The sequence below is a fragment of the Salarias fasciatus genome, chromosome 17 (genome assembly GCF_902148845.1).
Source record: "Salarias fasciatus chromosome 17, fSalaFa1.1, whole genome shotgun sequence".
NCBI classification, from domain to species: domain Eukaryota; kingdom Metazoa; phylum Chordata; class Actinopteri; order Blenniiformes; family Blenniidae; genus Salarias; species Salarias fasciatus.
Window position 1 is genome coordinate 3,935,557 of NC_043761.1, and position 67,882 is coordinate 4,003,438.

The 67,882-nt window shown below is 49.3% G+C and overlaps 6 protein-coding genes across 9 annotated transcripts in view; 4 read left to right on the plus strand and 2 right to left on the minus strand.

Annotated features, from left to right (window-relative positions):
• Nucleotides 1-621: 621 nt before the first annotated feature.
• On the plus strand, nt 622-8,977 carry usp44 (ubiquitin specific peptidase 44). Its single transcript, XM_030113850.1, has 6 exons — nt 622-688; nt 3,255-4,973; nt 5,044-5,242; nt 5,432-5,540; nt 5,613-5,854; nt 6,184-8,977. The coding sequence occupies exons 2-6, from the start codon at nt 3,423-3,425 to the stop codon at nt 6,306-6,308; spliced, it is 2,226 nt and encodes a 741-aa protein (XP_029969710.1). The 5' UTR covers nt 622-688; nt 3,255-3,422; the 3' UTR covers nt 6,309-8,977.
• Nucleotides 8,978-9,874: 897 nt separating this feature from the next.
• LOC115404507 (methionine aminopeptidase 2-like) lies at nt 9,875-14,084 on the minus strand. The gene is made up of 11 exons (XM_030113863.1): nt 13,891-14,084; nt 12,436-12,531; nt 12,303-12,365; nt 12,113-12,215; nt 11,865-12,026; nt 11,336-11,517; nt 11,137-11,231; nt 10,967-11,063; nt 10,734-10,837; nt 10,525-10,640; nt 9,875-10,442 (listed from the first exon to the last, which is right to left on the minus strand). The coding sequence occupies exons 1-11, from the start codon at nt 14,048-14,050 to the stop codon at nt 10,190-10,192; spliced, it is 1,431 nt and encodes a 476-aa protein (XP_029969723.1). The 5' UTR covers nt 14,051-14,084; the 3' UTR covers nt 9,875-10,189.
• A 1,368-nt stretch (nt 14,085-15,452) lies between these two features.
• vezt (vezatin, adherens junctions transmembrane protein) lies at nt 15,453-22,888 on the minus strand. 3 transcript variants are annotated; one of them, XM_030113848.1, is made up of 12 exons: nt 22,757-22,888; nt 21,128-21,265; nt 20,270-20,359; nt 20,017-20,201; nt 19,658-19,942; nt 18,897-19,043; nt 18,673-18,820; nt 18,127-18,506; nt 17,857-18,050; nt 17,665-17,771; nt 17,381-17,588; nt 15,453-17,284 (listed from the first exon to the last, which is right to left on the minus strand). In XM_030113848.1, the coding sequence occupies exons 1-12, from the start codon at nt 22,790-22,792 to the stop codon at nt 16,794-16,796; spliced, it is 2,409 nt and encodes an 802-aa protein (XP_029969708.1). In that variant the 5' UTR covers nt 22,793-22,888; the 3' UTR covers nt 15,453-16,793. The 3 variants fall into 3 exon arrangements, with proteins under 3 accessions (XP_029969708.1, XP_029969706.1, XP_029969709.1); XM_030113846.1 differs by having other exon boundaries at nt 18,897-19,055; XM_030113849.1 differs by lacking the exons at nt 21,128-21,265; nt 22,757-22,888 and adding an exon at nt 20,562-21,050 and having other exon boundaries at nt 18,897-19,055.
• A 2,028-nt stretch (nt 22,889-24,916) lies between these two features.
• Nucleotides 24,917-44,255, plus strand: LOC115404487 (FYVE, RhoGEF and PH domain-containing protein 6-like). Its single transcript, XM_030113829.1, has 21 exons — nt 24,917-25,119; nt 27,400-29,260; nt 32,913-33,027; nt 35,285-35,352; nt 36,556-36,586; nt 38,392-38,543; nt 38,744-38,900; nt 39,699-39,786; nt 40,619-40,669; nt 40,977-41,035; nt 41,113-41,184; nt 41,347-41,415; nt 41,506-41,589; nt 41,672-41,751; nt 41,863-41,965; nt 42,038-42,184; nt 42,272-42,374; nt 42,673-42,767; nt 42,855-42,983; nt 43,077-43,225; nt 43,374-44,255. Exons 1-21 carry the CDS (start codon nt 25,110-25,112, stop codon nt 43,414-43,416), a joined length of 3,666 nt encoding a protein of 1,221 aa, XP_029969689.1. The 5' UTR covers nt 24,917-25,109; the 3' UTR covers nt 43,417-44,255.
• Nucleotides 44,256-45,345: 1,090 nt separating this feature from the next.
• On the plus strand, nt 45,346-46,682 carry ndufa12 (NADH:ubiquinone oxidoreductase subunit A12). Its single transcript, XM_030113888.1, has 4 exons — nt 45,346-45,475; nt 45,881-45,966; nt 46,168-46,255; nt 46,450-46,682. The coding sequence occupies exons 1-4, from the start codon at nt 45,387-45,389 to the stop codon at nt 46,628-46,630; spliced, it is 444 nt and encodes a 147-aa protein (XP_029969748.1). The 5' UTR covers nt 45,346-45,386; the 3' UTR covers nt 46,631-46,682.
• Nucleotides 46,683-51,368: 4,686 nt separating this feature from the next.
• The window catches only part of tmcc3 (transmembrane and coiled-coil domain family 3), a 34,725-nt gene continuing 18,211 nt past the window's right edge, over nt 51,369-67,882 (plus strand). Inside the window, exon 1 of one of the 2 annotated variants that reach the window (XM_030113861.1) lies at nt 51,369-51,659. In XM_030113861.1, coding sequence (XP_029969721.1) covers nt 51,615-51,659 — 45 coding nt within the window. In that variant the 5' untranslated portion in view covers nt 51,369-51,614. Of the gene's footprint in view, nt 51,660-63,138; nt 63,377-67,882 lie in introns of those variants that run through there. The other variant, XM_030113862.1, reaches the window with a different exon arrangement.

Below are 67,882 nucleotides of genomic sequence, written 5' to 3' on the forward strand. Positions count from 1 at the left end.
GAATGGTATTTGAAGGAATCACATACATTTCAGTTGCTCTCCATGTGACATTTGGCTTATTACAATTTAATAAATATAGAAACTGACTATAATCTTGAGTTGTTCTCTTTGTCTTCTATTAGAGTGACTTTACATTTATTATATTTAAGTGGTTCATAGGAGTTAATGTCATTTGAAATCTTGAACACTGAGCAGCCTTCAGGCTGTGGAGGAGAAGTTAGTCAGCAGTAAATGGAAACATTTCATTTTTCATTCATTTGGTTTAATGTGTCTACTTGAAGACATGCACGTTATCATTGTGGTCTTGTGATTTTTGTGTTTGGTTTTGATCAGTTTTAGTGTGTCTTTTGTAGTATTGTGGTGACGAGGAACACTCAAGACAAAATTAAATGAAATATTAAAAGTGATTTCTAACAGGGAAACGCGGGAATCACAAACAAGCGTTTTTTAAAAAAAAAACCCTGATTATATTATTGAGGGAAATCTTCGTCATCATCAGTAACAACAACAACAACAACAACAACAACAACAACAACAACAACAACAACAACAACAACACGAAACGTCACATTACGTCACATTACGTCACAGAACGTCTCGAGGACGCGCTCGAGTCGACACCACGCGACAGGATGACAAGATGGCGGTGACTGTAAAGCCGGAGGAGCTACCGTGAAGGGGAGGAGAGGTACCCGCTTTTTAATCAGATATCACCAGTTTACAGGCCGGCTGGCACCGCGCAGCCTCCGGGCCGCCGGTCCCGGATGAAACCCGCCCGGTGGCTCCGTGAGGAAGCCCACCTCCGAGGCGATACTTAAACTTTGAGGGATTATCGCTGCTAGCCTAGCGTGCTAATTAGCATGCTAACACTAGCATCACTAATCTCTTAGGAACACTGTAAAGCGCGTCGTGGTCGTACAACCGGGGCGTGTTTAAGAGGAGTTTGTGTGCATTTTAAGTTGTTTTATATGACTGGTTTGTGTGGTTTGAAGGGCGGTTTTGTGTAGTGGTTGTTTTATAGCAGCAGCTCCTCAATAACAGCAGGTAAGCTACAGCCGGCTAACGTTAGCCGAGATACTTTGAAGTAGAACTCTTTTGGTAAACACTAGTGTTGTTCTGGTGCTGTCTTTCTCTCTGCCGGGCTGTTTGTGTGAGTCGGAGCCGATTTTCTCACATTTTGCCTGAGACTGAGCGGAGTTTGTTTTCCCGAGAGCTGGAAGACAACAAGGATAAGCCAGGCAGACGGCAGGCAGAGCGCGCTCACTTCACAGGAGGAAACTTCAGAGGCTGCAGGAACTCTGCACGGAGTTCACACATCTGCTCACATCTGTCCGAGTCCAGTCCGCTCACATCTGTTTCATGCCCTGTTCATTCTCGTTCCTTCTGCGCCGTACGTGCTAGTACGGTACGGGCGACCGTGTGTTTCCACTGGCTGAAACTGTGGATAGACATGCAAAGAACTTCACCATTTTTCAGATCCCTCCCGCTGAGGGACCCAGCACATCGGTACAGGCTCCATAAGGACAACGCTGCCGTCTGCGGATTGGTCAGTGACGATCGTACCTCGACCAGCCCGCCATGTTTAAACAGCTCATGGGCTGCATGGACCCTCTGTTGTTCGCACATGCCATTTTACACACAGAGGTTGTTTTGCTCAGTCACTTTTGGCAGCTGGACGGTGCTGTTCAGAATGAGAAAGTTTTCCTGAGATGTGTCTCAGAGAATAGAAGCTCGTGGATTTGCTTGGTTACTTGAGGAGTGGCTACCGGAGAGTGAGGGACCACCACAGCCGCAGTGGAGTCAGGTGTTTACCTTCGTTCGCCTGTCATGATGTCAGTGGAGTGGTGCAAATGTGATTTCAATGTTTTTATACCAGCTGAATGACCGCCATGAAGCTGCCAGTCTTGGCAAGTCTTGCAAATCTTCACCTCTATCAAACACCTTCTGTTGCTCCTTCACTTCCCCTCTCAAATGGGCTCCTGTACCAGACAAACAATGTTCGCTTTGCAGGCTCAGGACTCTTTTGTTGGATAATCTTGCTTTTTTGACCTCGGTGGGGGGGCTCTGACAACTCTTTTCTTAGCTGGGGTGCTCTCCTGATCCTGGAGACAAATCCAGAGAATGATTGTTAGCTGTGAGTCCTTCTGACAAAAATAAATCTGATATTTACAAGTCGAACCCTGCAGCTTCTGAAGATCTTCCGTCTCTGTTGTTTCCATCATGGGACCCAGTGTGTTTTTCATCCTTAGTTACTGTTTTTAGATGGGGTTTGTGTTTAGTTAAAGGTATAGTGGATGATGTTTTTAGCCAATGAATTGCGTGATTCGAATCTCAACTATTGGTCCTCCAACATGTCAATCACGCTGGAGAAATGCTTGCGGCAATTGATAGGCGTTTCCTCGGTAGGAGCAGTAGTGCAGAGATAGGATGGTGTGTTTTTCAAAAAACCAGTAACATATGTTTGGCTTCGACTTCTGAGAAAATCGTCCACTATACCTTTAACTACCACTCTGTTTCTCTAAAGCGGATGTCAGCTGTCGCTGTGCTCATGTTTATCTGCCAGGTGTTTGACTCTTTCTGTGGAAAAAGCTAAAGTCTGCACACCTGGAGTTTGGTCTCAGCTGATTGTAAAACAGGCAGAAAGAGGCCAAGTGATAGTTTTGTTGTGTGGTTTAATGTGTTTTCTCTTGAAAGAGTGAGTTGAGGTGATCCTCACACATTTCCTAAATCATACATCTGTCATTTGAGTGTGAAAAAGACGAAGTGTAGTTAAAGGTTCTGTGTTAAATTGCTCTTCCAGCTCGTGTCTGCCATCAGTTTATTGGTAGTTAAATATCTAAATGTTGATTATTTTCATGATGGGAGTTTTGACCTTGAGTCAAGGTTGTGGCACAGTCGAGGAGTTTTTTGTGAAGATTTGCCATTTTGTGTTTTGTAAGTTGACGTGCTGACCTTCAGTGACATTGAAGACAACAGAGGAGTCAGGAAGAACTTTCTTAAACAATTTGATTAGTTACAGATAAAATGTTTCAGCAACGCGGTACGTTTCTCACTGCACCTGAAAAAAGTTAGTTTCCCTCCAAAATGAAAGCACGGTGTTGGACTCAGAACACACTTTGACGCAGTCCAAAAATAATCAAACTAAGCAAAAATGTTAATGTCACTTCTTTATTCAGAGTTCTTCCATTTTAATCCATTGAGGAAGTGTCTCTGTTTTGATTTGCATTTGACATTTTGTTGTTTTCCCCCTATAGAAAACATCATCATGCCCTGGGAGGGTACCGTTTCTCCACTCACCATGGTTTCCATGGTGATATGAAGCCCATGTGAAAGGTTCCCACACACACACACACAGAGAGACACACTGACTCGCACAGATAGACAGTTGGTGATCGCCCGGCACGGTGTGTCGGGTGTGTGTAATGGACAGGTGTAAGCATGTGGGCCGGCTGCGGCTCGCCCCCGACCACTCCATCCTCAACCCCCAGAAGTGGCACTGCGTCGACTGCAACACCACCGAGTCCGTCTGGGCCTGCCTGGGCTGCGCCCACGTCGCGTGCGGACGCTACATCGAGGAGCACGCCCTGCAGCACTTCCAGCAGCAGCGCCACCCACTGGCCATAGAGGTCAACGAACTCTACGTGTTTTGTTACTTGTGCGACGACTACGTTCTGAATGACAACGCCACCGGAGACCTCAAGCTGCTCCGCAGCACGCTCAGCGCCATCCAGAGTCAGCACTATGAGGTGACCACCCGCAGCGGGCGCACGCTGCGCTCCGTGGGCGCGGCGCCGGACGCCCTGGTACCGTGCGTCGCCCGCGAGCTGCAGCTGAGGGATGAGGACCGGATGTTTACTGCCCTCTGGCACCGCCGCCGGGCGCTTATGGGACGTGTATTTCGCTTTTGGTTCGGTCTGACCGAATGTGGGAGGAAGAGGGTGGAGGAGGAGAGAAAGAGGGAGGAGGAGGAGCAGAAAAGGGAGGCCCGGGAGAGGAGGCGTGCTCTCAAGAGGCAGCTACAGGAGGAGCTGGAGAACGCTCCCGTCAGGAAGAGCAAGCGCATACGCCGGAAAAGCCAGAGAGTGGCGAGCGCTGCGACCACACCTCCCATCTTTAAGAACAGGACTCGCAGCAAGACGAAACCTCCTCCCCCTCCGTCTCACGCCCGCACACCCAGGACTCGAAGTGACGCCACTGCCAGCACCAAGAAGCCCGTACGGACCAAAAAGACTCAGCCCACCCCCAAAACCAGGAGCAGCTCCTCCAGCACCAGATCAAAACCCAAAACCAGCTCCAGCGCCCCTCGAGCCGCCCAGACCTCCTCCCGCCGCAAACAGAGCAGCAAGCAGGGCGGCTCGCCGTTCAAGCGGCGTCCCACGGTCACCCCCGGGGTGACGGGCCTGAGGAACTTGGGGAACACCTGCTACATGAACTCCATCCTGCAGGTGCTCAGTCACCTGCACGTCTTCAGGGAGTGTTTCCTGCGCCTGGACCTGACCCAGGCCCTGGAGCTGCTGGCGTCCGCCGTCCACGGCCAGCTGACGGGGTCCCCCCTGGCCCAGAGGAAGGGGCTCCAGACCAGCTCCGGGTACGGGTCCGGGGTGGGGCTGAGCGGCGGGGCGTCTCGGGCCCAGAGCATGGAGCTGATCCAGCCCAAAGAGCCCAGCTCCAAGCACATCTCGCTCTGCCACGAGCTGCACACCCTGTTCCAGGTCATGTGGTCCGGCAAGTGGGCGCTGGTGTCGCCGTTCGCCATGCTGCACTCGGTGTGGCAGCTGATCCCGGCGTTCCGGGGCTACGCCCAGCAGGATGCCCAGGAGTTCCTGTGTGAGCTGCTGGACAAGGTGCAGCATGAGCTGGAGAGCACCGGAACGCACACCACCGGCGCCAGCGTGCCGCTGACGCAGAAGAGACTCATCAAGCAGGTGCTCAGCGTGGTCAACACCATCTTCCACGGCCAGCTGCTCAGCCAGGTAACGCGCGCACACACACAAACACACACTGTGACACATGCTCAGGCTCAACAGGAGAATCTCTCTCCAGGTCACCTGCCTGGCCTGCGACCATCGCTCCAACACCGTGGAGCCCTTCTGGGACCTGTCTCTGGAGTTCCCCGAGCGTTACCACAGCAACAGCAGGGAGTCGGCGGCTCAGGCCTCCTGCCACCTGACCGAGATGCTGGCCAAGTTCACCGAGACCGAAGCTCTGGAGGGAAACATCTACGCCTGCGACCAGTGCAACTGTGAGTTCAGTCCTGATACTGGACGACGCAAACACGGCAGATACTCATCAGCAAAACACACTGAACCTTTAAAATGAGACTGATGGGAAAGAGGTGTGGCCTGTGTGTTGGAGACTCTCTGGTCTCAGTGAGCTTCCTCTGTATTGACCCTCTGGCCTCATGTCCTCTCCTCTCTGCTCCTCCATATAGCCGCCAGACGCTGGACGTCCTCCAAACCGGTGATCTTGACCCAGGCACAGAAACGACTGATGGTCCACAAGCTGCCTCAGGTCCTCCGGCTTCACCTCAAACGCTTCAGGTAAACGCCCGTTTCTGTGCCGAAGCTCCAAACGTCCGAATATTTGGAGGTAACGTGGCGACTGGTCCTCAGGTGGTCTGGGAGGAACCACCGGGAGAAGATCGGGGTCCACGTCAGCTTCGATCAGCTCCTGGACATGGAGCCGTACTGCTGCCGGGAGCCGGTGCCCAGCGGCGTCCCCGGCTCCACTCCCAGCAGCCCCGGCTCACCGCGCCCCAAGCACTTCCTGTACAAGCTGTCCGCGGTGGTGATGCATCATGGGAAGGGCTTTGGCTCGGGCCACTACACCTCCTACTGCTACAACACAGAAGGAGGTGAGTGATCGGAAGCAAGCGTCACGGCATTCTCACGTCTCTCCCCGTCCCCGAGGGGGCCGCGGACCGTAGTTTGAGAACCACCGCTGTCTGAGATCGTCTCGTCATCTTACTGTTGGCTTTAGGGCCCGTTGACATGGCAACGGACACCAAAGGAGTTAAAAAAAAAACGAGGCGTTTTCATTCAGTTGACATGTGGCGGAGTGAACGGGGCAGTGCTGAGGTGTGCTCCGTGTTCTCCCTGTCTTCATCCACGTGACGGCTCTCTCCTCCTCCTCTCCTCCTCTTCCTCCTCTTCCTCCTCTTCCTCCTCCTCTCGTCCTCCACAGGCTTCTGGGTTCACTGTAATGACTCTAAGATGAATGTGTGCTCGGTGGAGGAGGTGTGTCGCGCTCAGGCCTACATCCTCTTCTACACCCAGCGAGTGACGGAGGACAAAGACCGGCCGCTATAGGACCAGCCATCCCCCTCCTCCTCCTCCTGCAGGCGATATCAGCACAGCGCCCCCCACAGGCGCACCTTCTCCACCTCTTTTTTTGAAGAGGGCGGGTATTTTTCTATCCCCACCAGATGTTATTTTTTAGTCTATTTTTATAAACGAGTAAGAAGAAGAAAAAAACCCAAGAGGGAAAAGTTTTCCAATCTGGCCGTGCTTCAGAAATTCTTGTACATGGTGTTCATATGTAGGTATTTTCAAACAGAGAGAAAGTTTTGTGATTTATGTACAGCTGTATTTTATAAGAAGAGTATCAACCAAGATGTGTCTCAGTAGCAGCCAGCAGATGACAGACGGACAGGAAAACAGGCTCCTCGATTGTAACTGCTGTTCTGGGGCTGATTTAGTAGCAAAATGAGGTGTGTGTATGTGTGTGTGTGCGTGCGTGCGTGCGTGCATGGGGAGCTGTGTGTGTCTGCAGTGAGCTGTGTGTGTTAATTAGTTTTGTCCATATGTAATCTGTTAGGTGTGTGTTCACACCTACAAGGACATGTAAATGTCTCCTTTCAGTCACGTTCAGGGGATTTTGTGACACAAATTTGAAACAGAGATTTCTTTTGCCCTTGACCTTGACTGGCAGGCTCCCCCCTGTCAAGCTTTGTGCCTCCCAGTCTACACTGTGCCTCTTTATCTAAATAATGTTGTTTATTATGTATCTGTAACACTGTAGTCGTGCTCAGTGATTCAGAAAATATTACAGGAATTAGGAAGGAACTGCTTGACAGAAGTGAACCTGCAAGTCATGACTGAGGGCTAAATAAACGTGTATTTATTTAAAAGAAGAAGAAGAAGCCTCCCTGTTGGGATTTGGGACATTTCCATGTTACTGTGGGTTTGAGGCTGTGCTGTAGTGCTCAGAGACTTCCTGAACTACGGAACTGAGCCTGCAAGTCTAGACTAAGGGCCAAAAAAACACATCTTTTATTAACAACATTGTGCGATCTGGGAGGTTTACATGTCGTTTACATAACGAAGAAGTACTGTAATAGTGTTCAACGGTGAAGAACGTCGCGCCTGATCTGTTTTTGTTTCGCTATGCCCTCAGTTTGACTTGCAGGCTCAGTTGTAGTTCTGGAGAAATTCTGCCGCGGCGTTTACGTTTGTGTGTCATTCTGAGCACGATGTGGTGCCGTAACGGCGTGCAGTGGTCCACAACGTAACACGCCATCGCCGAGCCTTCGAGTCCGGACTGAGGGGACCAAGACCCATATTGTGGCTTCTCTGCAGGACATTTACAGATCCAGATTTTACTACGATGGAACACTAAGGAACATGTGCACACAAACACACACGCTGGTCGCTTTGCCCCTTTATTGGAGACCAGATTGGAAAAGTCACTTTAGACAGGTGACACACCCAGACGGTTAGCGCCCTGAACGTCGCCCCCTGATGGCGGGTTAAAGGTGCATTCTAAAGGAGTCGGGAGCAATCAGGAGCGCTCGTCGTGTTGGTCATGTCTGCTGTAGGTTCTCTGAGGAACCTCCATTTGAGTTTCAATTCCACATCAACTGGAATATTTCAAAGGTTTTTTGATGTTTGTTCTTCATTAAATTCATCTCAGAAGTCACGAGAATCGAAAAAACTGAAGCAGAATCTGAAAATGTTCGATCAATTCTGATGGTTTTAATTTCACATTTTAAAATCCAAATGGATTGAAGCTTTTTTAAAAGCTGTTCTGTTCTGAGGAAGGTTCATAAGCGCTGGAGGTTCTCCTGCTTCATGCTCTAATTCCTGTCCGATCTTTACAAATAATGTCGATTTAATTTCATAACTGCAATATAAAGTCCTGAAAGTTAAAATTACAGCATCTGGAAACATAAAGCTAGATTTAAAAAAACAAACAAGAAAATCAGTGTTAATGTGTGTGAATCAGACTTCAGAACACAAACTGGCTGTTTTCAAGACAAACTGCAGGATTTTCAAGCTTTCACGGCCGCTGTAGGTTCTCCTTGGCTTGTGTGGGTGAATCGTACCAGAGTGGGAGTAACGGTTAGACTTTATTTTTTTATTGACTCAGAACCATGAAAATGGAGAGAAAAAAAAAACTCGTTGACCAGCGAACTCAGCCCCCCCAGAATGTAAAACAGGAAGTGGCCTTTTCTCGTCCAGCAGATCCAGTTTCTAGTTTTTTCTCTCACCAGCATTTTGAGCCTGAATGTATTTTTCTACCATCATTTCTCAGAGGTGTTTTATGTATATGTATGCGTGTGTGTGTGTGTGTGTTCCGTCTGAGCACCAGCAGCAGTGTGACGCCCCGCTCTCACGGTTATCTGTCAGCGGTTCAATTCCCGCTCCTCTGACGTGTGTGTGAATTTATGGAAGTTATACTATGCAAATTGTTACCTCAAGCTGTTTTCTAGAGAAAATTACCTCAATAAATGAGAATATTTTTTCATTTTTCTACGAAACGCATCTGTCTGGTTTTTCTCTCTTCACACATTTTTATTTTTATAGTTGATATGGTAAATATACAAACGTGAATACTGTTCAAGTTTAGTGAATGTTTGGGACAACTGTGCCATAATTAAGTTGTATTTTGATGTTCTTGGATTACTTCCTGACAAAAAAAAAGTAAATGGTGTCCTTATTGCTGTAAATTATTTAAATAAACTATTTTTCATATATAAAATAAAGGAGTTTGCTCTTGATATGAATTGAAATATTGGAATAAGAAAATAACTTCCACAAATAACTTGAAAGCATTTTTATCATTTTGGCTTTAGTTTTGACCTCAGTTTAGAAAGTGAATTATTGATTAATGAAACTGAAACTCATTGATAACTTCAGTTATTTTTACCTTTCATGAAGACAGAAGAACTTCTTATCTCTGGATTTCTTCACTAAATCTGGAGGTGGTGAGCGAGACCGCTGATTGGCCGATGAGAAACACCTGTGTTACTGTCCAGGCACACACACACACACACACACACACACACACACACACACACACACACACACACACACACGCACACAGAGGGCGACACATCGTGGATCCGACAAGCAGCCGGTGAGGTGAGAAGCGTTTCGTTTGTTTTTAAATTACTGCTGTCAAACGAAGTCTCAGTCCTTGCTGAGACCAATCCGGGACTTTTTATTCCTATATAAATTCAAATAATTCCTAATTCCGCTCAGAAACGACCAAGTAAACGCCTGAAAACTTTTTTTTAAAGTCAGGAAATCTAAAACAAGTCACTTCGTTATATTCAATGCACATTTAATTTTCACCTGCTGGTTAGCAGCTCGTGCAACATGTTGAGTTCACGAACTGAACGACTCGGTTGATGTGATGGAAGAAAAACAGCTTTGATTGTGTTGATTACTCAAAACATGCCTCTCTTCAAACATTTTATTTACACAGATTTGAAGTTAAACCCGTAACAGTAGTTTTAAATGTCTCTAAAGTGGAAAAATTAACTTACTCTCCTGTGAAATACAGACGAGCTGAATATTAAAGTGGTTTGTTTTGTGACCTGAGTGTTGGAAACAGGTCTGGAGCGTAGCGTTTACTGAGCAGAGAGACGAGCCTCAATGATCAAAATTAGTTTAATCCTCTTTTTTTCTTACAAAAACATTTGGGGAGCGTTCCAAACCGAGCACAGCCTGTCCACGGATCAGCCACAGGTATGGGGGGGGGGGGGGGGGGGGGGGGTGCGGTGCAACAGGTCCCACCCGGAGCCAGAATAGCAGGACCAGAGCCCCCCCACAGACCCCACCCCACCCACTCCACCCCAACATGGAGGCAGCATGACTGGCTGAATCTAGGGGGGCCGGGGGAAGCATCGGGGGCGTGGTGGTGCTGCAGTAGCAGGGTGGGCGGAGGGGGTCGGGGGTCGGGGGTGTCAGTAGTCGTCCCCCCGGCTCACCACCTCCTTGCAGGTGGGCCGGAGCAGGATGGTGTGCTCGAACTGAGCGGTGTAGCAGCCCTTGGTGTCGCAGAGGGGGGGGTAGGGGTCCACGATGCCCAGGTCGCACAGGTTCTTCAGGGCCATCAGGTACTTGCTCTCGCCCAGGCGGTCCAGCCAGCGGCGGCAGAATGCCAGCGTCCCAAAGTTCTCGTTGATCACGTTCAGGAGGTGCTTGGCCCGGGGCAGTCTGGAGGGGTTCAGAGGTCAGAGGTCAGAGGTCAGGGGTCAGGGGTTCAGTGGCTACGACTGCTCGGGGAAAGGTAGCTCACCTGATGGGTACGTGGCCCACGTCGAAGTTCTTCATGTAGTGGGAGCACTCCATGTCGTCGTGGACGACGCCTTTCCCCGTGCTGCCGAACGTCTCGATGGCGTAGACTTCACCCTCCTGCGGGGGGGCGGGGCAAAAAACCAAACACAGGGCTGAGGATCGAGGTCCAGGAGCTACTGGCCCATGTTGACCTCTGACCCTGCTGCTCACCTCCATCCTGGTGGCCTCTCCGCCCTTCACGATGGGCACCGTCTTCCCGGCGTGTATCCGGTACTGACCGATCGAGTGTCCGTTCAGGTTCCGGATCGGCTTCACTGGAGCACAGAACAATCAGCGGCGTTCAGGTTCCGTCAGCAAAGAACCGGCGATCTCCAGACCACGATATAGAAACAATCTGAACTGGATCAATGAATACGACAGGACTCAGTGATCAGCGGCGTCACCTTGGTACGTCTTCCCATCCAGCTCCACCTCGTAGGACTCCATCACCTCCTGGATGGCCTCGCCCACGTCACACAGGCGCACGTCGATACCAGCGTTCTGAGGGGAGACGGGAGGTGAGTGTGAGTGTGAGTGTGTGTGTGTGCGCGTGTGTGTGTACACGTGTGTACACCTTGATTCCCGTATTGGTGGCGTCCTTCACGGCCTCCAGCAGCTTGTCGTACTTTGGATTAAAGGTGACGGTGAAGGCACAGTCAATGATCCGCCCTGCAGAAACACCACTCGCTCCGTCAGCCACTCCATCCAGAGGGGGCGGAGCCTATTTCACCCGGAAGGTTAACCCCGATCCTCTACAAGCCCCCCGGCCTCACCGTTGATGTGCGTGCCGAAGTCGATCTTGCAGACGTCGTCGTACTGCAGGACGGTGGTGTCCCCGGCGTTGGGGGTGTAGTGGGCGGCGCAGTGGTTGAGCGAGCAGCCGGTGGGGAAGGCCAGGCCGGCGTTCAGCCCGTCCTCCTTGATCAGTTTCCTGGAGCAGTCCTCCAGCCGCTCGCTGAGCGACGACAACAACAGAGCGGCGCCGTTACTGAAACACCGCCTCCTCACCGTTTTGCAACATTAACTACTGAAGCATCAGATCAGATTTACCTTTCCTCAGATATTTATCGTTCTGATTTTCTAATTGGTCAGCTCTGGGGCGCTGCTGTTATTGATTTGATTACTGATTCTAAAAATATACCAACAGAAAGACAGCTGCTCCCACATCTTCATTATTGATTATTATTGAATAAGCTGTAAAGTGAATGAATTGTTCTGGAAGTGAACTGGAGAACAGTGTGTCTGTTTCTGACGGTTCGACCCATTAGAGTTCAACGGCTCTGTCAGGCCGCAGCATCTCACCAGATCTCGATCATGGTCATGCCAGGCTTCAGGAAGCCGCGGACGTGCTGCCGGACTTGTCTGTGCGCCTCGGCCGCCTGTCTGAAGTCGCTCCACACCTCCTCGTTGGCTTTGTCCAGCACCCGCTTCTCCTCGCTGGTCGTGCGCCACGCTGCCGTGCGGCTGCAACACACACACACACACACACAGGGTCAAAATGTTCATATGGGAGCACCCGGTGTGTGTGTGAGTGAGTGTGTGTGCCGTACCCATCCTGAGTGGTGGGGTATTCACACTCCTGTCCGACGGGGAACACTCCGCTGGGGTACAGCTCGCAGATGGGGACAGACGGCGGGTCGGTCTGAGACTTGGCTGTGAGGAAAGAGGAGGAACGTCTCAAACGTCTCTCTCAACGTCACGACACATCAGAGAAAAAACACTCGACCACGGCCAGCTTACGTCCTTTCTTCTTCTTTTTCTTCTTCTTCTTTTTCCCTGTCGAGTTTTCTCCGTCGTCTGCGTCTGTGGAGCAGAAGCCATTACCAAACTGCCGCTCCACAGTGCCGGCGGCGGGCAGGACGCCGGCCGTTACCTTCCTCGCCGTCCTCCTCCTTCTCCTTCTCCTCGATGGCCTGCTTCTCCAGCTGCTTGGTCACCGCGGCAACGCCATCGGCCTCCGGCTCGGCGCCTGCGGCAGAAACGACTGACACGGTGAGACTGATGTCCCGTTCGTGTTTAACAGAGCAGTAAATACCAGGTGTAACCACTAGACGTCACCATATGACGGTAGAAAGCTGCTACAAAATAACTTCGCGCTGCAAGCAACAACTGACTGTCTCAACTGAATGGGTGCGAAGACATTTATGTTCCTGATCAACCTGAAAGGTTCCTGAATTTGAGGATAAATAAATTGAGTCTGGAAGAAGGTGAAAGCCTGTAAAGTTCCTTCTCCTCCTGCTTACATAATGACAGAATTATGAAACGGGGAGAACTCGGTTCGGGACTGTCAGTGAGGAGAAGGAGCAGCTGTTCGCTGCGGTTCGATTCCAGAACCCCCCCCCACACACACACACACACTATTCCAACGTGCCACTGCGGGTGGAGGTTCAGGAGGCCTGACAGCCCCACTGCAGCTGCTCCTTCACTCTACTCTCCACCCGCATGGGAGGAGAGGATCAGCGCCCAGTTAGAGCGCAGCACCACACTCACTTCCTGTACGACTGTCACAATAAGAGTTCCCCACATGCTGGCACGACATAGTAAAAACAAGCCTGGGTGAAGGTTGATTTCTGGTCACAGCTCAACACAGAAACTACAAATAGATCAAGGACAGAAGCAGACTGAAGCTAGTGGAATATTTATGCATATCCTAGAAATCTGATGGAATACTCTATATAAAAATGTCCAACTTACAAACAAAACGGTAATAATTATATTCGTTATCTGTTATCTTCTGTCTAAGTCATAATCCTGATTGATTCTGTATTTTACAGTTTTTATTTCAATATTCGTGACTTGCTTGAACAAATTAAGAGATTTCTGGCTGGGATTTCAATAAAACTGCCTAATTTCTGAGTTAAAAAAACACTTTCAAAGCATTTCAAAGCTTAGTTTTCCGGTTGGTTAAATCAGAGTGAAACATTAAAAAATGGTAAGCTATTACGTATCCAGCGAAATATTGTCTAAGTCTATATCTCTGATTGTTTCTATTTTGAGTGAATGAAACTGAAACATCTCAAACTACACCGATGGATTAATTCATGAGCAAATGTTGATTTATTATATGAAATTATAATATATGTATTTATGGAAAAAGTCAATAAAAATATCCTTGAGGAAATTATAAAATATAAATTGTCTCCACCATATAACTTTAAATATAATTACGCCTATAAAACGTAATTACGTCAACGCACGCGCCTTTACTTTGAAGGCCGCCGCGTTGTGACGTCGCCCGCACGCGCTGAATGACGCAGCGTCGTTAGCTTCACGTTAGCTGTGTTAGCTGTTAGCAGTGGGCACAGCGGCCGGCCGGAGCGGCGCTTACCTGCCGCTGCTGACTTGTTCTTCTTCTTCTTCTTCCTGCGCTTCTTGGCCGCCTCCTCCACCGGCTCGGCCTCCTCCCCGTCGCCCACCTCGCCGTTCAGCTCCCGGTCCTCCGCCGCCGTCTGCTCCGCGGCCCGCTCCGTCACCACGTCCGCCATCATCACAGGCTCTGCGGGGAAAGGAAGCGCGCGGGATGGTGGGAGTGCTTAGCGCGATGCTGCCTTCACAGACACTCGGAATTACCACCACGTGGAAGTATGTATTTATTTTCTGTTTGTTCTGTTTTTCCAACTCTATTTTACGTATTTTTCTGTCTTTATTTTCAATTTTAGCCTTCTATTTAAAATGAGTAGCATATATCCGTGTGTTATGGAAGCGTCACGACATTAAGAGCATTATTTTTTCAACATGGAGACTAGTCCTAAGCTGAATACCTTTCCTGTTGCAAAATTAAATCCAAACCTCTCATGAGTAGATATCTCTTCCATGTATGCAATGTTTTCTACAACCTAATTAATTTTAACTAGTTGTTGAAAATCTGAGCTTCACTGAAGGCATCACAGAGTAAAACATGCTGAATCAGCTGTAGCTTCAACAGAGATCCCGAAGAGTGAGACATCTCACTCTGATGTTGGAAAAAGGGATTGAACAGACATCCCGATGAGTGTTACATCTCAGTTTTATGTTTTTAAAGGGGAAATAGAGATCCTGTAGAGTGCAGCGTCTCACCCTGAGGTAGAAATAAACACTTGTACCGAGAGCGTCATCACTGTAAATAATATAAAGCAGCTGTACCATCTCCACAGTGGGGGGAAAACACAGTCTGCAGCCTGAATAAATGGGAAAAAGTGTCTTCTATTTCATAAAAAACTTTAATAACAGACTCATTTATTCATTGCTGACTCCGTGATTTTCTGAACCAAGCAGTTATCGCAGTTCCAGAATCAACCACAAGGTGGCAAAATCATTTTACTCACGAATAACTGAAGCGAGACGATTTTTAAATCCAAATGATGGCTCTGGATGAAATGGGCATTTTAGTCCTGTCAGTAAATATTGAGTAGATGTTACAGCAGCATTTGAGTGGAAGTTCATGAAGAATTTAATCATAAAGAAAATGCCAATATGTGCTGTAATTATGCGTTATTTTTGTGTGGAAAATTAAAGTTGTACAGATTGTTAAATCATTTGAAATTAAAGTATGTTGCCCTGGTTGAGCTCTTTCCAACAAGAGATGTTCCTCATTTTCTCTGCCCAGTGTTAGATTTGGAAACCATGAAGCGCCGGCCCACCTTATTGATGGTGCAGTGATATAATTCCACTGTTTTTACTGACGAACACGTCTCTGTGGAGAAAAAGGGCCTCAGCAGCTGTTGTTGGTCAGACAACAGAGAAAATCAGAGAGAAGGCTTCAGGTTACAGATCAAACCCGTTTCTCCAGCCGACCGGCGAAACCTGAGCAAAGACTCCACAAGACTCTGGAAGGGGATTTTATTTCACACCGGAAAATGCAAGACGGGGTCAAGACAAGGCAGACGTGGGGAGCTGGGGGGAGATACATCAGGGCTGTCAGGCTTCATAGGAAACATGAAGTTTTGTCTGATTTTTTTTTTTTTTTTTTCATTTATTTATCATCACAGCAGTTCATTAAAATCACAACATGTTGAACCGGGCACAGACCGTCCTGCTGTAAACACACAGAGAAACCAGGGATTGTCTGTGAGGCGCCATTCTCGTGTTCGTGCGTCTGTAAAGAGAGTTGTGAGTGTGTTCTTACACTTCGGCACGTCCAGATTTGTGCGCTCAGTGGGCTCCAACACCACCTTCAGTGAGACCGAGGTTGAACCCGTCGCATGTAGAAGGCCCGGGCTGAGTCCCAGGTGAGCGGCGGTGCAGGTGGACGGACATGAAACAGGATCTGCCCCCCCGTGTTTATTCACTGTGACACTGCTAACACAGCTAAACCTTCACATTATTCTATTTATTCGTCACATTCAACCTCTTAAGAAGGATTTCTTCTAGAACAGACTTCCAGATGTTTCTCACTGTAAACAAGTTGTTGGGATTTAAAGGCAATAAAGAGCAGAATCTTCTCCAGCTGTAACTTTAAATACTTGCAAAATTCTTTAAATATGCTGTTTGCAGTTCAATATTCTATCATTTTAATTCTTATCTGATAAACTCAGGTAGAAAACTGTATAATTTAATCAAAGCAGTGAAGAGTTTGACCCTCCTGCTGGAGGAATTTCTTTAAAAATGATTGAAATGAAGCTGCTGTCGCCTCATAGTGACCACGGCTCACGTCGCTTCACACGGCTACACATGGACTCTAATGGTTTTATTAATCCACGTCTGGATCTCCGATGAAACTGAAAGACCAGTTCTTCCTCTCATCTTCCTCTTCCTCTCCTGACGGGTTGAATGTTTTATCTCTGAGACATGATGAAGAATCAGAAAGTGTCTAATGTCATGAGTTCCGATGTAGTGAAGCTGAAATAAACCGTTTATGTGACTCGTGAACTGGGAAATGAGACCTGCTCAACTGGTAATGATCCCAGTTCCCGCCTCTCAATGAACACAAACAGTCCAGTGAACTTTAGAGGATCTTCCTCCAGACAGGAAGTCGTCACTACAATCATGGAACCGTCTTCTGGACGAGTCTGGGTGAACGCGGATGAGCGGTGTCCAGGTTCTGGGACGTTCTGTCAAGGTGGTCTCGGTGGTTCTGGTACCTGAGTTTTAACGGCAAGAGTTCAGGAGTGACGGGGACGGACGGTGAACGGGCGTGACGTGAAAACCAAACCAAACCAAACCAGAGGCTGCGTCGTGCAGGTGAAGCTTCAGATGTGAAGATCAAAGAAACCAAAATCTTTCAAGCATTTTGGCTTCAAAGAGCTGATCAGTCTACGCTTCCTGATTGCTCCGCCCGTCCGCACCCTCTTCCTCCTCCTCCTCCTCTTCCTCGTCCCCGAACGTCTGCTCCTCCATCTTGGCGAGTGCGTGCGAGCGAGCGGCGACCTGCGCGGCGAGGGCGGAGCTGAAGCTGAGAGTCTCGGCGCCGTGGATCTCCGTCAGTCTGTCCATCAGGGAGACGGCGGGCGCCCGGGCCTTCAGGAAGCAGTCCAGCCCGTTCTGGCTCCCCTCGCCGCCGCCGCCGTCCTCCGGGACGCCGTCGTACTGGTGCAGCTCGGACGCTCCGCCCCCGCCCCTGCCGCACGCCCCCGCCTGCTCCCCGCCCTCCACGCCGCAGCTGAACTCGGTCACCGGGTCCTCGGGGGGGTCGGGGTCGGGCTCGAGGTCGGTCATAGCCCCGCCCTCCTCTGAGAGGCGGCGTCCTCCTCCGGGTTCTGCCGAGCCGTCCGCCGGGTCTGGGTGGAGCGAAGGAGTGACGGCAGCTGGAGGAGGACAGGAAACAGCTGGAGTTACCGAGGTGATCCGAGAGCAAGGCCCCGCCCTCGCCGATGCCCCGCCCCCCACCGCTGCCGCCTCACCTTGGTCGTTGAAGAGCAGCTGCTTCCTCTTCATCCTCTCGCCCTCCGATGCCCGGAAGCCCAGGACGGCCTTCAGCTCCGACAGGACGCGGCGGGACTCCTCCCTCTCCCGGCGCTGCCGCTCCCGCTCCTCCGGGGACAGCGAGTCGGCCCACGACGCCCCGCCCCCGCCGTCCGAGTCCGAGTCCGACACGTAGGCCTCCCACTCCTGCGGCAGAGACGGGCGGATGAAGAGAGGAGGCCGTGTCCGGGTCACCTTGGTGAAGGAGGGGGGCGGGGCTTACCAGCTCCTCGGGAACCGGGTCTCTGTCCAGGATCAGGGGGAAGGACGGAGGCGGAGCCGGGACGTCGGGTGGAGACGGGTCGCGCTGCTCCGGACCCTCGGCTCCACCTGCGGACACAGAGAGAGGGGAGTCACTGCAGTGGGGGCGGAGCGCCGACCCCGCCGGGCCCCCGCCCCCGGAGCCTGGACTCACCCGGGGAGGCGCCGGCCCGCCTCAGCATGCGCTCCACCTGGCAGACGGTGTCCTCCCAGCAGCCCGCGCTGGCCTGCATGTGCGGCTGCAGGTGGTGCAGGCGGTCGCTCAGGTCCTGGTAGCTCTCCGGCGTCAGCTCCGTCGGCTCCCTGGACACCATCAGCTTCTCCAGGTCGTCCTCCAGGATGATCATCCTGAGACACCACACACATTCACAGCCTGAGCGTGACGGCGCGCGCGGCCGCGTGTCGGTCGGCGCGCGCCTCTCACTCGCTGAGCAGGGCCTTGAGGTGGAGCTGCAGGCTCCGGATGGAGGTGTGCAGCGTGTTGAGCTCGCGGCACTTCTCCCGGGCCCGGCCCGCCCCGTCGCCGCCCGCCGCCCTCGGCTGCGTCTCGAAGTGGCGGTGGAAGTCGTAGCTGCGCTGCACCTCGCCCAGGCAGGCGGCCAGGGCGTGGTGGAGGGGCTCGGTCACCGCGGCGATGGAGCGGTGCAGCGGGGGCGGCGGAGCAGGAGGCTGCTGAGACGAGGAGGAGGGGGTGGAGGCTTTGGGGGCGGCGTCCTCCTGCTCCTCCATCCGCTGAGGCGACAGGAGGAGAGCCAGGCGACGGAAACATTCAGAGCTCTGCCCCACCCACAGCTGGAACAACATCTGCAGGAGCACAAATCAGCAGGTCAGCGTCCTGAGGGGTGGAGGACGGGTGGAGGCAAGACGATGGAGTATTTATGATTGATTTGGGACGACAGATCCCAACAAGTATTCCTTATTATATATGGCTCTCCCTCATGTTCCCTTCATGGCTCTCCGTCCGTCTCACCTTCAGGGCCGGCAGGCTGTAGTCGTCCGTCAGCTCCTGGGCCTGCTCGTCTCCCAGGTGTTCGATTCCCAGGCCCAGTCCCAGCTCCTTCAGCGGCACGGCGGACACGTAGTTGGTGACGTTGTCGATCTCGGCGTTCAGGGGGAACGTTTGGAGGAGTTAAGGGCAGAAGATCAGCTCCTGTTGACATGTGAGCCTCTCTAAAGCGTCCTGGTAAAGGATATGCCTTGAGCATGTGACAGGTGGCCCGCCGCGAGGCCCGGAAGGCGGAGCGCAGCGCCCGGTACAGGGCCTTCCTCAGTCCCATGAGCTGCTGGCCGCGCGGCACCGCCGCCGGGCCCGCCCTGCTAAAGGAGCTGGCCGCACACACCCTGTCGAGCAAACTTGACAAGTGAAATGTGATACAACTGTGGAGACGTCCCAGAGAGGCGGGGGGGCACACACACAACACTGAACGGCACGGCACGGACGACCAGACGACACGCACGCCAGGAGGCGGAGCTAACAGGGGCTAACGGGGGTGAAAGACATTGATAGGCACTAACAGTTGCTATCAAGTGCTAACAGGCAGTAACAGGTGCTAACAGGTGTGATCAGGTACTAACAGGAAGTAACAGGTATTAACAGGTGTTATCAGGCGCCAACAGGCAGGAAGGACAAACCAGACCCCAGAACCTCCCATTAAAACTTCTACTGTCTGAACGACAACCGTTAGATCAGGACTCAGGAGGAGGATTAGTCTGAGCTGGAAAGGCTAACAGTTCAGTCAGGAGTATCAGTGGAACATTACGGTGATTATACATAAGTATTTGTTGTACGTCTAGAGAAATCTAAAAACATGAAGTTGAGACACATTTCATTCTGTGATTTAAACGTTATGGCATGGAGTTCGTTGACCGTTGATTAACTGTGATCCATGGACTGCAGCATCTGAGCCTAATCTAATCTATAAATCTGCAAGTGCATGTGGGCGGAGCTAACTTACAGGGTGAAGCCTCTGGAGATGACCTCGGTCTCCTGCACCAGGCGCAGCGCCTTGCGGGACAACCCGGTCAGGGTCTTGCCGTTGTGAACCAGGGACTGGAGCTGCGCCGTGCGGGCGTGGACGTCCCGCTGCAGGCGGCCCAGCCTCCACAGCGCCACCCCCCGCAGGCCCAGCCAGCCCAGCAGGGCCAGGGCCCAGGGGGCGGCGGCCAGCGGCCACGGGCCCCCCGGGGCGGAGCAGAGCCCCAGCAGCGCCGCGGCCAGGCCCACCAGGCCCGCCACGTCCCTGAGAGCAGAGCCGGGAGTTAGACGCCCGTCCCGCCCCGCGGTCCCCCGTCTGAGTTCCCCGGGACTACCTACCAGACGGAGGGCCGGGCGATGAGCCCGGGTCTGGGCAGGGCGCTCGCCCGGCCGTGCGAGCCAGACGGCGAGGAGCCCAGGGTGAGCAGGCCGGGATCCAGCAGCTCGATGAGCTCCACGTCCTCCTGCAGCAGGACGTCCTGGTCCAGGATGCAGCGCACCGAGTACTGGCCGAACACGCCGTCCTGCCGGTGACACCGCAACATGCATCTCGTCCTCCAGACCACACCTCTCCGCGTCCTGCTCCACCTACCAGCTGCTGCTCCAGCTTACGAGACGCCGCCGTCCGCTGCATCGGACTCCGCCTCCACACGGCCTCCAGCAGGCTCCAGAGGCGTCCTCCCTGGAAACGACACGCGGGGGGGGGGGGGGGGGTTAGACAGCAGTGGACCCCCTCCACCCTCCAGAGTGTCCCTGCTGTCAGACGTCGGTACTGCAGCTTTAAAAACCCAGTTTCCCCGGAGACACACTCTTTCAGGCAAACACAATAAGCAGAATGTGTGTGGAAACACTCCCCCGAAACAGAGAGCACACACACTCCTCACCAACACCACCCTCACTCTGAGGACCTCGAATCCTTTCAGAACACCAGCTGTGGAGAGGAACGGCTCTGGTGCCAAAACAAGCAACACCAACTAGTGGACCAACGGGAGAACTGCATGGTTTCGTCAGGCCTCCAGGAAAGGGGGTCAGCGGAGGACGGTCCGGAAACCTTTCCTGCCGACCCGAATCCCCCGTCCCCGTCCAAACGACAGAGGAAGCGTGACACACACGGAAAGTTCCCGAGCGAGGCGGACACGGCCGCCGCTTCCCGTCCGAGAGGAGGGGCGGGGCCACGTGACGCCGAGCTTCCCCGCACACGCCGATCTGAATCACAGGTGGATGAAGAGATGACGGGTGGAGTACGGAGTAAGAGGAAGCAGAGCGGTCTGAGTAATGGCTTCTAAAATTAGAGCCGCGGCAGGAAAACAACAGACCGTGAGGAAAAACCAAGTTTCCTTCTAACTGGAGAGCCGATTCAGATAAAACCTGACAGCGAGTGAGATAAAAAAAACACAACAACCAAAACTCAGAGAGCGGCGTGAGGCGGAGCCAGAAGAAGGAGACTCACCGAGCTCCTCCATCCATCTCCCCCCGGAGACGCGACGTCTCCGTCCTCGCCGCAACACTCGTCGTCCTGCGACGCCGTCGGACATGCCTCGAAGTCTGTGTGGCCTAAGTCGTGCAGGTACTGGAAAAGAGGAGAGTTCTGCAAAAAAAAAACAAAAAAAACACAAACTCAATGAAATAGGAGACAATAACTAGAAGGTCACTAGAAAGTAGAGTAACTGCGAAAAAAACCATTAATGCCCAGGGAGAACATGGAAACTGCAGTAAACTCTCGCAGTGAGCCACAAGACGACCCAGTCAGGAGAATGTTCATTAGAATGGCTGAACTGGACCGAGGAAGGCAGAGGAGACTGACGCTCTTCCTGGCTCCAGTTTGAGGCAGAACGGATCTGGATCCGGTCCGACTGCGACCGGCGAGGCCGACCTGTGACCGATGGGCTGATCGGCTGCGGCTCCAGCCCAGTCCGCACACAGAAGCTCCTTTAATCCGCCTGCCAGCATCTGTTCCGGCAGAAATGCTGAAAATTCCCCGTTCATGTGACTCCTTATGTTGATCAACACCATGAAACGTTGACCTCTCACCAGAACAGATCCGACCTGGAGTCAAACCAACCCTTCACGTACTGATGAGGTGGACTATGTCCCCTTTTGTCATGTCTAAATGGCACACTGGGAGTTTTGAAGGATTGAAGTGACACACCTGGGTGTGGTATTTCAGTGGTAAAGAATTAAAAAAAGAAAAGATGTTTCTTGAATATAAACAGATGGTAAAAGATGCAGGGCACTGCTAGACGATCCCACCTCAGACAGAAAGAAGAAGCACAGAGTGAGCAGATTAATCCCACCTTTGATGTGCTTTAGAGGACGACCGACATGAAACAGACTGTCTCAATCTGAGCTTTTCTGTCTTAATCCACACATCTGCAGAGGGGAAGGAAACATCTCCACATCTCAACCAAACACAATCCAGACACATCTGTACAGGAACTGGTGGGGGGGTGGGGGGGTGGGGTTACCCCATGATCACAATCCAGATGTTACCCCAAGATCATGATGTCACTTCCAGATGTTACCCCAAGATCCTGCTCTCACTCCCAGATGTTACCCCAGGATCACAATCCAGATGTTACCCCAGAATCATGTTGTCACCCTCCAGATGTTACCCCAGGATCACGATCCAGTTGTTACCCCAGGATCATGATGCAACGCCCAGATGTTACCCCAAGATCCTGCTGTCATTCCCAGATGTTACTCCAGGATTATTTTGTCCCAGATGTATGTTCAGTATGTTCCAGAAGCACGCAGTGGACCTGCCCCCAAAATACCCCCCACCCCCATATTTCCCCCCCGCCTCCCCTAATGTCTGCCCCCTGCACCCCCATGTTAAACGCTGCGGCCCGGATCAGCCTCTCCTCCTCATGACCAACAAAGCCTCTTGGCAGGAGCGCAGCGGGCGCTCAGCCTAATCTGCGGGATTGTTTTCGGGGCGGACAGAGCGCAGCAGCAACAGGGCAGAGTGAAGCTAAGTGAGCTAGCTGCGGAGCCCCGACCCGCCGCCTCACGTCTGGGGCTACGTCTACCGGGCGGGATGACAAAGCACAAGTTTAGCGGCGGCGGCGGCGGTGCTCACCTCAAAGACCACGTCCTCGTCAAACTCCTCAGTCATTGCTCTCCGCCATCTACACGCAGCCCGTTTAACGGTGGCGAGGGGCAACAGCAGCTGCGGGGGCAACAGCGGGGAGAAGTTACCACTGCCGGTTTGTTCAAGAACTACAGCTCCCACAAAGCATTGCGCATTCGGACTGCCGCTGATGAGCAGAACGTCAACGCGTCCGCCATATTGGACCGGGCAATAGAAAAGAATAGTAGACGCTTAATTAAGAATTACATTAATAATTCTCGAGGGAAATTCTTTAAAGTGTTTCACTTTACAGAGTAGAATACAACAGATATAATGCAATTCCAAACTATCAATTAAATCAAAGTAAAAGTAAAATTATAATTATTAATAGCTGCTGATGACAATATTTCACACACACAAAAATCACACGCTCACCAATGGCGGCTGCTGCCATGCAACAGTCAGTTCATCAGTTGGTTGCATTTTGGAGTTCAGTGTCTTGCTCGATGGTAATTTGACATGTTTACAGGCAAAGATTGGGAATTGAACTCAGAACCCTCTAATGTTTTAAATGTTGTTTGCAACCTTTATTTTTTAAATTATGTTTATTTTTTTGTTATTGTAGTAGACTATTGTCAAAGCATATGTACATTTCTGATCTTTGACTTACCCACAGTCAAGTCTGCAGACAGGAGAACAGATGGATGTCTGATGTCAACTTCTTTGTTTATTCCCTCCCCGTCTAGAGGAAGTAGTCATTTGTAATTTGCCCTTTCCACCATTGCCTTCCTGTCAGGAGCTTCTCTGTAAACATGCCAAAATATGACTTTGTTGTAATCGGTGCTACAGAAACAGAAACTGAACTGAAGGATAATTTCACACAATTGGCCAGAACAGTGAAACCATGTCCACCGTTTATGAAGTCAGATGGTTTCATGGCTCATTGTTCTTGCTTGGATCCAATCAGGAAATACAGAAACATCTTTACTTGTTTCTCTATTTCAGGAAGATCTTCCTATATGGACTGGATTTATGATCCAAGTGGAGGAAAGTAAAATGTTTCTAGTACAGCTCAAAACACTTGTAGCTGTTCAAAGGAATCCAGAAATATTAGTCTCTCATTGATTTCACAATATTGCATTTCACACAATGAGCTGTTATAAGATTAAAAAGAATAAAATAAAAAAAGATTTATTATGACAGTATTATGACTAAATAATATCCAAAGCTGTAAATGCAATTTGGTTTTAAATGATCAATCAATCAATCAATCAATCAATCAATCAATCAATTTATTTTTGTATAGCCCAGTATCACAACAACAGTTGCCTCAGAGGGCTTCAAGGTGTTACATTGATTGGTAAAAATGATAAGATAACGAAATATAAATTAAATTCGTGAGTTGTGAATGAAGATGTTGTGTTGCTTATGAAGATGGTGAAACTAATTCTAAATCAAATAATATAATATCAATAATATAATTTGAAAATATTCACAAAACATTTAAAAACAAACTTCACAAATGACGACTGAAGTATTACAAGAGGCAAAACAAAACATTTGAAAAAAAAAAAAGCAAGAAAATTAGGAGGAGAAAAGTTGGCACTTGTTTTTTGCCCGTTGAATTTCAGTAATGTTCCTGTTTTTAAATGGTAGAAAAACTGATCAACAGTAGGAGGTGGCCCGGCTCAATATGGCTGCTTCTTTGACGTGTGATAGATCCAGCAGCCATTGCGGCCTCTGTGGGAGAATCCATGGGAGAATCCGTTCGGGAGCGCTTCAGAGCGCCTCTAGCGGACAAGGGGAGCAATGACAGCCTCAACCGTTTTAACCTGAAGCAATTCGAGCATGAAGCGAGAGGATAGAGCACAGCCAAGACCGGAAGTGTTTTCAAATTATAAGATGGAACATAATGAATTAGACACTTTTGGGAGAAATAAAGGAAAACGTAGAGAATGTATAGGTTAAGAAAATAAACACAGGGACTGTGGAATGCTTTTATGATCGAATCATCTTGTTTTCCGCCAAGTGAAGCCGCTGTTTGTTTAACTTACTTTAACTTTGTAAGACGCAACCGGATGTGAGTGTGTACGTGTTATCTCGCTTTGGACTCGTTTGAGGGGGAAAAAAAAGCACCGTGGCTAAAAAACTTCGAAAAAATGGAAAAAGTGTCAGGAGCAACGGATTTATGTGTGCGTCCTCTGGACAGATAGGAGCTGGCCGCGGGGGATGGATGTGTGTGTTTTATCCCTGACGAGGTTTACACGGTGACAATGGTGTCGAAGGAGGAAAAAACGCAACTTTTCAGGCATTTCCATTGAAAGTAAATTTAACTCATGGAGAAAGGAGCAAGTCTGGAGTCATGAGCGCAGGTTTGTGTCCAGAGAAAACCTCTTCTCTGCAACTTTTTCAGAAGTCTAATCCGTTTTCAGAGAGTTTATCTCAGGAAATAAATCACTCAAACTGAGCGTTTTTCAGCATCAACATCCACGTTATTTCCAGCCAGACTCGGTTTAATTGCAGTTTCTTTCTAAATAACAGCTTCCTTGAAGAAAGTGAGCTTAATGTGAGTGTTTGGAGAAAAAGTGGCTCCGTGCTTGTTATTACTGCCCCTGCAGCAGACACACACTCACACACTACACTCACACACACGGGTTAAATCCTTTGTCTTAAAACATCTGCCCTGCTGTGGATGCACTCAGGCAGACTCCATGAAATGCTTTGTTAACATGTTAACATTTACCTGTTTTAGGAGGGAAGTCTTCAGAAACTCTGTTTCTAGGAGGTTGATGTGTGTTTTACATGTTTGGTCCACATACCTGGCTGTCTTTTAACATACGGCCAGATTCCGCTTTAAAATCTCCACAGTTAAGTGTTATTCGGTTTTATTAACATTTGTAAATCCGTAAAGAGTTTAATCATTTCTTTGATTTAGTTGTCCACATGTATGAGAACATTCGGCTGATTTTTAAGTCCTTAACTACATGTTGGTTAAAGTTATTATGCTTAACTTTATCTGCGAACACCGGGATCATCCAAAACGTTTTGGTTAAATTCAAGTCAATTACTTCTTGAACAGAAACTCTTCACATGTATAATGTTGCCCGAATTAAAGAGCGTGAAGTGTAGATTGTAAATGTAGTGGTTTCCATGGTGGTCGGGGTAAGGTGTGTGTATACAGGTGAGGTGAGTGTATATTTGGCGCTTTTGTGAATGGAGTCTGGCGGCAGGGGGGCATGTCGAGCGGGGTTTGGGTTGTTGGCCTTTTCGGAAACATCCGCTCGATGACTCCGCTTCTCGTGGTGTCCCAGCCAAAAGCTCGAGCCAGTAGAGCGGAAAATATGGCCAACAATCTTAATTCACAGGTTTTTACGAGCCTGCACACTCAGTTTTCTCTTTAAAGAAGCCTTTATTTAAGAAACTGAATCCAGGATTTGAACCTGAAAGCATCCAATGAGTTACATACTCCACGATAGCTCAATTCAACGGACGAATAAACCAGAAAATGCAGTTTTATGTACATATATTTAACTTTTAGGTTCATTAACGCTGTCAAGATTAAACTCTGGGACATTAAAGATCAGTAAGTTTCTGGATTTTAGCTGATAACTTGGGGGAAAAATCAGGTCAAGGTACTTCATTATTGCAAAAAATATATTAAATTCTAAATCAGTCACAAGAAGTGATGGAAGATAAAATCTAAAGAATAAGCTGTTTAGATGATATATGGTAATAATAGATGGTGTTTATGATAAAACCAAGTTATTAATGTAATTAAGAATTGTATTGAGTTTTTGACCTCATTTATGACTAAAAATACTTAATTCAAGTTGGAAAATGTTTGGTCCACAATACCAAAATACCAAATAATGCAAAATAAAAATTAAATAATGTAAATATGTCCGGGGCAAAGTGGTGAAATGTGAGTTGTTTTTCATATGCATGAAGTTTATTAACTAAAATACTCAAATGTGATTATTTGTCCTGAAACTAATAATGCTGTAAAAACTAATGTTTTTGAATACTTCAGTTTAATTTAACTTGTGTCCAATTCACTCCATGTTTTCAATTAAAGCTGTAAATAGCTGATCATGCTATTATAGGTGTACTGTGTAGTTATTTTGTTTAATGACTGTAGTTTAACTTCTCCATGCAAACTGTAAAGTCACATTTTCGATTTATTTTTATTTTTTTTGCTATTTGTACAGCTTTTTTTCTCATCTGAGATTACTCATACATGAAAATATTACTTTCCAATTTGAATCAGTATTCAGTAAATACAAACTTGTTCCTCCTGAGGAATGTTTGATGGATTTATATGTTTCTTATATTATTCATTATTATACTAGAAAACCTCAAGAAAAAAGTCGACTCTTCCAGTCCTTTAATTAAATTTTTAAACTTCCATAAACTCTGGTCTCTGATGAAGAGATTTGTGCTTATATTGGTCCTGGGAAGTTGATCCTGATGGTAAGCCCTCCACTGTGACCTCTGACCCCCTGTGGTGACCCCTTGACCTCAATTTGACCCCCAGCTCGCAGCTGTCTGCACTGGGGTTTGACTGAAGCGTGCTGACTCGGCGCTGTGTGATTAGCGTGACGGGAAATGCGAGCGTGTTTTCTGTAAATCTTTTTTATTTTTTCCCCTTTCAGGTGTGAAGAAGCCTCCGTTAGCTCCCAAACCTAAACTCCCCTCCAGCAGCAGGCCGTCCCCCCCGCCCATCGCCCCCAAGCCCGGCCTCCCGCCCCAGACCGCCGCCGCCGCCGCTCAGCCGTCCCCCGCCACGCTCAAGCGGGAGAAACCGGCTGTCGCTCCCAAACCCAGCATCCCCAAGTCCTCCTCCGCCCCGGTTCTCCCGGTTTCACCCCCTCCACCCAGACCCCCCCAGCCCGAGGAGCAGCAGGAGGCGTCGGACGACGGCGTCTCGCTTCTCAACTCCACCAATGGGATTCTGTCGGAGGCCGGCGGGCCAGACGCGGATTACTTTATTCCCACCTGCTCCTGCGTCGGGGATGGACGCTGCCAGCCGCTGGAAAATGGGAACGCGGGGGAGAATGGCGTGCACGTGGGCGAGAGTGGCGTGCACGAGGAGCCGGAGCAGAACGGAGCACTGGCGGAAGGAAGAGGAGAACCGCGGGAGGAGTCGGGAGCTGTAGATCAGGGCGAGAGCGCACGGATCAGCAAGAAGCCCCGAGACAAACCCCAAAGACAGAGACACCTGGAGAGAGCGGCGGCGAACCCGGAGGCTCAGAGGACCGAGGAGCGACCGGAGAACGCCTCAGAACCGGACGGACGCCAGGAATGTTCTGCCGAGCAGCCTGCCGCTCCTGAATCGACGGTCCGGTTTCCAGACCCGACGGCACGTCTCCCAGCCACGGATGTTGCAGGCAGCATCATCGTCTTTTCCAGCACCGCCCTCGACCAGGAGGTCGCCGCCGCCGGCCGGCTCCACCCCGACCTGCAGGTCCCCGCCGCCCCCTGCAAGCCCCTCCCGGTGCCTCAGCCCCGGAGGCTGAAGAAGCCGGCACTGGTGAGGCAGGACGGGGTGGAGGCCACGGCGGAGGCTTGCGAGAAGCCGTCACCTCCAGGAGACTCAGATCCAGGAGACATTCCCGTCCCGCCTCCCCGGCAGACCTCCCTCTCTCCTCGCCTGCACAGAACTGCCCCCCCTCTCAGCAAGAGCTCCTCCCACTCTGACCTGCTCGGCAAGGAGGGCGAGGAGGAGCGGGTGGAGGAGCGGCAGGCGGAGGAGGACGAGGACGGCGGCTACGGCGACTTCAAGCGCTACCCGATCACACACAGCCTCCCCAAGCAGATGAAGCTGGGCTGCCAGCCCCCGCCCAGGAAGGCCCTGTCCTCCGAGGACCAGCCGTCGCCCCGGGCGCCGCCCAGGAAGCCCCAGAGACACAGCCTGCCCGCCCCCCCGCCGCCCTCCGTCTGCCCGCCCGCCCCGCCGCACGCCAACACCCCCATGCGGGCGCTGCCAGCGCCGCCCCAGGAGAAGAGCGCCTGGCGCTTCACGCGACCCTGCGTGACCTTCTTCAGCAGACAGGTGCCCACCAGGAGCAGCGTGCCCCCCAAGGGCCGGGCCCCCGCCCTGGGGGGCAAGCAGAGGGCGCAGTCCTTCTCCGCCGCCGACCTGGCCACCCGGGCCGGAGCGCAGAAGAGGAGCCTGTCCTTCCGGAAGCTTCTGGAGCTGCGGCTGTCGGTGAAGATGCTGCCGAAGCTGCTGGCCAAGGGGGGGCAGTCCCTGGACTGTACCAGCGTGGAGTCCCACGGCGGGGGGAGGAGCCTGGAGCGGCCCAGCAGCTGCATCGGGGAGGGCGACTTCTGCGTGGAGGGGGTGGACGGATCGGTGGAGTACGAGAACGTGCCGCTGTACGAGGAGATCCCGGAGTACATGAACCTGCCGTTTCACGGTGGGAGGCCGGGATGGACGCTCGACTCCCCGGACGCCGACATTTACGAGGTGCAGGATCCGTTCCAGCGCTGTGCCGACCACGAATATGAGAGGTACGGGTTCAGCCCAGTCAGCCTGCTTCTACCGCTGTTTGGCTTCACTGTAAAGACCTGTCTGGGCCCGTCTCCATGGAAACAGAAAAAATGTAGAATATAACGTAGTGTAAAGGTGAAACTTTGATGAAATGAAAGCACAGAAATGTTTTTTTCACCTGAAACGTCTTGTAAGAGTTCATCAGACAGAAGCAATGGAGCGAAGGCAGAGGTCCAAATGTGAGGCAGGGACTCGAACCCTGAACCGTCGGCGTGCGGCAGGTTGTTGGGGTGGCGCTGCAGCGGCGTGCAGTTTGAATGGAGCATTGACGCGCGGCGGGCCGGCCCGTCTTCCTGTGGGTTATTTTCAGTGGCCGGGGCAGGAAATGTCTGAGAATCGCAGAAACGCCACACGGCTCTCGAGAACAGGGAAAATAAACCTCCAGCGGCCGCCGGCCTCCTCCCGCCCTCGCACCCCGTTTAGCCTTTGCTTAACCTCGTCGCTCCATGTCTCTGCTCTGTCCCTGTGGGACGGCGTCCCCTCTGAACTCTCGTCTCGTCCCACATGAAATCTGCAGAGTTTAATGGGATTTTTACAAAACGTCTTGAAAAATCACTTTAATGACAGACTGGATCAAAGGAACATTTAACAAACAGAGTAATACCAGTGATGACCAGTGGGGGCGGCAGAGCTGTGATATATTACATATATTTTAATAAATTGTCTCACACGGATGGGTTCCGTTCACATGAGAACTGATCCGGTACCAATACCTGATACCTGGAAATCGGTAACGGTACTCAACAGTACCTGTTTTCAGTACTTTTGTGTGTTTATTTAGTGATAAATGTTAATTTGTTGCTGGATGCAGACGACGGGTCACCAATGGACAAGCGTGCTAACAGATGCTAGCGTGCTAACGGTGCTGAATGCAGGAGTTGTAGCCATAGATCTTGAGAAAAAAAATCTCGTTTTTAACCAGGAACTTCCGAAGATTAGAAGTTTTCCTGCCGCATGAGCGTAATCTGCATCGTATTTTCAGATGTGAAGCCGTACTTTCAAGCGCTTTCTAGTCACGCTTGCTTTGACGCCAACGTCAGGTCCAGGATGATAAATTCCCTACTCTTCCACTCCCTCAATCACAAGGATGCTTTCAGGTACTCTTTGATTTAACGTGAATCGGTACTCTGTAGCACTGACGGAATCCAGTCGGTACCCATCCTGACTCGTGACTCAGACACATCTAATCTTTTCGACCTCTTGACAGAGGAGAAGACGGTGAAGAGGTCTGAGTCCGTCCTGCTTCCGTCCTCGCCGTCGCTCCAGGTTTAGGACCTGCTCTGGGATCTGCTGGCTCCCGGTGGCACGTCTCCTGATCAGACCTGGCTGGCGGCGGCGGCTGAGCCAGGCCCGTGTTGGTAGACGGCGAGGTGCTGGGCTGCCGAACGAGCCGCTAAAGCAGTTCAGATGTGCCCTGCTTCTTAATGTTGCCTGGTATGCAGAGGAGCTGGCTGGAGGGTGGCTGCGTTTGAGAGGGAAGGAGTGAATCTGCAGAGTTTCCCAGCCTGTTGGGTTTATGTAAGGAGCCTCAGGCGGTAAACAAGCGGCGCTCTGTGCCTGACCCGGGACGCCGGAGCGCTAACGTCCGGGAGAAAGGCGCTGGGAAACGTGGAGAGCGTATTGAGATGTGTCAGAAAAACAAGGAAGCGGAGAGCAGAGTGAAAGGAAGTGAAGGAGCGTGTCGACTCCCACCGTCTCCTCCGTCTCATACTTATTCTGAGCCATCACCCCCGTGAAGAAAGCTCCTTCACACACACACACAAACACACACACAAACACACCCACCATCCAGACTACCGGCCCGTTTGAGCCGCATCAAAACATCAGTGACACACAAACACATGTTGCTGCTTGTACGGACCTGGCAGACTGACGGTGTTTGTTCATGTTGTATCTACCGGCGGGGGGGTTGGGGGGGTGGGGGGGGGGTGGGGGGGTGTCAGTTTTAAGATGTACGGCAGTCAGTGAACACATCACCATCCACACAGCTGAAGGTGCGCCGCTCCGCACTTTATTATTCAGGACGCATTTATGAGGTTGGAATAGTTTCCGCGGTTTTTCCAGATCATGTTTTTATCGGATCCTTTGCTGAGGTGATCCACTGCCCTTCTTATTGATCTCTGTGATTTTTTTTTTTTTTTTTTGGCTGTTTTTGGCAGATTCTGACCAATTTCTTTAAATATATTGGCAAATCTACTGTTTTTATTGCGTCTAAAAAAAAAAGAGAACTCTCATAAAACTAATTTTGCACAGTGCATCCTTCAGTATATTGTGTATTTTAAAAATCCTTTAAATCAGGAGGGCCAAATATGAGGCTTGAGGACCAAAACTGGCCCACAACTGGCTCCAATCCGATCCACCAAAATACCCAAACGACTGTAGGAATTTCCAAGAAAACGTTGATTTTTGTCTCTTTTTTTTTTTTTTGCGTTTTGGGGCTGAGACGTGGGTGATGCTGCTAACTAGCAGCAGCCTCAACGCTTGGAAAGACACCCAGAATGCAACAGCTGGAGGAGAAGTTTAAAGCACATTTCACCGGATTTCTCCTGAACATCCTGAAACCTTTGCCAGCGTGAAATATCAGCAGATTTTGTGGAGTCGTGATCACGAGGAGATGAAGTTGAAGTAGCTTGTTAAAGTCGCTGAAACAAATATCAGGTCTCAAAGCCTGTTGCTCAGAATAATAATTGATGCTGCTGAAATCAGAACTGGAGAGAATTCATGAACGTTCTCAGAGGAAATCGAAAGAAAGACAAGAGTTTCTCTTTTGAACCACAAAGCAAAACTCCTCAGTCAGATTATGTGTGCGTGTGTGTGTGTGTGTGCTAACGAGTCCGAATCATCGGAGGAAAAGAGTTTCGTTCTTCAAGCAGTATGAAGAAACATTTTTATCTGAGACTACAGAACATTTCCTTTATGTTCTCCGAAGATCAATCAGCTGATGTATACTTTGAGCAGTGGTTGAAAATAACCAGAACTCTTCTGTAACGGATGATCTCCTCAGAATGCTGCAGAATATTTAAAAGTAGCCGTCCTGGAAGCTCTGCAGAGAATGTGTAAATCTCCAGCTCTGCTCTGGGAGGATTTGATGTTTTCCCAGCAGTTGGCTTCGCTCCAGACCTCGTCTGTCATGTCTGCAGTGTTTACTTTCTGCGTGAACGTTACGGTCGTGGTTGTTTCACCGTCGTCGACACGTTGAGCTGCATCCAGAGCCTCCTGTTGTGAGCCTCCCTCGCTCAGCGGCGGTCCGGCGGGTGTAAATTCACCCTGGCTGTTTTCCCACATGCTGCCGCGGTGTAATCATTAATGTTTTCCATTGAGCGAGTCCTCAGCGACTGGCGAGGATAAACATTATCATTTGTTCGTTTTATCTGGGGTCCCACGTGTTGCACAAGCCCTCTGTAATCTCTGTTTATTCAGGAAGGGATTTTCTGCGCACACAGCTCCACCAGCCACTACACACACACACACACACACACACTGGGAAAAAGTCCCCACAAGTCTACAAGGACCAGTGAATGTTTCTGTATGCAACGACCAACTAGTGTGAGGAAGGCTGTGTGTTGTGTTGTGTTCAAGCTGTGTGTCTCGGCTTGTGTGTTTGTGGTGCAGCGGCTGGCTGAGCCAGGACGTCCACTCAGAGGAGGACGAGGAGATCCACAGCTCCGACGACGAGGACAACAGTTCCACGTCCAGCAAGGAGCAGCTGGACGAGGCGGACCGGCAGGTACAGGCCTCTTCCTCCTGCTTCACACGGCCTCTCACCCATCTTCAAGCAGATTTTGTCCATTCTGCTTCATCAAAATTCATCTTGGATGTGGGTTTATTTTTATGCCCTCAGTTCAGACTTGCAGGGTCACCTCTCGATTTTCTGAAATGCTTTACTGTCGTTCAGCTACTCTGCGGTGAAAACGCCGTCATGACCAAACAGACGGCGAAGCAAAGCAGCCTGACAACTGTGAGCCTGTCAGTCCAGATGGAGGGAAAACAAAACAAAGTTTTATTTACGGTCAAATCTCTGTGGAAAAAGGGAAAAAAAAAAAAAAATCCACCTGTAAAAATCCAGCTCACTGACCTGCAGTGGAGGTAAATCATGAAACGTGTCTCATACAGCTGGTATTTTTATCCACTCGGACTGGATGAATCGTTTTCAGTTGTCATTTTTTAAGACTCTCAACTACGTGAATGTCTCCTAAGTTTTTAAAAAATAAAATAATGTTGGAAGGAGAGAGCTGCTTTGATCCAAGCAGCTCAGCATCACATGAAGCGCAAAAAGAGTTAAAGGAGAAAAATGTAGCAGAGTTAGTTTTTCGTGGCTTGAGAATATCTTCTTGGTGATTCTCTCCCCTCAGATCAGCTTTTAGAGCTTTAAAGAGGTCAAACCACAACAGATGTCAAGAACAAACAATGCTGGCTGCACTTTGTCATTCGATCCCACAATCTGAATCCCCCCGTCGGTCTGGAGGCCTTTCAGGAAAACGACCATATTAGGAAATCATTTCTGGAAAGCTCACACTCACTGTGTTTACATGGGACGTTTTATTCCTGTTTAAATCTGATTTCTGCTCTAAAATGACCATGTAAACGCCTGAAAACTTTGTTCAGAATTAAGTTTAAATCCTAATAACCCGGCCGGATTATTCTCCTTCAGGAGTGGAATTATATGTAGATGAGGTGTGACTTTATTACGGTCATTCTGCACACGTTCATCCGGCGCCGTGAAGCGATATTCAAGATGAGCTTTAGAAGAAATTGATATAATGAAAAGAGCAGATGGACGGGAGCAGAACAATGAGGACATCTTCAAAGCTGTAGCGTCAAAGCTAATCCAGAAAGGAAGAGAGAAAAATCACCGCCAACACGCTTTGTTTACTTCCTGGAGACGTCTCTACGTCATGGCCGCCCCGTCCAATCGGAACGCCTCACATAATATAATTCAGATTAAACCAGTTCTGAATTAAAAACCATGTTTTAATGTGTGAAAGTTTTACATGTGTGACACTTCCTATGTGTGATATTTCTATATTTCACTTCAGCTGCCTGTGAGAGCTCCACATTTGTACCAGCGTGATGAATTCACACACCAGCGATAAAACTCGTGCGTCCAGCGCAGCGCGGTGTCATTTGTCGCGCGAATGCAGTCGCGTTAAACGCTTCCGGTGGAAACACACCGTTAGGATGGGTGACACTACTACAGTGTATGAGGTGTGTGTGTGTGTGTGCGCACGTTCTGTCAGAACAGAGATGCTCCCTCACATGTAAACCAGTGACCTCCAGAGGTTTAAGGTGTGTGTTCGCTCACACACTCTCCTCTCTGGTGGAAACACTCCGTGTTGGGCGCTCTTCTCCCGGCGAGCCGCCGCCGGCCTCGGCTGGAGGAACGACTGGGAGCTGGTCCCAAGCATGATGTCAGTGTGAAGCTGGAGTGTTTACAGGTCGCTGCGGACCGGCGTATCACCCCGGCTGTCTGAACTGTCACTGCAGCCACGCAGGCGGCTGTGTGTGTGTGTGTGTGTGTGTGGGTAGAAACAGGGGGCTGGTGAGCAAACACAGACGGCTGCAGGTTCAGGAATAGCTCTGTCAGTGACTCAGTTCATTCTTTTTTTTTTCTGCGTGACCCTCTCCGCGATACTGTCAGCACCTGATGCCTCTCAGAGCTCCAGCAGGCTCCGATAGGGCCGGAGCGGCGGTTCGGGGTGGGGGGTGGGGGGTTTGGGGGGGAGCCGAGGCCGGCGTCCAAACCCAGTGAGTGAAAGACCGCCCCATTACCATGCAGCAACACACACACACTGCCTGAGACCGAGGACGGAGGGCAGGGAGGCGGAGGCTGCTGCTGTGTGAACGCTTGTTGCTCCGATGGTTTGAACGGCGTCCCGTCATGGTGATCTGCAGCGAGCCTGTGAGTCGACGCCGAGCCGTCGCTGCGCCCGCACCGTCTCCCCATCTGACGCCCCGTGTGTGTGTGTGTGTGTGTGCTCTCTCAGCAGGAGGACGAGATGAAGAGGAAGAAGGTGGTGCACATCGCCCAGGAGATCATGAGCTCCGAGAAAGTGTGAGTGCTCTGCGTGTGTGTCTGTGTGTGAGATGAGATTAGTGTGTTCATGCACCAGTTTGTCGGTTTGTATGAAAACTACGTGAATGTAAATGTGTGTGTCAGACATGTCTTCACCTCCAAGGTCGACCTCTCGGGCCCCCGTTTCCATGGCAACGTTTAAAGCGAGACCATGGCGTTGGTTTCGCGTTTCCGCGGCGACGTTTTGAAAAAGATGTAGCTCTCAAGTTGATCCTGTTGTTTGTTTTTGTGATGAAACCACAGAGAACAATCCTCTCTGAACATGAACTATGGAGAACACGACGTTCTGAGCATGTGCTGAACAAGTGTTGACTACAGCCGTAGAGCGCATGACCAGGAGCAGACTTTCCGCCGTTTCCATGGAGACGGAGCCTGAGCGTTTACCTGACGGTGTTGTTTTCATTCGTCCACACTGCTACAGGCTCAAAGCGCTTTAAAAAAGTTGTGTTTTCAGTGACTCTGCGCACTGTTGTCATGTAAACCGTTGTCCGTTTTCACTTGAAATCGTTGCTATGGAAACAAGACCTGAGTCGGCTGTCACAATAGGACGAGACGTTGAATTTCTGGGTTTTCTTTGTCCTCAATACGGACTAGTAGGCTGATGCCTTTTTCCACCGTGCCTCCTGAGCTGTGCAGTCACACTGCACTGCAGCTGAATTACTGCAAGCAGAGGTTTACAGATGTTGGAGAACACCTGGATAGACACGTCAGCCTGTGAGTCCAGCCCGAGGGCAGCTTAACCCTCGACTCGCAGCCAACAACAGAGCTAAATCCTGTTGATGCGGAGGTGAAGACGGACCTTTACAGCTCAACGACACGCACCAAACACACGCTCACGTGTGGCTTTACACACGCACACATTGAATTACACACATTTGTTAACATGCAAAGTCGATTTTTTTTCCCAGACTCACAAGCCTTTGTGATAACATACAGAAAGTGATTTTATTTTGAAATATCCTGGTTCATACCAGCAGGGAAACCTACACAAAATGTTCCTCCAGCACCACTGAAATGCCACAGAATCCAGTTTCTACTGTGCAGGATAAAGATACACCACAGAACCTGAAATTAAAATGAATCTTTTTTTCTTTTCATAAAGCCTTCGACTCGTTCTCCAGAAGCTACAGTAATAAATGCTGTGACAAATAACGCTGCCGTGTGTTTCTCCTCTTTTATTAGGTTTGTGGACGTTCTGAAGCTCCTCCACATAGTAAGTGCTTCATTTATTCCCCTCTTTTATTAAGGGTGGATTGTTTGAGCATCGAGGGAAATCAAGTTCCCCATGTAATATTCAGCACTGGCGTCCGTTTTGAGTGGCGTTCAAAGCCTTTTCTCCAAAGCATGGACATGAATTACCGCATTATGCTTCTGTTTCTTTGTCCTAGTTTTGTTGATCCTAAAAGTATTTCAAACTGAACTGAAGACCAGAATTTATTCATCTGATCTTTACTGAGATGCACAGTAGAGAATTTAATAAGTAGATTTTACTGATTTTATTTATTTTATTTGATTTAGATGGATGTTCCTATTAAAGTCAGTCTTGAAGTGATACGCTCATTTATTTAGTACTTGGATGCATCTGAAAGCCGCAGTTCTCCAAACTGTCTCGTTTCTTATTTTAACCTCCGTAAAGACGGTTCAGGGTCACGCTTTGAAGCAGCTGATGATGAGTTTAGTCTCAAAGAGGATATTTCTCAGGGTCTTTTTAACCGTTTCTGATCATTTATTCGTCCAGTTGTTTGAGAATCACCTTTTGAATTGAATTCTTCTCTGAGACTGTTGAGAGACCAGCTGAAAGGGTCTCAATGCACCACCTAGTGGTCCAGACGGGTATTGCAGTAGATTTGTGGTTAATGAAACCGCTTCTGCTCTTTGACCTGGTTTTTACTGAAACCTTAAAGCCGCGGCCTGAGGGTCAAGTGTCCACCTGTCGGCCGTCCTCGAAGCCGGCGCCTTGGTGCAGAGTGTTGCAGTGGCAGTATAAAGCGGGGGAGGGGAGGGGGAGGGGCAGCTGCAGCGTGCAGCTCCGTCCAAGAAAAGAGGTCAGATGGCATTCTTCCCTCTCTGCGGACGGCCCGGCCGAGCAGCAGCTGCTTCCTCAGGCCGCAGAGGCCACCTCCAGACACGCACATGCCTCGAATAATCCACTGCTGGTGTGTGTGTGTGTGTGTGCTTTTTATTGTGTGTGCAGTATATGTCGTGTGTGCGTGTGTGTGTGTGTGTGTGTGTGTGTGTGTGTGTGTGTGTGTGTGTGTGCGTGCAGGTGGGTGCGTGGGTCGTGGCTCTGTGCTGCATACTTGTGGCAGGTCGACGGGTCAGCTTGAATATTTCTGTCCTGGTTTAGTTCCACTGCTGTGAGAACCGACAGTCGCAGAACATTACTCTGTACTCTCAGCGGCTGAGCGTTCCTCTGGTTCTCTCAGCGGCTGAGCGTTCCTCTGGTTCTCTCAGCAGCAGAGCGTTCCTCTGGTTCTCTCAGCAGCAGAGCGTTCCTCTGGTTCTCTCAGCGGCTGAGCGTTCCTCTGGTTCTCTCAGCAGCAGAGCGTTCCTCTGGTTCTCTCAGCAGCAGAGCGTTCCTCTGGTTCTCTCAGCGGCTGAGCGTTCCTCTGGTTCTCTCAGCAGCAGAGCGTTCCTCTGGTTCTCTCAGCAGCAGAGCGTTCCTCTGGTTCTCTCAGCAGCAGAGCGTTCCTCTGGTTCTCTCCTCGGTGAGAGTGAAGAAGTTAACCAGGACACACTGATCCGTTTCCTCCCGGCCTCTCCGCTTCCTTCCAGGTGGATGTGTGTGTTGGCACTCGGGACAGCGACAAACTGCTAACTCAGCTGTGCGTGTGTGTGTGTGTGTCATCCAGTGTGTGTTGAGGGGGAGGGGGAGGGGCTTTATGGGGTTCTAACCAGGTGTTGCTGTTTGAGCTGCAGTCCAGTCTGTCACCACCCCGCTGTGCACCTGTGTGTTTTCAGACTGTGTTACAGCGTGTGTTGCGTCCTCTCGGTAAACGTGTGCGCGTGTGTATCCAGGACTTCCGGGATGCGGTTGCCAAGGCGACGCGTCAGAACGGCAAGCCGGTGGTGGAGGAGCGGACGCTCAGTCAGATCCTGTACTACCTGCCTCAACTGTACCAGCTGAACAGAGACCTGCTGAGAGAGCTGGAGGACCGAGTGGCTCACTGGTACACACACACACACACACACACACACACACACACTGATACACACTACTACACACACTACACCTACACACTCCCTCCTCTCAGTTGTTCTCCGTATGAAAACATCTGGATGAGTTTCAGGGTTTGCATTTATGACTCTCAGACCACGTTGAGGTCTTTCCCCGTCGCCGTGGCGATTCAGCGGTGTGGTGTGTTTCCAGGAGCGACCACCAGCGGCTGTCGGACATCTTCGTCCAGAAGGGCCCCTACCTGAAGATGTACTCCACCTACATCCGTCAGTTCGACAACAACGTGGCTCTGCTGGACGAGCAGTGCAGGAAGAACCCGGCGTTCGCCGCCGTGGTGCGAGAGTTCGAGGTAGCGGCGCCGCTGCTTAAAGAACCTCTCTCGTCTTTCACAGGGCGGCGTTCTGCCAGAGGAAATCAATTTTTCTTTCATTTCAAGAAATACACAAGACTGTATCGATCTTACTACTGAAATATATCATTAAGCCGTTTCCTCCTGACTTTTAACAGATAAATAAAAGAAAAACATAATATTCAGGACATCAGGAACTATCTCTACATTATGATTTCTAATATGACAAGATAATTTATGAACAAAACAAGGTTATTTTTGTCCTCTTTCTGTCAACTTGATGCTTTTTAATAGTTCTGCGTTTCATTTATTGTTTTTCTATTGATTTTTTTTCTTTTAATTCATTTCTGTGACTCATTGGGAACTTCAAGCTACGATTTTATTATTTTTAATAGTTTTGTTTTCACTGCACCTTTATATTATTCCCTTTTCTTTGTTTATATGATGTTCTCATTTCAGTTGTTTGTATTTCCTCATAGTTTTTAATTCATTTAGTTTCTCTTATATATGGTGTTTTTTTTTCTCATAATGATTAATTTGTTTAATTTTAAATTTTTGGGTCATTTTTAGTCTCTTCATGTTCATTTTACATCTAAATAGTTATTCTTTGAATGTTATTTGAATGATTTTATTTACTTCTGTATTTTTCCTCAGTGAAAATCGAGGGTTTTTTTGTGTCATCCTCGATCATAATCAGAACTGTTGTTTACATTATTTACATTACGTTTTGGGTAAACTACTGTTTTTCGAGTCTTTTTTCTCCTGAAAGTATGTTTTGTTTTGTTTTTTCTCCCGCAGATGAGTCCAAGATGTGCGAGTTTGGCTCTGAAACATTACCTACTGAAACCCGTCCAGAGGATCCCTCAGTACCAGCTGCTGCTCACAGGTACAGACGCTGCCTGGCTCTGCCGCTCTCTCTGGACTCTCTGCTCTCTCTCCTCTCTCTCTCTCTCTCTGGACTCTCTGGACTCTCTGCTCTCTCTCCTCTCTCTCTCTCTCTCTGGACTCTCTGGACTCTCTGGGCTCTCTCTCCTCTCTCTCTCTTTCTCTCTCTGGACTCTCTGCTCTCTCTCTCTCTCTGCACTCTCTGAAACCTGCAGGTCTTTCGTTTCAGTTTCAGCCTGAAGCTCCACCTGAAGTTATATTTTTACCACTTCGGTCGAATGCTGCCACCTGGTGGTGCTTTAATGAACAACAGCTGAGTGGATTTGCTTCAGAAAGAAAACCTGCAAACAAATGTTCATTTTTCGAAATAATAATGAGAAGAAGAAGAAGCTGAATGTAGCTTGACCACTTTGAGTTGGTATGAATTTAATTTAAAGTGTTTTTATGATTGAATGAGTCTAAATGCAGGGATTTGTGTTGTTGATTTGAGTTAATCATAAAAGTTTGTGCATAGAATTCAGTCTAAAAAAATTTAAATCATGATTTCTTCAAATAACTTGTGTTAATATTAATTTATTATATCAGTTAAAATCTGTACAAATAATAATGAAAATATTGAAAGGTGATTTTTTTTTTCCTTCTTGTTTCTCAGTTCTGTTTTTCACATTATTTAGAAAAAAATCATTTCAACACATTTAAAATGTTTTTTCTTGAGGTTTTCTGCCCAAAGTGCAGCAGCAGCGTCAGGATTAACATTTCGGGGGGATTCCGACCTTTTCCTGGTTTCTGATCTGTTCTCTGCTGCGTTTGACTCCGTCTGAACCTTTTTCCAGATTATCTGAAGAACCTTCCAGAAGACTCGGAGGATTATAAAGACACTCAAGGTTTGAGCAACTCTGGTCTGAATTTAAGGTTATTGTTTATTAAACAGTGGTGAAAATGACATATGGACAATATGGGTAAAGAATAATTACAGATATTTATACAATAAATACATAAAATCACAGCATTGTTGTGTCAGTTCTACAGTATTTCTCCAAATATATAAAGAAATTCAGTCATTTTAATACCTGTGAGATGAAAGAAAAGTTAAAACGTTTTTACATTTTAATTGTGATGGAACGTGAAATGAAAACAAGATTTTGATAAACATGAGACTTTATGGCACGTCGCCTTTCTTTTGCTCCCCAGCGGCTCTCGGCATCGTCAAGGAAGTGGCCAACCACGCCAACGACATCATGAAGCAGGGGGTGAGTGCTCGCCGGCCGCCGTACACCCCAGCGGCAGCGGCGGAGCGCTCACCTCCACCCGTCTGCCTCTCTTCCAGGACAACTTCCAGAAGCTCATGCAGATCCAGTACAGCCTCAACGGACAGCATGAGATCGTTCAGCCTGGACGGGTACGTCCTCCCCCCGTCCCTCCACCCGTCCCACCCGTCCCTCCATCTGTTTGCCAATTCAGCCTCCAGAGTCTGTCAGAATTTCAGTGCTGTGTGTTACTGACATCTTCCATGTGAGAAGAAACACACTTGTGACCGGTGCTGGATGTGTTTGTCCTCCAGGTGTTTCTGAAGGAGGGCACTCTGATGAAACTGTCCCGGAAAGTCATGCAGCCGCGGATGTTTTTCCTGGTGAGCAGATTTAAACCTAAAGCTGATCCAGGTGTTTCTCTGACGATCCAGCTGTTCCGCTGACCTCCCCGTCTTTGTGTTTCCTCCCAGTTCAACGACGCCCTCATGTACACCACCCCGGTCCAGTCCGCTCAGTATAAACTCAACAGCGTCCTCTCTTTGGCGGGGATGAAGGTGGGGAGGGAGCCGCTGCTCCTCGTGCGTCCGCCCGCTCCCGCTTGATTCCTCCACATTCTGACGTTGAGCTGTTTCCCAGGTGAGCAAGCCGAGCCAGGAGGCCTATCAGAACGAGCTGAACATCGAGAGCGTGGAGCGCTCCTTCATCCTGTCCGCCAGGTCAGCGCCGCCGTCTCCGTCGGCTCCGTCTCTACTGGCGGGTGAAGCGGGTGAAGCGGGTGGGGTTGTGTCCTCAGCGACCTGACGGGGTTTTTGCTGACCGGTCCGCAGCTCGGCCACAGAGCGAGACGAGTGGCTGGAGGCCATCGCCAGGGCCATCGACGACTACACCAAGAAGAAGATCAGCTTCATCTCCAGCCGCAGCCAGGAGGAGGTGAGGCCGGACGCCGCGCCGCTCCACGCCGCCCCGAGCGCCGCTCCACTCACCCGCTGTGTTTCCTCTCAGGCCTCCGACGGCGCCGTCGACAGCGGCGCCCCGCTGGGCTCCAAGGCTCCGATCTGGATCCCTGACCTGAGAGCCACCATGTGCATGATCTGCACCTGCGAGTTCACCCTCACCTGGAGGAGGCACCACTGCCGAGCCTGCGGGAAGGTCGGCGCTCCGCCCGCCCGCTCCGCCCGCTCGCCCCGGCGCCGTGCGCTTTAATCCCCCCCTCCGCCTCCGCCTCCGTCTCTGCAGGTGGTGTGTCAGGCCTGCTCCACCAACAAGTACTACCTGGAGTACCTGAAGAACCAGCCGGCGCGAGTGTGTGATCACTGCTTCGCCAAACTGCAGGAGAACAGTGAGTGACCCAAGATCAGTCAATCAATCAATCAACCAATCAATCAACCAATCACACTGCTGCACAGAGCTGCACTGTGAAATAGACCAACTGGAGGCGGAGCCTGGTTTAGTTTAGCCTGGTTTAGTTTAGCCTGGATTAATTTAGCTTAGTCAAGTTTGGCCTGGTTAAGTTGAGTTTGGTTGAATTTAGCTCTCAGTTTAACAGGAGTCTGATTAATGTGTCAGGCTTGTCAGGATTAATGTGGAGGTTCTGCTCTCGGCGTTCTGAATGCGTTTCTTCTCTGCTCTTGCTCCAGGCGACCGCTGCGCCTCCTCCTCCGTCTCCCCCATCAAGTCTGGAGCCTTTTCCTTCACCAGGAAGCAGAAGAAGATTCCCGCCGCGCTCAAAGAGGTCGGACGGTCACGGCTCCACGCTCGGCCCCTGGCGCCCGCCTGTTGCTTTCGGCGGCTTTATAACCTCTGCGGCGTTTTGACGCAGGTGTCGGCCAACACGGAGAACTCGTCCATGAGCGGCTACCTGAACCGCTCCAAGGGCAACAAGAAGCAGTGGAAGCGGCTGTGGTTCGTCATCAAGAACAAAGTGCTGTACACCTACGCCGCCAGCGAGGTACGGCTGTTTTCCCGCTCTCCGCCCGCTCCCCGTGCCGCCGCTGAAGCGTGTTTGTGTGTGTGTGTGTGTGTGTGTGTGTGTGTGTTGCAGGACGTGGCGGCCCTGGAGAGCCAGCCCCTGCTGGGCTTCTTCCTGCGGGAGGAGAAGAACGGCCCGGCGCAGAAGCTGCAGTTCAAGCTCTACCACAAGAATACACTGTTCTACATCTTCAAGGCCGACGACATCCCCACAGCTCAGAGGTAACACACACACACACACACACACACACACACACACACACACACACACACACACACACACACACACACACACACACACACCTGCAGTTCCTGCGCCGTCCACCAGGGGGCAGCGTTCAGTCGCTCTCATCATGTTTCTCCTCTCCAGGTGGATCGAAGCCTTCCAGGAGGCCATGATTCTGGAGCAGTAGTCGCTCTTCTGAGCCGCCGAAGGGTCAAAGGTCAAGTCCAGAAGCGAGCGCATGTGTGGAAGTGAGAGCGAGGAGTCTGGGAGGCAGTTTGAAGAAACACACACACCATTCAGTTTTTTTTTTTTGGTCAACCACAGTTTAATCTCCTGGAGCCGACTGGAATCAACGGGTCGTTCTGTGAATATTATGAACCTAAATGACCTTTTTTTTTGTTTTTAAATACATGGACCAGAGCTGAGAGCTAATATTTATAAGAGAGGAAGATTTATTGTTTGAAAAGCGCGGGCTGCCTCTTCGTTCTGGGAGTCAAAACTTTCCTTTCACGCCTTTTTTTATCGTCTTCTTCTGAACCGAGTAAACACTGTGGACGAGGGAATATGAGCATGAATTTTCAGAGAGGTCATTCCCTCTCAGACCTGTAAAGCATCAGTTTTCCTTCCAGGGTACTTTGGACTTCCCATCTGGACCAAACTGGTTCCAGGTCCCTCGTCCAGACCGTGGTCTGTCTTCAGTCCCAGACTTCTCCGTGAGAGGATTCCGGAAGTTAAATTCCGTCAGCTTTGAGATCAGTGTGGTTTAAAGGTACAGTGTGGAATGTTTTCGAAAGAATTACTCGGATTTTAAAAGTACAAACATGCAGCGATTTTAATTCAAAACCCTGGGAAATAATTTAAAAAATCGTAAATAACAAACAGGTGGATGTGGCTGCTGGGGTTAGCATGCTAACTGGTTAGCCTTTCTAAAAAGTTACTAACAAAAATCCAACTGGACTGAAGACAAACCGCATCGACTCACTACTGCCGCCTAGTGCACACACAGGGAATCACATCAGGATTTTAGGCTGGTGGAATCTTTAGGGAGAGGAATCCTCCTGGTGTGTGTAGTGAAGGAATAAAGCTCTGTGTGTGTCATTTTGAGCTGAGGTTTTTTTTGTTGCACAGCTTCATTTTCCCGTCGGAACAAGTGAGAATAAATCTGCTGCTGCAGAGCGACGGATCTCTAAATGATTGTACATTAAATTTTGTAAAACATATCAGAGTTAGAGTCTCTTGTAAACAACGTTTTCTAAACTGTCAGGCAACAGTTTTTTAATAAAATATATATATGTGAGGAAGCTCTGGGTCGTCTTGTCGTCATTTCTGTGGCTAAAGGAAGAGAAGCAGAGAGCCGTCATCTGGAATCCCAGTGAGGTGACTTCTCAGTGTTCAGACTGTGAGACGATTTGAAAGGTGTTTGATGCCCTTGGTGTCTGTGTTTCCCAATTCTATAAATGCTGTCACTCTAATAACTTTAACAATTCTTAAAAATGTCATAAGTATTTGAAGTTGTTCAGAATATTAAGGATCATTTTAAGACATTTTTTTTCTTTAACAGAATTCTATTTGTTATCAAAATGCAGATCAGTTTTTTTTCCATTCAGTTTCACTTTTTTTCCCCTATTTATCACATTTATTTTTCTCTAGTTTGTTTTATTTTTGTTTCTCTTCATAGTTCGTCATCTTTTGTGTTTATTCTGAAGTTTCTTTCAGGTCGTTTCTATTCTTATTATTATCATTATCTTTTCCTCATTCACCAACACTTGTTTTTTCCCATTGGTTTGTATTTAATTTGAATTAACCATAAATCTTGATGAACGAGAAGTGACTGCTCTGCTTTAGTTGGATGTTAAATCACACTTAATTCATGAGTTCTGTGAATTCTCGAAGTGAAGTAGCTCGATTTCACATTTTAAATTCAGTTCCAGGTGTTCTTTTAAACATGCATTGGTTTCTTAACCCGCTTTCTTAGGATCAGCTTCGTTATTGCTAGTATGTTAATAAAAATCAATAATTAAAGTTACTAAAAACATCAATAACTCGACTTTGTGATTTAAAGTCATGCGGAACGTTTTGTTCGGGTGTAGTTTCCGCCCGGACCCGTTTGCGCCGCCTGCGGTCCGTCGTCCGTCCCGGTATCAGTTCCGCGTGAAGATGGCGGAGTATGTGAATCTGGTCCGGAGAGCTCTGGGGCAGATCGGAGGTCATGGGGGCGTCCGCGGGCTGCTGATGCAGTTCTTCAGGTCTGTCGCTCCAGACGTCTCGGTGTGGTTTCAGAGAACGAAGCGGGAGTTAAATTACAGCCGAAATCCGCCTTTTAATCCGCTTCCGGAGGCTGTTTGTGAAGCTACTCGCAGTTAGCATGTTGACATCTGAAGAAATGAGACGAATCCGATTATTTTTTTCTATGAAGCATTAAGAATATACTTTCTGCTCATATCTGAGTTGTTTCACAGCCCATATTTGTAAAATATCAAGATTTTAAGTGATATTCAATTTATTTTCGACGTTTTAATAAAGTCCTGAAGGAGTTTCAGGATTTTCTACTTTGACAGTTTAACTTCATTCCTTCAGGAAAGTTTCCTCGCGTGCTTGATACTTGATGGGGAGTGTGATTCCACTTCACGTGATGTTAACTTTGTTTGCAGAGCAAATGACATCAAAACGGGAGCCTTGGTGGGAGTGGACAAGTATGGGAACAGATACTATGAAGACAACAAGCACTACTTCTTTGGTGAGAAGATTTTCCATTAACGCATTTAAATAAACACACCAGGTTTGAAGCTTCTAGCATTGAATGTGTTAAAGTTGGAACATTTGATGAGTGTTTTCTCTCTCTCTTTGTGTGTGTGTGTGTGTGTGTGTGTGTGTGTGTGTGTGTGTGTGTGTGTGTGTGTGTGTGTGTGTGTGTGTGTGTGTGTGTGCGCGCACACAGGGCGTCACCGCTGGGTCATCTACACTACAGAGATGAATGGGAAGAAGACGGTGTTTGAGGTGGACGGCAGCATGGTGCCCGCTGAATGGTGCAACACACACACACACACACACACACACACACACACACACACACACACACACACACACACACACACACACACACACACACACACACACACACACACACACACACACACACACACAGACTCATAACTGCATGGAGGCTTCCTCTTTAGAACCCCCACCCCACCCGGTGCTCAGGAAGCGTCTCTCTCCCCAGGCACCGCTGGCTGCACTGCATGACCGACGACCCCCCCACCACGCACCCCCCGGAGCCCAAGAAGTTCCTGGCCGACGTGCACCAGTTCAACGTGAGCGGCAGCCCGCAGCAGTACGTCCCGTTCCCCACCACCCGCAAGAAGATCCACGAGTGGGTCCCCCCCCAAGCCGCTGCCAAGTGACCTCTGACCCCGCTGTAAATGACGCCTCCCTCAATAAAGTCTCTGTACCTCACGCTGTGGTGGCCGTTCTTCATTCAGCTCCAGCTCACAGCAGGAGATTATCCAGTTAATCAGACGTGAACAAAACATTGATTTGACTTTTATTTTGAAAATTAACTCCAAGGAAGTGGAACCAGGTGAACCTTCAGCAGTCGGCAGCTATAAACGGAAGAATTGATGACAGAATGTTCATTATTTCACATTTTTCACAGTCTAAAGAGGAAATGTTCAAGACGAACGAGCTCTCAATCTGTCGTCCATAGTGTGTGTGTGTGTGTGTGTGTGTGTGTGTGTGTGTGTGTTAATCACAGCAGGATTACTGTCAGCTGGTTCAAAGCTGCAGTTGCAGCATTTCACACACTGAGCTCATGTCAGACTCGAGAAGAGGTTTGTGTTTTATTTGCTTCTTATATCTCCATTTCATACATTTATTTCAGCATTTTAACTTGTATTCTATTCAAAGTTCCTCTAGTTTACATACATCCTATTTATTTTGATGTTTCTTTGCATTTTTTATGAATTTTTAATTGATTTTCTCATCAGAAGAACATTTCACACACTCAGCTGTTTTTAAATCAATATAAATATTAATCTCTTGGCTGCTCAGAGGCTTTACTTCGATGTTAATCATTATTGATGCACGTGGAGAATTCTTTATTCAGTTTATTAAATATTTCATGAAGATCATTCACACTTCTGTTTTTACGTCTTTACATTTTCATGAAGTGATAATATTAATTTCAGCCATTTGATGTCTGATGTATTTCTGATCTCTTAATGTTCGGAGTTGGAAATTTAAAATGGAATAAAGCAAAAATGTGTGAATTATAGCTATGTATCGCAGCATTTTAGACAATATTTCAATAATATTTTGACAACAGTTGTCTTTCATTATTGACTCATTACGCAATGTAACAACATTAAACACATCTGTTGGATGAATGTATTTTGTGTATTTTTTAGTATAAGAAAATTCTAAAGAGAAAATGAAGTTAGAATATAGAAAGGAGAAAGAAAATGTCAAAACTGTTAGAGACTTGAATTCTACATGAATAAATATGCCTGCATTTCCTGGAAACATGAGATTTTGTGCAGGTTACAGATCATAAAGCAGTGAGAGCAATGTGAATATTGATTACATGATGATTAAAGTATTGATCTGAGAGTCGGGGCTGTTTAACAGGACGTTCTGGGGCATCTGTGAAGATGGAGAAAAAAAACCTCTTCAGCATTTCACAGATATTGAGGAGAGAAGTTTGGTTTCAGGGATCTGGAGCTGATCAATGAGGAGACTCACCGTCGCATCCCTGTTTCCTCGAGGGGAGAGTCTGGAGGAAGAGGAAGGAGCGGAGGAAGACTCTCCTGTCAATGTAAGGCTCGGCTGGCTGCAGTGACACGGAGCGGCCCGCAGGGGGCGGTAGTTAGACAGGATCGGCTGCAGTTTGAGTTGATGAGCAGTGAGCTGGAGGTGACAGCTGATGAGGGGGAATCTGTCATTTCCATCCAGTGAACAGATCATTGGTCTGATTGAAGCTGTGGAAATGGAGCAGATCTAATCTCTGCTTCACATCCTGCTTTTGGAGCAGATTTCAGGAAACACTCATTTCGTTTATTTTACAGCTATTTTCTGATTCACCCTTCAGCACATTTGATTATTTTTACTAATCATTTATTATTATTTCGATTGATGATTTATTATAATTTCGCTATTTCATTGTTTGAGGTTATTTTTATTATTTTCATTCATCCATACATCCGTCTTCCACCGCTTATCCGGGACCGGGTCGCGGGGGCAGCAGTCTCAGCAGAGACCCCCAGACTTCCCTGTCCCCAGACTCTTCCTCCAGCTCTTCCGGGAGGATGCCAAGGCGTTCCCAGGCCAGCCGAGAGACATAGTCTCTCCAGCGTGTCCTGGGTCTTCCCCAGGGTCTCCTCCCGGTGGGACATGCCCGGAACACCTCCCAGGGAGGCGTCCAGGAGGCATCCTAACCAGATGCCCGAGCCACCTCAGCTGGCCCCTCTCGATGTGGAGGAGAAGCAGCTCTACTCCGAGCTCCTCCCTGGTGACTGAGCTTCTCACCCTATCTCTAAGGGAGCGCCCAGCCACCCTACGAAGGAAACTTATTTCAGCCGCTTGTATCCGGGATCTTGTCCTTTCGGTCATGACCCAAAGCTCATGACCATAGGTGAGGGTGGGAACGTAGATTGACCGGTAAATTGAGAGCTTCGCCTTTCAGCTCCTTCTTCACCACAACGGACCGATACGACCGCATCACTGCAGCCGCTGCACCGATCCGCCTGTCAGTCTCACCTCCATCCGTCCCTCACTCGTGAACAAGACCCCAAGATACTTAAACTCCTCCACTTGGGCCAGAGTCTCTCCACCGACCTGGAGAGGGCAAGCCACCTTCTTCTGGTGGAGGACCATGGCCTCGGATTTGGAGGTGCTGATCCTCATCCCTGCCGCTTCACACTCGGCTGTGAACCGCTCCAGTGCATGCTGTAGGTCCGGGTTCGATGAAGCCAACAGGACAACATCATCTGCAAAAAGCAGAGATGAAATGTGGTTCCCGAACCGGCCCCTGGCTGCACCTAGAAATTCTGTTCATAAAGATTATGAACAGAACCGGTGACAAAGGGCAGCCCTGCCGGAGTCCAACATGCACCGGGAACAGGTCCGACTTACTGTCAGCAATGCGGACCAGACTCCTACTCCGGTCATACAGAGAACGGACGGCCCTTAACAAGGGGCCCCGGACTGCGTATTCCTGGAGCACCCCCCACAGGACACCACGAGGGACGCGGTCGAACACCTTCTCCAAGTCCACAAAACACATGTGAACTCCCACGAGCCCTCGAGCACCCTATGGAGGGTGTAGAGCTGGTCCACTGTTCCACGACCAGGACGAAAACTGCATTGTTCCTCCTGTATCTCCGAGGTTCGACTATTGGTTGAATCCTCCTCTCAAGTACCCTGGAATAGACTTTCCCAGGGAGGCTGAGGAGTGTGACCCCCCCTATAGTTGGAGCACACCCTCCGGTCCCCCTTTTCAAACAGGGGGATCACCACCCCGGTCTGCCAATCCAGAGGTACTGTCTCCAACCGCCACACGATGTTGCAGAGACGTGTCAACCAAGACAGTCCCTGCACATCCAGAGACTTAACGTACTCAGGGCGAATCTCGTCCACCCCCGGTGCCTTGCCACTGAGGAGCTTAATTATTTTTCCATTTGAATTTTTTTTTTCCTTTAGTACTAGGTTATGTTCTATTACATTTTGGTTTTTAGTTATTTTTCATTTTTCAATTTTCTAAATGATTGCTCATGGTGTATTTTACTAGGGTTTTTTATTATTATTTTCCTTTTTGGCCTTCCTCTGGCTTTGATGTTATTTTTTGATGTATTGAACTTAAAATATTTTTTTTGTGTTTTTGCTTTGGTGTGATGGTCGTTGCTGTTTTCTTTTTTTAGTAAAGCTCATATTTAATTGAACAGAAGACTGACTGAAGGACCGATCCTCTTTCCTTTTCCTGCCAGTCGCCCCTCTCGGTGTTGTTTCGCTCAGATCTTCCTCCTCCTCTCCTCTTTCTGCCCCTCGTGGTCGTTCACGCCTCACTTCCCCCCCGAGTGGATCTGACTCACATCTGATGAGCGTTTCCTGAGTCGTCCTCTCATCTGGCTGTTCTCTCCGGTCACTCTTTCCGCCTCGGGGCTTTCAGATTTTCAGGACTCTCTCTGGAGTGTTTGGCAGACTGAGTGGGGCTGAAGAGGGGGGTTTAGTTTCTCTTCTTTATGCTCAAAGTGTCAGAAAGACTTTCCTCCCAGCTGGATTTGATCAGTGGTGTAAATGTGGCTCAATGCTGCCCTCTAGAGGTGGTAGTTATTATCACAGCAGCAACGTAGGAGACAGGAAGTGAATCCTTTTCCTGCCAAAATAAATATTGATTGTCTTTTCTGATGAACAGCTGTGCAGCAGTGGTCAGCTCCTCTGCCTCACAGAGAGAAGATCTCACGTTTTTCGTCTTTTCTGTCTGGAGTTTGCATGTTCTCCTCTCTCAGCGTGTGGATTCAGCTTCTGCAAGTTCAGAAGAATCAGTGTTTTCCGTGTTTCTGCAGGACGAGTTGCCACTGAGGAGCGTCTCCTTTAAAGGAATGTGGACGGCAGCGACGCTTTACGGCGCCGAGACGAGCCCTGATCATAATTCACCCTGAGAATGAAGAGATCAAGAGGAGCTGAGAATAGAGCCTGTTTGTCTTTCTCTGACAGAAACCAGAATCAAAACTTCTTCCTGATTCATTCTCTTAACGCTGGCCTTTGACCACCAATGGGAAAGAGTGCAGAGTCCACACACACACACACACACACACACACACACACACACACACCCTGGTGCAGGCTGTTGTCAGCCTCTCTGTCCTGCAGAGTGTGTTTCCCCCTCGGGGACTCTGGCAGATTCCTGCTCTAACTTCACATTCCCACACTCCTTCGCTCCCTTCGCTCCTGCGTCGCCTTGACTCGGTGCGCCGTCTGGCCGGGCGCCTCCTGATTGGCGGCGGAGGCTGTTGTTGCTGCGTGCGGCGGGAGCCCGGGCCAGTGGAGGGTGGCTGATAGGGATCAGGAGAATTCCTGCTGCGGCTCCTTCATGCCTTTTAAGGTGGTCTTTCTCCTGCGATGGGCAGAAGTGTGTGAGGAGTGAACGGTGGCGGGCGGCGGGACGTGGCGAGGTACGGCGAGGCCAGGCGATTGGCAGCGAGGCCAGGCGAGGCGAGGTGAAGCCAGGCGCTGCAGTGCAGGATGGGACCGGAGTGAAGCCGACAGAGTTTCAGCTCCAGAAGACGCAATGAGGAGGACCGACTGTCACAGCGCCGCCGCCTCCTCTTCCTCCTCCTCCTCCCCCTGAAGACTCCAGACGACACTGTGGCGCGACCTTTGACCCTGGGAAGCATGAGGAAGAACCACAGCGCCATCCCGCTCATCTATGTGACAGAGGTACGGCTCAGCTTCGCTCCACTCTGCTCCGTGCCATCGATAGCAAAACGCCTCCTGTTCGGTGTTCCCCGTGACCCCTCCAGAGGTCAGATCCGGGGTCACGCGCTGCCCTTTCACCTCCTCATGCACTCATGTCGAGTGCTTTTTGGCCTGCTTGGCCTGACCGCAGTTCACAGAGTGGCCACTAGGTGCTGTGCTGGTTACTTCAAAGTTAAGGTCATAGTGGTGAGAGGTCACCTGCAGAGGGTCAGAGGTCAGAGCATGAGGTGTGTGCTCCATTTTGGTGCCTGTGCTGCAGTGGTTAGCACTCACTGCACGGTCTGAGTCCGTCCTTCTGAAGCTTGCATGTTCTCCCTGTGCGTCAGTTCAGAGCTTCAGTATTTGCTGACGACACTCTGCTGTCTGTCTCAGAGCTTATTCATGTTCTGTTCCTGGTTCATTCAGGGTTAAACCAGAGACCTTGAGGGTTTTTTTCTCTTCAAACGAAGCGAAGTCGTGAAGCTCAAGCACTCTGAGTGTTTCTGCTCCTGCTGTCTTTATCTGTCCGTCACCATCCGAGCTGCTCCGTCCCCAAAAAGAGAGAAAGGCCTCGTGGATCCGGAGCCTGGATGCCTCCGGTGCTTCAGGCTTTGCTCACTTTGAGGCAGTGTGTGTGTGTGTGTGTACGCGTTTTTCTATGCTTGTGGGGGCCAAATGTCCCCACAAGGATAGGAAAACCTGCACGATGTGCCTTGTGGGGACCTTTTTCCGGTCCTAATGAAGGAAAACAGTGTTTTCTTGACCATGTTGTCACTGAAAAAAGTAAAAGTGCAAAAACATTTCTTTAGGGTTAGGTTGTGTTGTGGTCTGGATTAGGGTAAGGGTCAGGGTTAGGGGCTAGTAAAAGCACTATGTCAATGAGTGTCCTCACAAGGATAGAAATACAAAACTATGTGTGTGAGAGAGACAGAGAGAGAGAGAGAGAGCGAGAGAGAGAGAGGAGAGCTCAACAAAACGCCATTAAAAATAGTGTTATGCAACCTTCCCACCACAATGAGGCTCTTCCTGTCACGTCAGGAAGGAGCAGCAGGACGCCGCCTTGGATCGCTCCCTCCTGTTCCTTTCCCTCAAACTCTTGGAGAAGCTGTGTGGCGGGTCTGTGACCTGCTGGATCTCCTGAAGCTGTTTCTCAGCATTACCTCATTTATGATCTTGTCCTGACGTTTGAGTCAGTTTACAGATGATCTCTATTCCACAGTCGCCTGTGTCCTTTAATGTTTTCTCTCCATCTTGGTCCACATGATAGAAAAATCGTTACTTCTTTGAAAAGTCGCTTTGAGTGTAGTTAAGCCCACTGTGTGAGTTATTTCCCTCACCTTGAAGACTGTAAGAACAGGACATCCTGTGTTATTGATGGTCTTTATGTCTTCTTAATGTCTTCGCAGGAGCTGGTTTATTGCTCCAGGTTAATGCAGCACTGAGATAAGAACCGTCTGACTCGTCTCCAGCGTTCTGTAGCTACTTTTTTTTAACACATTTCCAGGTCCTATATTCTAGAATCAAACCCAGAAATGTGTTTCTTGTCCTTCCACTCTGTTAGAAATGAGTGTAATCCGTCTCACACGGCGTTCTTCAGCTGACAGCGGCATTCGTCAGACCTGCTCCAAAGTCAATTAGTGGAGAATCTGCAGCCCTAAATCTGAAAACTGTTCAACAGAAAAGTGTGTGAGCGGTTTATTACATAAAAGTGTTTCCTGATTGAGGTGAATTGAGCCGTTTCTGAATCTCACAGCTTCTGTTCCGCCTCCTGCTCCAGACTCTTCGCCGCTCATCTGCTTTTTGGATTTGATTGTGTTTGGCCGCGGTTGTTTGACGGCTTCTCCCGGCTGTAAATTCCACTTTTTAACGACACACTTTCATCCTGGGGACCGTTAACGGGGAGGAGCGACGTGAGGACGCTCCGCGGCTCCTGTCTTCCACTCCGGGTCGCTTCGGGACGGATCTCTGATCTCAGATCTCCGTCTGGACTTTCTGTACGAGCCCGGCGTCTGACGACAGCCGGAGGCTTCAGCGGACGTCACCTTCCTCCGTCACCGATGATGATGATGGTGGCCTTCACCGGCCAATCAGGGCCTTGATTCAAACCGCATCTGCAGCAGGATCTCTGCTCCTACACACACACACACACACACACACACACACACACACACACACACACACACACACACACACACACGCACACACGCACACAGACAGTCATCAATTCCATTTCTCGTTTCTCATCATGTTAGCCACAGGTCCTCAGCTCAATTTATCGTCATGGCAACAGGAGATGACGCTGATGACTCTTGGTGACACCACACACACACAAGCACACACACACACACACACACACACTCACATGCGCACACACACACACACACACACACACAGCGTGTGTATTCAAAGCCGCGCAGTGAACCTTTTACCAGAAAATTCTCTCAAATCTGGAACTGAAACTCTCAGCTGTTGTTGAGGAATATTTTTAAAAAGCCATTTGTCATTTGTTCTTAAAAATGCGTCTTATAAAATATTGGAGGTGGTTTATTAGGTGGGACTAGGAGACGTGGACCAAAACGTCCTGATTCACATCATTAAGGAAGCAAAAATCTGTACAAAAAGCTCAGAAAGGGTTTATTTCTAATAATAATAAGCTGGTGTTTTGCTCAAGGACACTGAACTGCAGTCAGGTGCAGGGGGACTTGAACCTGCGACCTCACGGTAGAAAAACAGCCCTCTGAATACAATTAAAAACAGAGATGCATTTTGGGGGGAAAAAAAAACCCTGCAGTTTTTTTTACCTTGAATTTTTTTTTACTTGTGCAGATAATTAACTATAATATTGACGTTTTTTTCTTTTTTTTTTTTTTTTACCTATTTTCTTTATAACTTGATTATTTAATTTGATCTAATTTATACTCTAGAATAATTATGAATCAACCATCCTCATCCTTTTTTCTCTAAATGATTTTTTGTAAAATCACTTTATCGAGTTACTGGATAAAGAAGAGTTTTTCTGAAATACGGTTCAGATGAAATAATGTTCCCACCTGTTGCTGTCAAGCTGTTATTATTAAAGCCATTTAGAGTTGTGCGTGTGCGTGTGTGCGTGTGTGTGTGTGGTATTGAAGGTCAGGCCTGCAGTGCTTGTTCTCTTTCTGCTGGTGTTGCTTTGGCTGTAATAAGAATTGTTAATGACCGACTTGTCTGGTTAAATCAGAGTTAAACACAGCGGATCATGTGTGTGTTCTCAGTTTCATTAACATATGACCTTGTGTGTGTGTCTGTGTGTGTGTGTGTGTGTGTGTCCTCCAGCTGCTTTGAACTGGGTTGCTGTGTAAACAAAGCTGCAGTCCAGCTTTTCTTTTTTTTTTTTTTTTTTAAATATCTTCGATTCCAGAGCTTTATGGACACATTTCAGTTTCTCCACCCTCCTGCCGTCTGCGACGCGGTGCTGCAGTGGTTTACCCTGTCACCCCTCGGCCAGAGGGGCTGGGTTTCAATCCCAGGAGGACTGCATCTTCTCCCTGTGTGCCAGGTGCCAGGAGAGCTGAATGAGTGGGATTGAATAAGACTTCCTCCCTCTCCGTCATGTTTAAATGTTCAGCTGACTGACGGATCTTTTGATCTCTGCTGTTGCTGCTCTTCAGCTGCGGCCGTCTGATTCCTCCTGACGCTTGCTGGAGGAGTTCGGCTTCCTGGATGTGACGGCGTCTCCTGACGTGCGTCTTGGTGTTTTGACAGGATAATGGCGGCGCTCGCCCCTTCGACCCCTCGGCCTGGAACCCGCCCGCGTCTCCCGGCGGGCGGTGTGTATCCTCACACACTCCCTCGGCTGAAATGTCAGGAGGCGGGGGGCGCGTGGGCGTGTGGCGGTGGCGGCGGCGGCGGCAGGGCACATGAAAGCCAGGCCTCTGCCGCCGCTGTGCACGCTTTCAAAGAGCAAGGCCTCTGATATTCATTTCAAACGGCCGCCGCTGCCTTTGTCTCCCATGAACACACACCGTGGCGGGCGGCTCGGAGCTTCTCACCTTCACATTCACGCCAAACTCGAGCCTCACGAGCACGGAAATGAAACGGGAAGACACGTGTGTGTTCCCGGAGAGAGTTTTAGTTCTTTCTTCATCCGCTCAATTTCAAACGACACAGATTTAATCAACATATCGCAAACATTTTTCAGCGTTTTGTGGCTCAGAGTCTCTAAAAACACAACTTTTTGAAAGGCGGCTTTGGTTAATTGTGCCGAAACCTGTGAACGCCGTCGTTTTCTTCTATGTAAACACATCATTTAATGTTACTGTGTGAAAAACACTGTTGTCTCCGTCCAGCGCCGTGTTCGTGTCTCCGCCGCCATCAACCGTCCCTCCGGCGACCGAGTCCATCACAGCCACGTCGGTGTTTACAACGCTGTGTGTGTGTGTGTGTGTGTGTGTGTGTGTGTGTGTGTGTGTGCGTGTGTGTGTGTAATGAACATTAACAGGCAGCTTCCACTTCAGTCGTCCTGAATTTACCGCCGTGAATCTCTTAAAACTGTCCGGCCGGTTTTCATTCCCTGCAAGGCCTTTCAGACGCCCCGTTGATTTAGTCCCCCCGCCAGGTCGGGACTAAAGGACCCTCACCCCCCCATGAAGAAATGACTGAATGGAGGAGGAGGAGGAGGGGAAATTGAATTCCAGTTAACAGAATCCATCACGCTGTACTGAACACTGTGTGAATCTGATAAGTCGTCCTCGTTCCAAACTTAATAAATCCTTCAGCCGTCTGGATCCTCAGGAACATGAAGTTAAACCTTAAAGTCTCTCTGCTGCTGCCGTGATGCTGCAGTGTTTAATTCCACTGGTCTGTTGTCCGACGGCTGCTTCAGGGGCTTTTCGTGAATAGACGATTAAACGGCTCTTGGTGAACTCAGATGCAAATATTTGTCTTAATTCTCAGATGTAGCAGTTTGCACGTTTTACCTGTGTGTGCATCAGATCCCTCCATTTTCCTCCCTCAGTCTGTAAACTTGCATTTCACACGGCGGTGTGTTTGCATGTGGAAGGTCTTCAGCTCCTCCAGTCTCGCTCCCATGTTACACACAGGCAGGCCTGACCGGCTTGCCGTGCGCTTCTGTAACGCCGTGTCAGACTAATTACTTCTGCCCTCCGGTACATGTGGCCTCGCAGACTGATTGGTCACTGCCTCGGCTGCCGAGCAGCAGCCCCCTTCCCCGATACGGCCTGTCTTTTGTGAAGGTAGGGATCATTACTTTCCCTCTACTGAGCCTAATGGCCCCCATCAGCATCGACAGCACGATGTGGAAAGATCCTCCATGTCTCTGAAAGCAGCCCCGCCGGCCAGTCCGTCCTGTTCTGCAGTGCCAGCCTCCCCACCCCCCCCTGGGGGAGGGTTGGGGGTCACAGCGACGCCGATTCCTCAGAGTGAATCCGCGGCTGAACTCTGCTGAAATGAGTGAGAAACTGCAGGTGATTGAGAGACTGGCTCAGGATGAGAGGAACGGCAATGAGGGCGGTTTAAAAAAAGAACAAGGAGAGGCAGACTGGCAGAGAAGTGAGAGGCAAAGAGGCAAGGTGACAGACGGGGGACTTTCTCATCTGGGGGGGGGGGGGGGGGGGGGACATGTACTGAAAGAAAATGGAACTGCTGGCATCGACTCCCTCCAAGAGAAAAGACGGCGAGCAAGAGGTTGACAGTTTGATGTGAGGGCGAGAGATGAAGGGGGGCTGACGATAGAAGCCGGGTTTGGATGGGGTTTCTGGCTGGGGGAGGGGGTGGCGGGGGATGGGGGGGGGGGGTTATGTAATCCCACAATAACATCAGGACCTCGCTGCACCAATTACTGAGTGCAAAAGATGAGCAAGAGACACTCAGTTCAGTTCATTCAGCCTGCTGCAGGGAGAGTGTGTGTGTGTGTGTGTGGGGGGGGGGGGGGGGGTTGGCTGTTTACACACCAATTTCAAGTGAAAACACAACACCAGCTTTGAGTCTTGTGCGTCTGTTTACATGACAACTGTGGTCAGAACCACTGAAAACGCAACTATTTTTAAAAACCCTCCAGCTCATGATGCCATCTCCATGTAAACGGGGGGAAAATGCAACTTTTTGAAAACGCTGCTCTGCGGCTGTGGCACCGTCTCTGTGGCGGATGCAGACACAGTGACACCTCAGTTTAAAAGTCACCAGTTCGCCTGCAACACGTGGAGTTGCAATAAAACAGGAGAGAAACGCACAGGTAGAACATGCATCTTCACTGCGCCGCTCTGAGCCTTTCACTAACACTCTGTGAAATGAAAAACATGCTGATTTGGAGCGCTGCGTTCGCTCAGCGCGGCTCCAGATCGACTTTTCTCTCTTCAAAAGCGTCAGTTTCACAACTGAGATGATGCTGATTGCGTGTTTTTCCAGCGCGGCGTCGCTGAGCGAACGCACACAGCGGTTTGAATCTCTGCTCATCTGGATGTCGACGCAGTGACTGAACACATTCTGAACGCAGCAAAGACCGACATTTAGTCCAGCAACACTTCAGACGTCAGCCAAGACGGCCGAATATCCACCGCTGTCATGAAATAATGTCCTTTTTTTTCCCCACCACCACCGTAGGGAGATGTATGCGGTAATTTACCCGTCATAACACTCAGGCCGATGCGTCACTCATCTCCGAAATGGGGAGAAATGAGTGCGGAATTAATTAGATGCGATCTCTTCCTGGTTTAATGGAATCTCCAGAGCATCAGATGTGACAGTCTGTGGATGGAACAGAGGAAATGAAAAGAAAGAGAGACAGAAGGATGTGTTTCTGCTCTCAGTCACAGCTGAACAGGCGAATGGAGAGTTTCCCTCACAGATCCTGAGATAGCTGCTGCATGGCGGTGGGAGCGGCGGTGTACAGAACTCCTCACGCTGTAAGGAACTTAAAGAATCTGCGGCTAACGTATTAATGTCAAATACCACAGAGGAGCTCCGAGGGTTCAGGTCAGGCCTTAAATGGTTGGATGTGTGGAAGCATCAGTCGGTCGTCCTCCGCAGCGATCGTGGTGTTCACCGCCAGATCTGATCGTAGAACCCCGAGGTGCTGAAGTGACTGTAGCAGTGCGTTTCCTACAAGAACCTGGAATGGGATTTTTTTTTTTTAATTCTACTATAATGATTAAGGTTGGTTTGTAGACTAAAGGTCACCTCTGACCAGCTGTCGTCATGTATTGTTTGTTCTGTTCAGGTTTCCACCCGTTCTTTAGGAAATTCTAGTAAATCAATGAGCCGTTCGATGCTCGTCAATATTGAGCTGAAAGAAAAAAAAAAGATCCGTTGAATTGGCACAGAAACGACAGGTCGAACTCCCACTGAGTAACGAAGCATCAAATAGAGCCGTTTGAGCTGATGTACTCTTTTTTTCTGTGAGTGTGTGTGTGTGTGTGTTTTATTGCAGCTTTACCAAGAAATCCACCTTTCCAGCAGAGCGCCATTGAGGAGTAATGCCTCTGTAATCCCTCTTATGCACGTCAGTTTTGACCCATTTGAGACCGAATCATAATAATATGACTTTTCTTTGAATGATGCTCAATCCAGCATCATGTGACCCCAATAATCTCAATATCCAGCAACACCGACGCAACCTTTGCTTCAGAGTAACGTCAGTATCCTGCAATCCCAAGATAAAGAGCAGATTCCCATCCATCCTCCATCCATCCATCCACCCAGGTTAAAGATCAGACTCCTATCCGTCCATCCACTGATCCATCCAGGGTCTTGGTAACAGTTGTAGCAGACATCTCCTTCCCTTTTGACCAGATTATCTCTCTAAAAACTTCTCTGAAATGTTTGAATGTTCTACAATCAAACTTTTAAGTTCTGACCACAGTCATGTGAACATTTCAGACTCTCACAGGAAACATTGAACCCAAATAATCCCGCAGTTTTAGACAATATCTATTTTAATGCTGAAAAGTCTTCCTGCGGCCATCTGGTCCATATAAAGTGAACACTTCACAATCCCACTGGAGAGATCTGAGGAGATTTTACAAACTGAGCAGATTCTCAAAGGGAAGATAGAGTAACTACTGAAAATGAGAGAGGAATCAGCTTATAATTCTGACCACAGCTATCTGGCTTGTCAGAACATTGAAGAATCCCACAGATTGATGTTCACATTGTGAAATCTTCCTGAATGGTTCTCAGCCAAATTCTAATGTAAATATTTTAGCATCCCATTGTTGAATAAGGACCAAGTGAGCATTCTTACCCCAGCAGTCCCAACGTTATAGAACCCTTCCATTAAATTCCTGAAACCTTGAATCCCGCGGCTACGTTCTTCTGGCCGCAGTAATGAAGATGTTGGAGAATTTTTCTGAGGAACTAACAGGAACAGCTCGAACTGAAACCATCCAGACTTCTTACAGAACGATCCATAACGGGCACAGCGCGCTCCGACTCCCTCCTTGTAACATTCCTGAAGTCTGAACCTCCCTCCATGATGGGAGACCTACAGGAGAACCTCCCGATCGGCGAGCAGGCCTCAGTCTCCAGCTATTCCTCGAGTCAGGCTGATGTCAGGCCCGAGACGGAGACAGGACGTGGAGAAGGAAGTTCATAAAGAACACAAACATCGCTGGTGGGGAAGGAGAACAATGCCGTCCTGTGATTAACAGTGTGAACCTTATGTACAGGCGCACGGGCTCCGTTTCTTGACGCAAGCATAACCTTATGACTTTAACTCCTGACATTTCTCCGCCGCTCGTCGAAAATACTCCAGCTGGTTCAGAACAGATCCACGTTCCTCAACGTTCAGACGAAGAAGTGTGACTGTTAGTGGTTCATCCTCTGGTAACTTCTCGTGGAAACTTGAACATGATGTCCGTTTACATGGAAACGGCAGATATTCTGGTTTTAAACCCTGAAACTATGAGAGATGAGTTCATGAAAAAAGTTCTGAGTAAGAAATGTGGATTTAGGATCAGAGTTTTGTATTTACAAGTGAAAACATAAGAGGATTACCTGGAATGTAACGTACTCGTTTACCAGACGAAGCTTCCAGTGAAATCACATCGTTTTCGTGTTTTCGTTTCATAAAAGGTTCACGTTTTGAAAATAGCGCCTCATGGTGGTGAGGCGTGGTTTGGCTCGGGTGCAGGGCAGACAGAGATGGCTGGAGTGGCTGCAGAGAGACGAGAGATGATGGACTGCTGGTTGCTTTTGCTTTTTGTTTGTTTTTTTGCTCCCGAGGTTCCGGACCAGGAGTCGTGACGCTCTGGAGGAAAACATTGTTCTTATTGTCTCCACTGAGCATGTGCAGAACTACTGTTTACAGCCGTAGTGCTCCTGAGCAGCGGCAGCAGCTCTCTGCCGTCTCACTTGATGGACCCTGAGTGTTTCCAGAAAAAGTTCCGTCTTGAGTAACTCTGAGCAGCATTATTCTAACAGAACAGCCAAAGCCTTGTCTTTCCAGCTGTAATGGTTCCTCTTTCAAAGCCCCTCTGTTGCTGTGTTCGGGCGTTGGAGCCTCTCAAGTGTCCCGCAGTGCATTAGCGACTTGCTCTTAATGGTCTTGACAGGCTGCAGTTGTTCAAAGCCATTGTTCTCTCTGGAGGAAATCAATTTGAAAGTACGCAGAGAGCAACAATCTGGGCCTAATTAAATGTCACAGTTAACACTGCGGCCTGCGCTTCACACACATAACCACGGGCTTTACCCATCAATACACAGGGGAAATGGACTGGAAGCGTATCGGGGTGTTGAGATTGATCTGCTGTGGGTGTGTCCCAGAGCCATGCCATGGTCTCTGGGAAGCGGCACTCGCGTGCACGTCGGGGTTCGGCTGCCGGAGCCGCAGCCTGCAGGCCTCAGTACCTCCGGACCAGGTGCCGCCCGCTCCGTCCTGCTGCCTGAATCACCGCCGCTCGCTGCATCCAGCCTGCCGGCACACACACTCGTCAGCGTGATTAACACAGAGCGGCCCTCGGGTTCCTGGCTGCACGCGAGAGGTGGACATGATAAAAACACGGTGTGTTTTTCAGAAGATGGCAGGTGGAGGCAGGAGCAGATGATGAATCCTTCATGTGTGCAGGCGGGGACAGTAACCTGTCAGCACACCCAGATCGTATGACAGAGCCGCTAACCACGCTAATTGGTTTCTTTATCGGTGGGGCCTGAGCAGAACCTGGAGCGCCTGTAAATCATTCATGATTCAACCCCCAGACCTTTGTGGGGTTATTCATCCATCCTTCATTCACCCACATAACGGCCCCGTGTCACGTCTATAGCTGATTATCAAGGTGAGTGTTTGACACACCAACTTCATATGAAAGACGGGCAACATGTATTATGACATTTTAATAAGTTTTAAGATTCAACATTAAACTTGATAGCAGTTTATAAAGCTACAAAGCATTAAATATCAGCTTTAATCTGAACTTTCTTCTCAGGATTCTTTCTCAAAAGTAAGCAGAAACCATGCATGCCCCACAACATAAACAGGAATGGAAATGATTTGTTACTGGAATAAAGTCGAGTATTACTTTCAAGTATGTAACGTTAGCCAAGTTATTTAATACAGATACCTCACACACATTTTAATGAAACCTGAAGCCTCACCTGCTCTCAGAATGGGTTCTCAGTAATACGAGAAGCGTTTCTAGTTAAAAATTTAATATGAAAATACTGTCTGTTCCATGAGGAGGAGGAGGAGGAGGAGGAGGAGGAAGAGGAGCAGCAGGCCATTTAAAACTTCTTACTAAAACTTTTCCTATCAGGAAGGAATCATCAGAGCAGTTGTCTCCTTCCTCAGATCAGATCATTAAATTCCACTTGCATGACTCACGCTCCTGAAGGTGTGGGGCGTTGGTTTACTGTATCTATAAACTATAATGCAGCTCGGCCATAAATGTTGCCTTCGCAGGAGCAATGATGTTCACTTTTGTCAAAGCGATAGTAACGTGGCTGTAAAAGTATGTCATATAATCCAGCCCGGTGCAACATAAAGCCTCAACGCTGGAAATATGATTTGATTTCACTTGCAATGAACAGTTAGTAACATATTACTGGAAAGATGATTTGGTGCTTGTCCTTGAGTAATAAGAGGAGCAGCTGTACTTCTAAATGACTACAACTGAAACATTATAAGACTCAATGTTATTCAGGACAACAGTTTTTCTACTTCTAAAATAATTCAATACAGACATATTTGAATAAATGTAAAAACATGTGGCAACATTAATAATAAAAAGGCAACAATTAGGTCTACATTGTAATAATAATAATAATAATATATATTTGAATACATTCCTTTTTCTATAATAAAATCTATTTTTGGCATTTTAGTAATGCAGTATTTAATCCTCCGTATCGACGATCCGGCTGTTATCTCGTTATAAATTAGTTAAAGGCGGTGCACTCGATATGCCCCGCCGGCCCCTCCCTCCGGGGCGGGGGGCGGGGCCAGACTCGCAGTGTGTCTCCCCGGCTCGCTGTGTTCGGAGCGGATTACCGCGGCGGGCTGGCTGGCTGAGGAACCGAAGCGTGGCCGCCGTCGGTTTGTCCGGTGCGTGTCGGTTCGGAGCGGGAGCGGGATGGAGAGCGGCGCGGACCGGACCGACGGGCGCATCGGGACGGCGGACCCAGCGTGAGCCGCCCGGTGTGTGCTCGCTGCTGCTGCGGGGAAAGTTTACCGGGAGTCGGGACTCAGCTTCACTGGCGGTCGGAATATGGTAAATATTCACGTTTTTTAACCACTTGTTAGCCTCGAACAGAGAAGCTCCTGCGTGGGTTCACCCTCTCACACCGTGTGGCTCACCCCCCAGGGGTGAAATCTCCTGTGAAAAGCAGGTTTGAAGGTAAAAAGAGTCTTTATCCTGACAGTAGAGGACGAAGTGGAGTTTGTTTTCTTCCAGCTGTCACTCCGCTTTTTCCACCGGCGAGTCCCGACACGCTTTGTGTTCACCGTGCGGAGACTTCCAGCCAGGATTCATTAAAAAAAAACAAACAAAAAAACAAAGAACACCTAAATTAATATTTTCCTTTACTGACTTCGCATCAATATGCAGGAACTTCTCCTGAATTCAGCTCACATTCTGACCCCCCAGGGCTGCACGTTTATTTTTTCTTAACAGCTCTCATGTGTCCATGTTTCTAACAATAACACATCTGATCATGGATTTTATTTTAGACGGACTGATCAGCAGCTGATGTTTTCAGTGTGCTCACCCATGGAGATATTTCCACACACGCCATACAATCACGAGCAAAAACTATTAAAATGTGTCTGGATCAGAGTGACCAAAACAATGCCTACCTAGACTCATGTTATCCAAACGAACAGTAATCCCTGACTCCAATAATCATCCTGATCCAAACGTTTTGGACTTTTTATTGCAAATTGCTGACTTTGGCAGTCTCAGTGTTGTCGGGCCGTGTTTACATGACAACGTTTCAACTGAAAACACTTCGTTTTTGTGTTTGTTTCGGAAAGGTTTCACATGCAGTTCCCATGTCGGTCCACTGGTTGGTGCTGCTGTTTGTTTTAGTGATGAAACCTCCGAGATCAATACACTCTAAACATCGGACAGACGGCCGGGCTGGATGGTTTTCAACAGTCCAGCGCTGAGAGGAGGAGACGTGCGTCTCTCCAGCGCTGACCGTCTTCTGCTGCTTGTTGTCTGAGAACCCTCAGGCGAAGCCGGCGGTCCGGCTGGTTTTTCCCGTCTGTCGATCGCGAGCGGAGATCTGTCCTCACGTACAGTACAAGCCGGCGTTCGTACAGTGAAAACCGTGTGTGTGTGTGTGTGTGTGTGTGTGTGTTTCCGGGTCCTGCCGGCGTCTGCAGGAGCACGTCCTCGCAGTCTGGACAGTCTGGAGAGCCACGGGAGTTAGAGCCCGGCGAGGCGAGGAGGCCAAACAGTCAGTTAGCTCTGCAGGAGTTCAGTCAGGAGCCGTTTCCAGTCAGCTGATCCCCCAGAAGCCCAGAGGCTCCTGGGTCTGGAACTGTCAGGGTGTCTCTTATTGTGGAGGGCATCCAGGAAAAGTACAGGAGAGCTGCCTGAAGACACAGAGAAAACCCGTCGATTTGACCAGAGATGTGATTTTAATTACTATGGATTCGGCCCATTACCTTCCACGTCAGTCGTGTCAAACATAAGGCCCGCGGGCCAAAACAGGCCAGCAGCAGGCTCCAATCTGGCCAAACCACCAAGCAAGATCAAACGTTTCCAATGAAACATAACATTTTTTCTGCAATACTAAGACTTGAGCTGAGATATCGGTGATGCCAACCTGAAAGCGAGCTACCTGGATGCTGTCAGACTAGCCTCAGAGCCAGGCTGTCAGCAAAAACACCCAGAATGCAACAGCAGCAGGAGGAGTTTTATGGACGTTTCGCTGGATTTTCCAGCAGAAAGTTTCATTAAAACTGATTTTACGTTGTACTGGAGTCACTTTCTGCGGTAGTAGCTTGGATAAGCGAGCCGGTTCAGGTGGTTCTGAATCCTGCGTCACTCGGCCCTCCTGACTCACACTCCTTTCTCCCGCACCGCCAGGACCTTCAGATAAAGTGTTCAGAGCATATCTGTTTGCGGACGGAATATGATTCAGCCACGGGCTGTCAAGAGCTGCAGGTCGGAGGAAAATGGCTGCTTTGCATGCTGGGAAGTGGCGAGAGAAGTTCATTTTCTCCCTTTCAGACACAGACGGCCTTATTTACACACCTACACACATCCAGCATGAGTGAAGTGGCTGAAACGTGGCTCTCGCTTCTGGTTTTGTGCGGAGAGATATGAAAACACACTTCAGTGACTCCAGCTCTGAGAATAACTCAAAAGACGCAGCTGAACTTCCTGGAGCAGCAGGTTTGAACTTCCTCGACAGAGACCGACGAACCGTGGACTCGTCCGTACGACGCTTCGGTTCAGAGAGACCGGTGAATGCAGAACGAAGCAGGAAGTGGAACCATCATGCAGCTCTCCCTGCGGCTCCAGAGGTCACGGGGAGGTCAGAGGCTATGGCTGCCCTGTGAAGGTCAAGATCTGCAACTTTTTGAGAAGTAAGCTGGAAGTCCTGGCTCTTCAGAGTGCCTCAGCCTGGAAGAGCTATAATCTGGATGATAGGACTGCCGGTGACAGTGAGAACTGATTCCTTTGAGTGCTTCATCGAAACATCTGAAGCTAAAGGTTACATCGCCTCTGTTGTTGTGTGTGTGTGTGTTATCGGCCTCAGCAGACTTTAATTAACGCATCAACTTCCTGTCCTCCTCCTTATCGTCCGATCGTGTTCACAGAGCAGAGGTTCGGTGGCGCGGTGTGTGTTTGATGTGGAGGAAGGGGATGAGGAGTGTTTCCTCCTCCTCCTGTTGGTCCTTTCTCCCGGCGGGGGTGTGTGTGTGTTTCTGAGACTCCTCGTCTTGTTGGACTCGAGACAGAGAGAGAGAGAAAGAAGGCGGATTGTCTTTTCCTCCCGAGGTCTAATTCCTCTTTCTTGGCCCAAACACAACAGGAATTCATTTGCAGTTTCCTAAAATAGCGCCTGCCCTCTGTCACTCACTCACATCCTCTGGCTGGTTTTGGCTGAGAAGTCGTCGACGCTCCTGGTCTCAGGCCGTAAAGGGAGGCGGAGGATCTTTACGGCTGGATTTCGATCGGAGCTACGTCTCGGAGTTTTAACTCCCTCGGTGACGCCTGCGTCACAGAATCAAAGTATTTAATGGAATTTTTCAGTTTTAATTGCGTTTCTGATTCAGGTTGAATATTGATCTGTGTTGGTGATAAAGCAGGAGTAACAGCTGACACATCAGCTGGGTTTGATCCCGGTTAATTGAAATCCACGGGCTGAATGGGAGCCGCTCCATGCAGCAGGTGCCTTGCTGGCGGGTTCTGCGGTTCTCCGCTCGGCCGACGCACCGAACAAAGAGTCCGTCAGCGCCACAAATCACCGTGACGAGCCCGGCCGCGGCCTTTGTCCGCCCGCTCAGCACCCCCCCCAACGGGGGGAGTGAACCTCGCCCTCCGCTCGCTTCACTGGTGATCGGGGCGACGAGGTGCGAGCCCCGACTTCGCACTATTGCTTCTGTTGTCACGGCAACCGGTGGGATTCTTTACTGTGCTGTTTCCCGCCGTATCGGGGAAAACATGACGAAGTTATGAAGACGGCGGGAAAAAAACCCCATGTGAAGATCTGACAATTATTGATGTTTCATCTCTCTCTCTCTCTCTCTCTCTCTCTCTCTCTCTCTCTCTCTCTCTCTCTCTCTCTCTCTCTCTCTCTCTCTGCCCCCCCCAAACCCCCCCCTCTTGTAGTGGATTAGAGATTGAGTGCACTAAGCTGACAGTGAATGGACACACACACCAGCAGTGATGCCGGGTGTGTGAGTAACATGGTGCGGATTAACGGACGCACAAATGCTGCGCCCATCAAACGCATCCCAGGCTGCACACACACACACTCACACACACACACACACACACACACACACACTCAGCATTATTCGCCCCTTAGTCATGTCGTACAAAGCTAATTCGCTGTCAGTTTGTACTCCTGCTGAGCTGTGTGTGTGTGTGTTTGTGTGTGTGTGTGTGTGTGTGTGTGTGTGTGTGTGTGTGTGTGTGTGTGTGTTGGAGCCGGTTAAATTGTGAAGGTTGTAAACTGGGAGATGGGGAAAACCAGATTACCTGGAATAAAACCCAGTGGAGCCCAGAATCGAACCGGGAATTTCCCACTGTGAGGCTCCAGTGCTAACCACTACAACCTCACTACTTTTTGTTTTTAATACGTTTTTTTAAGGAATCTTTTTACCAGTCGAGTTGTTCGGAGATCTCAGCCACCGTCCATCGTTTGTGGCGTCCACAGTGCCGGCAGTCGTCACCTCAACGCCTCGGTTCGCGTGAACACCTGAACCCAGACCAGGCGTCTGGGTCCGGAGTGTTGTCCTGACTCGCCGACTGTACTCGTATTTGTGTGTGTTTGTGTGTGTTGCCGCGTCAGCCCTGTTTCAGACCGCTGACCTGCTTTTCGCCGCCGTCAGCCAGGTTGAGCCTCCAGAGGACGGGAGGGAGGGATGAATATTTCAGAGTTTCGGCCGGCCGGGGGGCCGCAGGGCCGGGGGGCTTTCAGAGCGCTGGCTGACGGTTCGGAAGATGGACGGATCGCGCCGTGAGAAACAGAGGGGAACTGTGGATTCTGGCGTTTCTGTCTCCTCAGATGTAGAAAAGAGCTTCTGCACGAGTCTC

What these genes read in the sequence shown, in the direction of transcription:
- ndufa12 (XM_030113888.1), top strand. Translation starts at nt 45,387, where the DNA reads ATGGCGGAGTATGTGAATCTGGTCCGGAGAGCTCTGGGGCAGATCGGA. An exon ending in CTGCTGATGCAGTTCTTCAG is followed by an intron (nt 45,476 to 45,880) that starts GTCTGTCGCTCC and finishes CTTTGTTTGCAG; the next exon opens with AGCAAATGACATCAAAACGG. An exon ending in CAACAAGCACTACTTCTTTG is followed by an intron (nt 45,967 to 46,167) that starts GTGAGAAGATTT and finishes GCGCGCACACAG; the next exon opens with GGCGTCACCGCTGGGTCATC.
- LOC115404487 (XM_030113829.1), top strand. An exon ending in TTCTGAAGCTCCTCCACATA is followed by an intron (nt 36,587 to 38,391) that starts GTAAGTGCTTCA and finishes GTGTGTATCCAG; the next exon opens with GACTTCCGGGATGCGGTTGC. An exon ending in GGATTATAAAGACACTCAAG is followed by an intron (nt 40,670 to 40,976) that starts GTTTGAGCAACT and finishes TTTGCTCCCCAG; the next exon opens with CGGCTCTCGGCATCGTCAAG.
- usp44 (XM_030113850.1), top strand. Translation starts at nt 3,423, where the DNA reads ATGGACAGGTGTAAGCATGTGGGCCGGCTGCGGCTCGCCCCCGACCAC. An exon ending in CGCCTGCGACCAGTGCAACT is followed by an intron (nt 5,243 to 5,431) that starts GTGAGTTCAGTC and finishes TCCTCCATATAG; the next exon opens with CCGCCAGACGCTGGACGTCC. An exon ending in CTGCTACAACACAGAAGGAG is followed by an intron (nt 5,855 to 6,183) that starts GTGAGTGATCGG and finishes CGTCCTCCACAG; the next exon opens with GCTTCTGGGTTCACTGTAAT.
- LOC115404507 (XM_030113863.1), bottom strand. Translation starts at nt 14,050, where the DNA reads ATGATGGCGGACGTGGTGACGGAGCGGGCCGCGGAGCAGACGGCGGCG. An exon ending in GAACAAGTCAGCAGCGGCAG is followed by an intron (nt 12,532 to 13,890) that starts GTAAGCGCCGCT and finishes TTTCTGCCGCAG; the next exon opens with GCGCCGAGCCGGAGGCCGAT. An exon ending in CCACCAATACGGGAATCAAG is followed by an intron (nt 11,064 to 11,136) that starts GTGTACACACGT and finishes GTCTCCCCTCAG; the next exon opens with AACGCTGGTATCGACGTGCG.
- vezt (XM_030113846.1), bottom strand. Translation starts at nt 22,792, where the DNA reads ATGACTGAGGAGTTTGACGAGGACGTGGTCTTTGAG. An exon ending in GTAAGCTGGAGCAGCAGCTG is followed by an intron (nt 20,202 to 20,269) that starts GTAGGTGGAGCA and finishes TGTCACCGGCAG; the next exon opens with GACGGCGTGTTCGGCCAGTA. An exon ending in ATCTCCAGAGGCTTCACCCT is followed by an intron (nt 19,056 to 19,657) that starts GTAAGTTAGCTC and finishes TCACTTGTCAAG; the next exon opens with TTTGCTCGACAGGGTGTGTG.